Source organism: Sesamum indicum, linkage group LG1, assembly GCF_000512975.1.
Source record: "Sesamum indicum cultivar Zhongzhi No. 13 linkage group LG1, S_indicum_v1.0, whole genome shotgun sequence".
Taxonomy (NCBI): domain Eukaryota; kingdom Viridiplantae; phylum Streptophyta; class Magnoliopsida; order Lamiales; family Pedaliaceae; genus Sesamum; species Sesamum indicum.
Window position 1 is genome coordinate 7,551,710 of NC_026145.1, and position 72,089 is coordinate 7,623,798.

Below are 72,089 nucleotides of genomic sequence, written 5' to 3' on the forward strand. Positions count from 1 at the left end.
TCATCATCAAGCCTAAAATTTGCTCTTTTGACATGGAATGTATAAAATCTAGGCTTACTGCCGAGTACCTGTGCTTATTTCTGTCTTTCTCTGCAGAAGGACGTCTTGCCGTTGCATAAACCTATTTCTGTCTTTCTCTGCAGAAGGACGTCTTGCCGTTGCATAAACCTCTCCTCATCCGCAGTCTGAGAAGCTACAATTTTGTAAGAAAGTGTATCATGAATTTATGATGTAAATTGTTGTAGTGAGGAATCTGTCTTTATATCCCAATGATGTGTTGAAGGGCCTGTAGATCAGCATTTTGAATGTTGTATCTGAGCAAGATTAAAATCAAGAAACTTCAGTATAAGGGCTGTCTTTCAAATTATTATGTAATAAAGTAGGAGGAAAGCATAACTTTTGTGCACAACTTCAATCATAGTTCATTAGTTCCTGATTGGAAGGAGTTATGAATGATAGTTGAAAAAAATAAATATCATTTTTCTTGTTAAATTTATTAATATATATTCATGGTTGGAAATCAAGAGCTTGAGGGCTTTCGACTAAATTTATTTAAAAGATTCCGAAATGTGATCATGAAAATCTTTTAATTTTCGAAAAAGTTAGTAAATCCTGACCATTTTTGTTTTTGAATTTTATAAATTCTTGTACAATCTACTTGGGATTTTTTTTTTAAATACTAAATATTTTATAAAATATTTTTTGAAAAATTATAAATTCATTCAAACATATTTAGGTATCGTATTGCCATTTTGATTGAGACTTAGCATCATAACATTTTCAGAAAAGAATTACTTGAAAATAAATTAACTATAATATATAATATGTATATATAAATGCATACGCCTCTTGATACAGTAAAACCTCTATAAATTAATACTCTATAAATTAATACACTCTATAAAATAATAACATTTTCTGATCCCGATTTGGGCATTTGTAAAAAATCATCAAATTCGATAAGATAATAAGATAATAATTTTTCAAAAAATTCCTTTATAAATATTAGGTCCCATTAAAACTCTAAATTAATAATTCATAAATATTATAATTATAAATATTATGGTAATTTGCTCAATTATGAAGTCTGTAATGCTTTACGCATTGGATCATTCATAGATGATTTTGCGATGCCTTTTAGATGAGAAGATATGGTTGGGTGTAACATGAATATATTTAATTGGTTACAATAGTTATTTAAGTGCAACGAATTAATGTAAACATGTATGTTTAATAATTTCAATAAATTGATACACGCGTCTATGAATATAATAGTTAATTGTATAAAATGAATTGATATTATACATGAATATATTTAATTAGTTACAAAAAAATTGATTAATGCATGAATATAATTAATGAAACATATATGAATTCATTTATTTTCAGTACATATGTACTAAATTTGCTGAATTTAAAAAGTCTTTCTTTTAATTAATAAAATATTAATTTATCAATAAATTAATATCTCTCTAAATTAATAAAATTTCATGGTCCCAAGGTTATTAATTTAGAGGTTTTACTGTATTCATTTTTAATACCACCATGTATTTCATTTGTAGATGGATTTTTGGAGAGAATAAGAAAGTGATTTGGAGAAATACATATATTATTTTCATTATATTTTATTAGGAGTGATAGGCTAATAAACTTATAATTTCTCTAAAGTTATAACACGTTATCAACACGACGTTACTGTTGGAAAATTTATGGCCCATGACCAAAAAAAATAGGGAGGCCCGATACCCCCACTTGGATGGCTACGGTTTGGCCGGAGCCCACGACCCACAAACCGACCCACGACCCGACCCGACTCGGATTGGTTACTTATTTTCTACCTAACCCTCATATTCTCTCATATCTCACATCTCTCTATTCCTTCTCTGTGACTCACTTTCCTCTTGCAACGATGGTCTCCTTCCAAAACCAAGCTGATGGTTTATGGAAGGTGATCCCTATCTTCCATCTCCATCTCTTCTCTCGGCCCTATAAATAGGAGACTCCTTCTCCTATCTTATAACAGTGAACTATTCCAATAAGCTCAGTGCAAATCTTTGTGAAATAGAGAGATTGAAGGTCTCAGTGACCGTGTGCTAAGAAGATCTGTGTGATCGAGGGTTATAGCCTTTATGGCAAGGGCTTTGTGCCAAAATCGTGTGCAACCGTGGATTTTATCTTAAGGCTGCCGATCTTAGTGATCGTGAGTAAAGCCTAAGAAATGGATTTGGCTCTCTGAGCCTTCGTTTGATCGATTATTTCCGCTGCTTTATGTTAATTGAATTTCTTATTAATATCTTTTATATTTTTGTGTATTATTTATGCAATAATGTTATGGGCTCTCCACCCAACAGTGGTATCAGAGCCACAGTTGCTATGATCTTGAAGACTCACGGTAACATCTAACCATCTTTGTTTTTCTCGATTAGTAATTCTCTGTGAATTTTGGACTGTTTTTCATGCAATATTTACTGCTGAATTTTTCTGTCATTTTGCTGAAAATAATCGCTATGTACACTTGTGTTGTGAGTGATATTATTGCTTAGTGCATTAAGTAATGTTCATTTGTGGATATTGTTAGTCTTTGTGATTTATGCCTAAGTGGCTAATTTTTTTTTAAATTGAGCCTGTGTGGATATTTTTTAAATTGAGCCTTAGTGGATGTATGAATGAACCTTAGTGGTTTTATGAACAAGCCTAAGTGGCTCGATAAACCTATGTGGTTGTATGTCTTTGTGACATTATTTTGGTGGTAATTTTTAGCCTATGTGGCTGTGTGATTGTGATTTAGTGGCCGTATGTGAATGCCTAAGTGGCTCGTTGAGTTCTTTGTGTGCCTTGATGACGTAAATTTGCCTGAGTGGCTGTTTGATTTAGCCTCGGTGGCTAGGAGTTTATAGCGTCGCTATTTGCTTGGTGCTTGCTTTGTGCAAAAGTTAATTATGTTGTGTGCTATGCTTTGTGCAAAAGTTAATTATGTTGTGTGCTATGCTTTGTGTTTGAAATACCATAAGTTAAATTTTATTACTAACATCTTTATTTTGCAGGAAAAATCGGCTAAGATGTTTGCCAGATCCGTTTAATTTTTCCCTTTGGGCCTTGGCTCTTTTTGGGTCCTGGTCCAAGGGGAAATATGTTGGAAAATTTATGGCCCATGACCAAAAAAAATAGGGAGGCCCAATACACCCACTTGGATGGCTACGGTTTGGCCGTAGCTCACGATCCACAAACGGACCCACGACCCGACCCGACTCGAATTGGTTACTTATTTTCTACCTAACCCTCATATTCTCTCATATCTCACATCTCTCTATTCCCTCTTTGTGATTCACTTTCCTCTTGCAACGATGGTCTCCTTCCAAAACCAAGCTGATGGTTTATGGAAAGTGATCCCTATCTTCCATCTCCATCTCTTCTCTCGGCCCTATAAATAGGAGACTCCTTCTCCTATCTTATAACAGTGAACTGTTCTGATAAGCTCAGTGCAAATCTTTGTGAAATAGAGAGATTGAAGGTCTCAGTGACCGTGTACTAAGAAGATCTGTGTGATCGAGGGTTATAGCCTTTGTGGCAAGGGTTTTGTGCCAAAATCATATGCAACCGTGGCTTTTATCTTAAGGCTGCCGATCTTAGTGATCGTGAGTAAAGCCTAAGAAATGGATCTGGCTCTTTGAGCCTTCGTTTGATCGATTATTTCCGCTGCTTTATGTTGATGTAATTTCTTATTAATATCTTATATATTTTTGTGTATTATTTCTGCAATAATGTTATGGGCTCTCCACCCAACAGTTACGTTACGATCGATCAAGGTAGAATGTTATTTTTTCTAGTATAATTTTTATTATTTTTTTGCTTATATATATATATATAAATTCTCGATTTCATCCCCTAAAGTGAATGTGATATTGTCTCCAGAAGCAAGCATACAATTCTTGATTTAATCCCCTAAAGTGGATGTGTTCTATAAAAAACTTCATTACTTCCTGAAGTAAGTAATGAGTTAAAATCATCTTCAGTAGTAGATGAAATATTTTGTACCAATTATGTGCAATATCATCCCTGAAGCGATGATAAGTATAATGTTTAATTTTCTCACCACCGGAAGTGTTTTGAGATAATGGCTTGATCAAGAAGCCCGATGCTTCTTCATTTATTTATTTGCTTCGTAATATTTTTTCGATAACATAGTATAGCTATTGTTATTAAAATATGACTAACTTGAAGTTAATTTTATTAACTTACTTTAGCCACATAGTTTTGTTTCATATGCCCATGTATGTATTTTGCATGTTTTGCTAATATATTTATATGCAACAAAATTTATTTTTTAAGAAAATAATTTTAGCATGAATACCATTTAATTGCTATTTGTAACATTATAAGATTTAAGCCAAGCTTAAATATATTGAATTCCATGTATATATGCATGTCATAATAATTCATACTAATTACATGGTTACTTATATGTAAGTTAATGTTAGTAATGTTTCATGTCATTTTTACTTTATATCATGTGTAATACATATTATTTTACTTTATGTATATGTTGAATATTATGCTAAAGTGCATATTAAACTTGTTATAGCTTAATGGCCAATCGCACAAAATTAAATTTCGTTGCTCTTGATGTTTCTGGAAAAAACTATCTATCATGGGTTCTTGATGCCGAACTACATTTGGCAAGTAGCAAATTGGGAGAAACAATAAAAGAAAATACTATTGCTTCTGAGCAAGACTGTGCTAAAGCAATTATTTTGCTTTGTCACCATCTTTATGAGAGCCTGAAGTCTCAATATTTAACAGTAAAAAGTCCTTTCCAACTCTGGAAAAGTTTAAAAGATCGATTTGACCATCAAAAGACTGTAATCTTACCACGTGCAAGATATGAGTGGATACAATTGCGACTGCAAGATTTCAAAACGATTGCTGAATATAATTCTGAAATGTTTCGAATTGTATCAAAATTGAGGTTATGTGAAGAAGATGTGACGGATGAACAAATGTTGAAAACAATATTTTCTACTTTCCATGCATCCAACCTTATACTCCAGCAGCAGTATAGGGAACGTGGGTTCAAAACCTATTCAGAGTTGATTTCATGCCTGCTTGTTGCAGAAGAAAATAATCAGCTTTTGTTGAATAACCATCACACCCGACCCACAGGTTCCAAACCACTTTCTGAAATTTCAGCGGCATTGCCTGAAGCAAATGCTACTTCTTCACAAAAGGGGCGTGGTCGTTACCATGACTCACCATGGGGCCATTCTTATAGTCGTGGTCGTGGTCGCGGTAATGATCGTCGTAATACATGGATTAATCCCAATACTTAGAAGAACAATGGGAACAAGGCAAAGAATCAACAAGAGAAAACAACAAATGGAGATCTTTGCCATAGATGTGGGATGTCTGGACATTGGTCCCGTACCTGTCGTACGGCACAATATTTGGTCAAATTATACCAGGCTTTTGTGAAAGCAAAGGGTAAAGATGTCGAGACTAATCTTGTTGAGGTTGGAATCTCAGTCAATACCCACATGGATACTTCAGATTTTTTTGAGTCTATTGAAAATGATGATAAAAATCTCCCTGAGCTACCCTTACAGTTTGGTGACATTACAGAGGATTTCAACATGCTTGTTGATTAGATTTATCCCAAATATTATTAGTATATTTCTATTATTCAGTTATTTTTACTTTCATTGTTAGGGTATTTCTTTTAATCTTGTAATATTTTTATATTTTATGAATGAAGTTTTCTTTTACTTATTATATGTCTATCTCATTTATATAGAATGGATCAAGCCATTACAAATCTCAATGACAAGGAGCATTGTCTTGTTGACAGTACCACTATGCATACAATTTTGAGAAACAAGAATTTTTTCTCAAGTTTGTTAATGATAAGAACAAATGTGAGTACTATTTCAGGAGTTAGTAATCTTATTGAAGGCTCCGGAAGAGCTACAATCTTGTTACCTGAAGGAACAAGATTACATATCAATGATGTCTTATATTCTAGTAAATCACAAAAGAACTTATTGAGTTTCAAGGACATTCGACAAAATGGTTTTCATATTGAAACCATGAATGAAAATGGTATCGAATATCTGTACCTTACAACATATAAAACTGGCCAAAAGCAAGTTTTAGAAAGAATGAGAACATATACCTCTGGTTTATATGGCACATTGATAAGCTCCATTGAAACACATAGTATCACTAACCTGAAGTTAGTTGATCAAAGTATTTTTACTTTGTGGCATGATAGACTTGGCCACCCAGGTAAAACAATGATGTATGAAATCATTGAAAATTCACATGGACACCCACTAAAGGACCTGAAGTTATTTGTTAAAAGTGATTTTATATATTCGGCTTGTTCTCTTGAAAAATTAATTACAAAGCCATCTATCACAAAGTGAATGTAGAATCTCCTATGTTTCTTGAACGAATTCAACAAGACATATGCGGGCCAATAACACCGTCATGTGGGCCATTTAAATACTTTATGGTGTTGATTGATGCATCAACACGTTGGTCACATGTAAGCTTGTTGTCAACACGAAATATTGCTTTTGCAAGACTGTTAGCCCAAATTATTAAATTGAGGGCTCATTTTCCTGATAAAAAGGATAAGGTTAGATAATGCGCGAGAATTTACTTCTAAATCCTTCAATGATTATTGTCAATCAATTGGGATAGTTGTAGAGCATCCAGTTGCTCATGTACATACTCAAAACGGCCTGGCAGATTCGTTAATTAAATGGTTATAATTAATAGCTAGACCCTTATTGATGAGGTCAAAATTGCCTTCATCGGCATGGGGGCATGCAATTTTGCATGCAGTAGCTCTAATTCATCTTAGACCTACCGCTTATCATAAATTTTCTCCATTACAATTGGTCTCCGGAAGAGTACCAAATATATCTCATTTAAAGGTGTTTGGTTGTGCAGTGTATGTCCTGATACCCCCTCCTCAACGAACTAAAATGGGGCCACAACGGAGACTGGAAATTTATGTTGGTTTTGAGTCTCCCTCAATCATTAGGTACCTTGAACCAATGATCGGTGATCAATTCACTGCTAGGTACTTGGATTGTCAATTTAATGAGACAGTTTTCCTGACATTAGGGGGAGTAGATAACGAGATTAAAAGGAAAGATATTGCATGGAATGCAACATCTATGTCTTTTATGGATCCACGGACAAATGATAGTGAACTTGAAGTTCAACGGATCATACATTTGCAAAGTGTTGCAAATAGGCTACCAGAAGCGTTGGTAGATACCAAAAGGGTCACAAAATCACATATTTCGGCTGAAAATATTCCAGCTCGTATAGAAGTCCCTGAAGCGATTCTTAATAAATCAAACGAATCTGAGTCACAAATACGCCGGAAGCGTGGTAGACCACGTGGCTCTAAAGATGCAAATTCTCGAAAGAGAAAGGAACATATCGTCTCATTTAATCACGATGCTAATGTGACCACTAGTGCCCAAAGAATAAAATCCCTGAAGCGGTTTCATTTGATGACTCTAAAAGTAATGAGCAAGATCTTGAGGACAGTTACGAGATGTCTATTAATTATGCCCATAATAGTTTAGGTTGGTATCGAAAAGAAATTGAAATGAATGATATTTTTGCCTAGTCTGTAGCCATCCAAATCATGGATGAAGATGAAAATGATCCTCAAACTATGGAAAACTGTAGACATCGAAATGATTGAAAAAGTTGAAAAAATGCATACAAGATGAGCTAGACTCGCTAAATAAGCGAGAAGTATTTGGACCAATACCAACACCAAAAGATGTCAAACCTATTGGCTATAAGTGGGTGTTTGTACGCAAGAGAAATGAACGAAATAAAGTTGTGAGGTACAAAGCTAGACTCGTGGCCTAAGGCTTTACTCAAAAGCCCGGAACTGATTATACTGAAACATATTCACCTCTAGTGGATTCAACCATACTTAGATTTTTGATCAGTTTATCAGTAATTGAACAGCTGCAAATGCAGCTTATGGATGTGGTAACTGCATATCTGTATGGGTCATTGGATACAGATATATATATGAGAATCCTAGAAGGATTAAAAATGCCTGAAGCATTACAGTCAAAGTCTCGTCATATGTACTCCATCAAATTGAAAAGGTCCTTGTACGGATTTAAACAATCAGGACGTATGTGGTGCAATCGTCTTAGTGTGTACTTAATAAAGAAAGGATTTTGCCATAATCAAATAAGTCCATGTTTATTCATAAAGAGGACAGAGTCGCGATTTATAATCATAGTTGTGTATGTTGATGATTTGAATATTATTGGATCTCTTGAAGAGATTCGACAAGCAGTTGATTACTTAAAAAGTGAGTTTGAGATGAAAGATTTAGGCACTATAAAGTATTGTCTCGGCCTGCAGTTCTAAGGGTGGAATTTTCTTTCATCAATTGAACTATATAGAAAAAGTCCTTAAGCGTTTTCATATGGACAAAGCTCATCCATTGAGTACACCTATGATAGTTCGATCAGTTGATGTTAATAAAGATCTGTTTCATCCTCCAGCACATAAAAATGAGATTTTGGGTCCAGAATTATTATATCTCAGTGCAATTGGTGCATTGATGTATCTTGCTAATAATACCCGACCAGATATAGCATTTTCAGTTAATCTACTAGCAAGATATAGTTCAGCACCAATAAAGAGACATTGGAATGGTGTTAAACACATTCTACGTTATCTACGTGGAACAAGTGACATGGGACTATATTTTGAAAGGCATGATGATGCCAAAACAACCAAATTAGTTGGTTATTCAGATGCGGGGTATTTATCTAATCCACATAAAGCTATATCTCAATCTGGATATGTATTCATGTATGGTGGAACTGCTATTTCATGGCGTTCAACCAAATAGACTTTGGTAGCCACCTCATCAAATCATGCAGAATTAATTGCATTATACGAGGTTGAGCGTGAATGTGTATGGCTTAGATCACTAATATATCATGTGCATGAATCATATGGATTGGAATCAATCGAGAAGTGTCCCACAGTAATATATGAAGATAATGCGGCATGCATTGCCCAAGTTAAGGATGGTTATATTAAAGGCGACAGAACCAAGCACATATCACCAAAATTTTTCTCCACTCACGACTTCAAGTGGAAGGCAAAGTTGATGTTAAACAAATTTCATCAATTCAAAACTTAGCAGATTTGTTTACGAAGGCATTACCAACAAAGGTGTTCAAACAACTCATACGTAATATTGGCATGCGATACCTCGAAGATATCTGCTTCAATTGAGGGGGAGACTATACAACTGTACTCTTTTCCTTAGTCTTGATTTTTATCCCATTGGGTTTTTCCAAACAAGGTTTCTAACGAGACAGGATGCATATGATAAAGAGGTATGCATTCAAGGGGGAGTATTATATATAATATGTATATTTGAATGTATACACCTCTTGATATTCATTTTTAATACCATCATGTATTTCATTTGTAGATGGATTTTTAGAGAGAATAAGAAAGTGATTTGGAGAAATACATATATTATTTTCATTATATTTTATTAGGAGTGATAAGCTAATAAATTTAAAATTTCTCTATGTTTATAACATTAACATGATAATTAAAAGCCTTAGACCAGAATATCTAAGTAGACAGATTCTTATTGAAATTTGGAAAGAAGGAAAGTTGAGTATAGAAATGGCAAAAAAGGCCAACCAAAGAAAGCAAAACAACCTCTGATATTATTCCTCTCCCAACATTAAGTGGTGGGGTTGGTAAACAACAATACAAATGTGAGTTTTTTTATGACATTTACAGTAAAAAGAATCAAGGAAACAACTATCTCAGGAACAAGAAACAGAGACAGAATGGGGAAATTCCATGCTAACCATGTGCATTTTTTATTCAAATAAGTTGTTAATTCTTGAATTAACGTATAATAAAAATATTATGTGTAATTTAATGTCTGATAGTTTATGTAGATATAAATTCATATAAACGGCATCATCAAATCCGACACTCAGATAATCATATGGGGTTAGGATATTTTCTTAAAGTGAAAAAAATCTGAAAAAGTTTCTGAAAACAAGAATCAGAGACATATATGCAATCAAGATAAACATTAATGTCATCATTGAATGTGGTTATCGACTATTGGTATAATCCCACTCACACCATCACACAGAATTTAATATTCCATCCAAAGACAGAAAAGCACTGCTCAGATAGAAAGCTTCCACGCATAAAGATCATATTTTTTTTTCCTTTTTCTTCTTCTTCTTCTTCTGCTTCCTTTTAGAGAGTGGAGGGTTGGAGATAAATGCTGACCCGTAAGATGTAGCTATCACTGAAACGGAGAGATATATGGGGATGAGGAAGGTTTTTGTTGTGTGAATTCTGCTGTTTCATTCATCTGCTCTGTCTTATGGTAAGTGTGCTTCTGTCGTTTCCTGTGCCATTAGCTCTGTTCTTTTCCTTTCTCATGCTTTTCTTGAAAGGTCTTGTTCTGCCCTTTTCTTCTTAGTGGGTGGGGTGGGGTGCTGAGTTTTAAGTTTGTTCCTTCTGGCTGTGATTTTTTTCTGTGCTAATCAGATGTTTGAGGGGTTGACAAATCTTTATAATTCTTGAATTCTGTATGTATGTTGTTTACATGGTTGGATATGTCCTCTTTCATATACATATGTGTGTGTGTTCTGTGGGTTGGGGAGGTGTTGTTTTCACCATTGTCTGATTTCATCTTTCATAAGAATGATTGGAACAAATACTGATAAAAATGGCTTTTGTTGGTGATGGTGTTTCTCTCCGTTACTCCTATTTCATTAGAAGCTGTCATGGCCTTAAGTCTTAACTAGCATTTTCTGGACAGTATCTCCAGCCTCATGATGCTGTTTTGATGAGAGGGGACACAGATGAGAAAGTTTAGTACTTTCATAGGATGTCAACGAGAAGAGCTTAACTTATGTCCTAAAGGGTTCCTGCCGGAATCATTGGTTGTTGATCTTTGGATTGAATCTGAATCCTCATTGCTGCCCGGAGCAGATGCATTGATTTAGAGTTGAGTTCTTCGGGTGGTTGAGTTGCTAAATTAGTCGTTTTGCGTTTTCTTGATTCCCTAGTTTGTGAAGTTAATAGATTTGGGAGTTGTCTTCTTCTTGATAATGAACCATGACGAGAAATTCCAGCAGCGGTGGGAGTTCAGGAGGAAGGGGGATGAGGGAGACTCTTCAACCGATGATTCAAAAACAAGTGGTGAGCGAGTTGACAAGAAGCATAATCTAGTTAACGACTTAGTTTTGCCCGAAAATGATGAAATAAGTGATGCTCCTGTACGTCTTCAGCACAGTAATCCTGATACTAATAACAGTGTCCACTTCCAATCTGCGGAAGCTGCCCCAAAGAAAGTCGAATCAAGCAAGAAAAAGAACACTCAGCCGAAGAAACCAAAGAAACTTCCAGTAGTCAAGAAGAATATAAAGAATAAGAAAAGTCTCAGCCTCAATGCCAAAGAGACGGCAATGTTGGATGATCTCAAGGCATTCTCTGCATCTTTAATACATGAACTTGAAGTTGCTCGAGAAGGCGTGTCACAACAGATGTGGCAAGAGATGAGAAAGTTAGTCGCGTCTAGGCCAACTCCAGCGCCGGTAAAGAAGAAAGGCAGATCTTCTCAGAAGAAGAAAGTGCAGCAGCCTCAGAACAGAATCCAGCCCGATGTGAAAACTCAGAAACGGTCCAGGCAATCATCAAAGACGAGCAAGAAAAGCAATCTGACATCTGATGTAAACAACTTTTCTAAAGCTGTTGAATCAAATGAACCCCACAAAGGTGATGAAACTAAACCGCTACCTACAAAGACTCAAATAGTTTTATCCACCGATTCTGATCCAGTAGCTTCTGCACCGTTCTTGACTCTACCTGCTGTCTTACCAAAACCACAACTTCAAAATCAAAGGAACGGTATCTCTTTGAACGATCATATCAATGCAAGCATGCCAAGGAATGTTTTAGGCTCAGAGACAGAAGTTGGAAAATTGATGGATGCAAGAAATAGTTATCATGGATTTCCTGCATTCCAGCCTGCAGAAAAACATGGAAATTTTCCTCAGATTAGCTGCAGAACTGTGGGGTTCCTTGCTCAAAACAGCTCTCAAACAGCAACTTCAGGTATTGGATTTCCGGTTCCACTTCATCAGGGGCTGGGAATTAGTTCGAATATATCAAGCCAAACTTACCCCGAAAACTCATTCAGGGATAAAACCAAAGTAGGTCTGGGGAGGAGTACCGGAGCTTTGATGTTCCCTGGTGGAATTCCAGCACTACCGCAATATGTTTTCACCAACAGCATTAGCAGTACCGTGCACCATAAAACCGATGGTGAATTTGCATCATCGAGAAATAAACAGCAAGTAGATACAGACAACTATTGACTGCAGCTGAATATATACCTTGTCGTCCATCGGTAATCCGTTCGGTTTTCTTGAATTCTTTCCTAGTCAAGATAGAAAAAATTTGTCTGAAATATGCTGCTGATAGGCAAATTTGGTGGTAAGAACAAGTATCCAAAAATCATCTTTATGAAACATTCAGCTTTACAATGAGCAATCAAAGTTCAAGTTGATTTACTTCTTGTTGAGATGTTTCCTCTTGTTCATCTGCATGGTTATGCTTCATGTGCATGGTTTGAGTCACACAAATGCTTTATCACTTGCATGGCTCACATGGACTGTATCTATATATTATAATCAACCACTGTGTTTGGTTTTGTTTTTTGAGTGTTCTGTTTTGTGTTTTAGAAATAGACACAGAAACGAAGTGTACGTTGGAGATAGATAGTATGTTTGAATTTGTGTTATGAGATAATTTAAAATATTTTACAATAACTGGTGTAGATTTTATGTTGGGATTTAGGAGACAAAAATTACTATTCATTGTCAAATAGTATCTCTTTTATATATTTGTATATATATATATGTATATATATAAATATTGTATGTTTAATATTGTATTTTTTGAAAAAAAAAATCATTGTTCATTGTCATATCATATTTTTTTATATTATATTTATATATATAAGTGTATATATATATTATACATAAAAAGTTCAAAAACAAAAAAAGTTAGACAGATAAGGTGTAAAAAATAGTAGACAAATATTGGATGTATTTTATTTTGACTCGAGAATTGCCCAAAAATGAAACCAAACATTATGGACATTGCATCCTGTATTATACTATGATATATACACGTTATACATAGGTGACGTGGATTTTATACACGTTAGATTATGTATAAAGTGCACTATAGATGCAAAATCAATCTGCAAGAAAAGATCTGAAGTGTTCTTGTGTCGTCGAGGTGATATGGTTTTGGCCAAAAATGGGAAAAAAGTAAAATAAATGACATCATCTTTGTAAAAATAAAATAAAATTACAATATAATCTTGAATACGAAATCTAATAAAAAAAAAGTAAAAAGACAAAATTAAAAAGAAGAAATAATTAAATACATTATTAATTTGAATAACGGGTTAAAATACACGTCTTTTTTTAAAATTAAAATATATCTAATTGGATTTTTTTTAACATAAAATTTTTTGAGTATTTCATATTGAACGAAGAGTATATTGCTTGACTTAAAATAAAAATTTAAAATATGTCTCGAAGTTTCAATTAAAAAAAAAATCGAATAAATAATGCCTATGACTCAGTTCATCTGCACAATTTTCATTCATATGAAATGACAAGTAACCCCTAGTGAAAGAATAAAGGGGCAGTGGAAGTGTATTGTCTCAGTTTACATTTGGAGGGAGTGAAATGTAATTACATCCCACAGGTTGGCGTCATCAGTTCTTAATGGGCCTCATAAATTAATCCTCAGTATAGAAGCCCAAATTTTTAACTTTAGAAGAGCGTAAGGCCCATATGAACAGAAGAATGGCCCATTGGCCCATGTATCGTAACGTACTGGTAGTTCGGTTCGGATCCAAATCCAACAGGAATTATCATAATCATAAAGGGGTAATTATTTAAAAAATGTAGGAAAAATAGAAAATTAGAAATGTAATGTGATTTGTAAAAATTTAAAAAAGTGAGTGGCACCGCGGTCGCTAACCACGGTGCCACAATTTAAAATTTAAAAAAAAAAAAGAATTTCCTATGTCATAACGGTGAAATAGATTTTAAAAAAATATATATTTTAATAAGCCACCGGGGTTCATCACCGCGGTGGCAATTAAAATAAAAACAGATTTTCTGTGTCACTGCGGTGATATAAAATTTTTTAAAAAAATATTTTTTAATAAGCATTATCGCGGTGGCTTATAATATTTAAAAAAAAAAAAATAAAGAATGAGCCATCGCGGTAAGTTATCGCGGTGGCTCATTGTTAACGTGCCTTTTCCAGTATATAGCGCGGTGACCATCAACTTTTCTGCTATTTTTACCGTTGCTTTTTCAGTCTCTGACACCGCGCTAAGATAGCACGGTGACAATCAATTTTTCTGCGTTATTGTCTGTGACACAGCGATTGTTTATCGCGATTTTTTAGCTATATATATCACACTCCATTCCGCACAGTCATTCACATTGAAAAATCGAATGCCAGCTTCAAAAAATTCAACATTCAGTTTCTTATCTCTTATACTCTCAAAAGCAGCCATCGAAAAATTCATACTCCACCATACCTCGCAATTCTTCTCAAATTTGTTCACTTTTTATTTGAAGATTTACAATTGAAAAGGCGTATAGTAAGTTATTTATTAAATTTTTGTGTTATTTGTTCCTTTTAAATATCTTCTTATATTAGAAAAAAATTTATATTGATGTGTATTTTATTTTATTTTGAAGATATGGTGGAGCAAAATACCGTTGATATTGTTATATATTTTGGAGGTCAACAAATCAATTCGAATGGTTCTGTAAGTTATGATCATCCTCCACTCGGATTCATGCAAATTTTTCGTAGTACTACATTTGCTGAGTTAGAGTTAATTTTGTATGAATAAATTGGTATGGATAGGAATAATGTTAAATTGCATATATTCTTTAAATACATAATATTTAATTTTAGCCAAAGGAATGAGATGTTGTTGGCAATTAAGAAGGATCGTGATATGTAATTTTTTTAAATCCGGTGAATGGATATGTGTCGATTGATATTTTTGTCGAAGCGGAGAAAGTTCTGCAAAATATTGTACCAGATGACTCAGCTGTTGGTGATTGAGGAACGTATATGTCTATAATAACCTAAGATTTGCCGAGCTTACCAATAGTAACTCAAGAAATGGGGCGGTTTGGTATTAATGAAGATTATGCAGGTCCATCATCGTATGCAGGCCCATCATCATACGCAGGTCCATCGTCGTATGCATGCCCATCATCATATGCAAGTCTAGCTGCATATGCATGTCCATTGGATTATGCGGATTCATCTGAATACAATGATGAAGATGCCGAGTTTGAAGCTGATAGTTTGTTGAACACTGAGCAAGCTGACTCAGAACCAGATGAGGTCGAAGTAGAAGATCAGATTGACCAGAATAATGACGATGATGGTGATGTAAGTATACCTATTATGATGGATGTTCTTGGTGAGAATGCACAAGAGCATTTTGATTTGAATATGCTTGCCGTGCTTGACAGAATGACCCTATATCCGGTCATTCCATTTTTCAGCATAACACATCTAGAAGTCCCTGCTGACTCGATTGATATCCCTACTGGTAGGTGGGGTAATTTTTATGACTCAAACACTGGAGAGCTCGCCAACGGAATTGTGTTTAAAAGTAAGGACCATTTAAAGGCAAGTGTGCAAGATTATTCGGTCCAATTTGCAAGACGAGAATATCGAGTGGTGGAGAGCAACAAAAAATTATGGAAAGTCGCTTGCTTATATGATGCACAGACTGGGTGCTGTTGGATGCTAAGGGCCATTTTCAAATCAAATATGGGATTATTTAAAGTTACCAGGTATGTCGGACCACATACATGTCTGATGAATAAAATTTCTATTGACCATGGTAACTTAGGAAAGAGTATGATCGCAACATATCTGCTGGGTATGGTTCGTCAAGACCCATCTTGTGATATAAAACATGTCCAACAGATTGTGAAAGATAAATTTGATTTTGAAGTCCCATATCATAAGGCCTGACATGCTTTGAAAGCCGCTAGAGAACAAGTGTACGGCACTTGGGAGAGTTCTGTTTAGAAGTTGCCCAAATATATGGCGGCATTGAAAAAATGAAATCCTGGGGCCGTTGTGGAGTGGTTGCATTTGGAAACAGACAGCCCGGGCAGGTACATGTTGAATTATGTTTTCTGGGCTTTCAGACCATATATTGAGGGATATCATTATTGCCGTGATGTTATAAGCATGGATGGAACATCCAGTTGAAGGATATGTGCTGGGACCACATACATGTCTATTCAAATTTTACACCAAATTCAAGAACATCCAGTTGAAGGATATGTGCTGGAGAGCAGGGGCAGAAGACAATCCTCGAAAATTTGATAGAATCATAGAAGAGATTAAATCATTGAACGAGGAAGCATACGACTGGCTTGGGAGACTTGACAACGCTCAATGGATGTTGGCGCATGATGGTGGTTGGAGAACGGGTATCCTAACTACAAACATGTCTGAGTGCATCAATGGAGTATTAAAAGGTGCTAGACGCTTACCAATTATGGCTATTATGCAAATAACGTTATCTCGTTCAGTGCAGTATTTCTTGCAGCGCTCTACACGGTGTAATCGTATGATCAATGCAAATCAACAATGGGTTGACTTTGCATTCAAGTTGTTCGAAGCCCGACAAGCTGAGGCAGTACGTCACATTGTTCAGAAATTTGATTATAACCAACAATCGTACGTGCTCGCGCTAGAGTATCTCTTAATGACTGTTAATCATCTCCAAAATTTTCACAGTCTATCACTAGCTGCTCCATTCTATTATACTGGTAAACAAAAGCAAATTAGCACCAGAATCAACTGGCTAAAATAAATGAACATAAAAAAATACAAGGTGCTTACCACATATTCCCAATCGCGGGTGTCAGTTGGTCGATAGCCCGGCGTGTTCGTAGACAATGTGTTATGTGAAATCTGGACCCGAGTAATTTGACGATACCAGTTCATATAGTCAGGAACGGTATCACGACCACCTTCAATAACTGGTCCTTCCACCAGTAGTGATTGCACATCGTTCCATTTCGCAATGTAGTCCGCGTGAAACGTTGCCCAATCTATGTCATGACGTCCCCGCCTGTCTATTGTGTGTAAACGACGTTCTCTGATTAATGGGTTTGGGAAAATGTCTTGCACATAGCCAAATTGGCGGAGAACCCTCTCCGGGTGATGCATCTCCACCAGCGAATAATTGATCAATGGGCAGCGTATATTCCACGGTGTGCGCATTGCATAAAACGGCAATGCCCGAAGCTCGAGTGCATTATTATCATACGAATTCTAAATAAACTAGAATACCATATAACGCCAATCAATATACTTGGAACAAATGCATCAGAAATACACTAAACGTAAAAAATAAATCGCAATAATATACCTCATTTAATTGCATACGATCCAACACGTTCCTTATTATACGTAGAGCATTGTGCGCCGTACGAGTACGGGATATATGATACGACCACCTAAAATCAAAATTAAGAAAAGTTAGTGAAATCAAAATTCTTTATAACTATATAAATAAATAAAAATGTTCATACCGTGCAGCATATGGAGGGCTAGGCAGAATGTTGTCAGGGTCCATTATGATCGGCACTAGAGTTGAAGCTTAACTCGAGGGAATGGGTGCAAGTGTTATGATGCGAGACCATGCCCATATCTGTAATAATTGAATGACACTGCCAATATTAGTTTTCCCTCGTTGTGATGTTGTACATAGCTCCCGGTACAGATAAGCCAACACTGTTGAACCCCAATTTGAGGTATATTCCTCGTGTATATTTTCCATATGCCGCATATATAACAATGACACGGTGTTTCCCGTAGCATCAGGGCACAACACCCCATCAAGAATGCACATGGCACATATACGTGCCTCCTGTAATACAACCTCAAACGGGCTATCATCATCACATGTATTTTCTAATAAATATTCATATAACACTATCAGTTTTATTCTTGACCATCTAAAAACATCTTCATTTGGTATAAAACCCAACCATTGATGACAATAATTTTGCCATTGTTGGGTATTATACCTTGTATCTACCCGGGTGATAAGATTACCTTCCTGCAGTGTCACAGTTGCTTCGCCCACCGAAAAATGAAAAGTATGTGTCTCGGAGCGCCATCTCTCTACTAATGCAATAATTAAGTGGGTGTCAATTTCAATATGCCCACACTGTAAAACACCAAGAAACCCCATATTTTGGAGTATTTGCAAAACACGAATATGAGGTGGTGCTAGTTGAAGGACACGAAAAAAAGCTATATCACCGCGTCGTACGGATAAAGTTGTATCCGGATTTTCGGACACATCTTCTTCGGACCGATGATTTAATTGCACGTACAAAACACTGGTATCAATAGGGCCAAAATTAGACATACTCATTTCAAATATTTTTAAAAATTGACTGAGAGGAAGATGAAGAACAACAATGCAGGCAGCTCAAATGTGTAATTTGCTTTGTGAATACTCACATTGCAGCTCACACTTAAATAGTGTGAGCTGCAATGTGTGGCCAAAAACCATTATTGCTGAGCCACCGCACTGCCTGAGTGCGGTGGCTCAGCACCTGGTTGCTGCAGCCTGCATTTTTGCAGGCTGCAATTTGACCACCTTTTTTTTTTTTCGGTTTTAGTGAAGAACCTCTATTTGAGATAGCGGTTCTTCAACTGTTTGTTTTTTTCTTTTATTATTTCATCATGCCACCGCGGTCAGTATATTAAATATATATATTTTTAAAAACTCCTAATTTTTTTTTTAATAGAAATTGTGGCTCCGCGGTGCCACTTATTTTTTTAAAACCTTTCAAACTACATCAAATCTTTAAATTTTTTTTTTTGCTTTTTTTTAAATAATTTCCCCCATAAAGGGGTAGCAAATGGATAGGCCGGGTTTAAATGGGTGGCGTTCAATATAGGTTGAATTTAAAATGAGTTTAAATTAACGGGTTGAAAATGAGTTGAATTGTAATAGATCAAGTTGGATCAATCATACCCATTTTTTTTTGTATTTAATATTTATAAAATTTAAAATTCAGATAATAATAATAAAATGATTATATTTTTAATATAACTTATAATATAATATAATACGATTAATTGTGTATTATTCATTGGTTATGAAAAGTAATCAAAAGTTTATTTTTTAAATATAAAATTAAAAACTTGTAAAGTATTAAAAAATGCCGCATTTTTCAGAACAAATCATGACATGAATAGTTGTTCAATCAATTTCTCCATGATTTCTTTTTAAAATTAAATTGTGAATTTTCAATCGGAGTAATAATAGTAAATGTTAGTACAATTCTAAATTATTATTAGATATTAATATTTGATATGTTCATTGAAATTTATAATATAGTTGTATACTATCAATTTATTAAAAAAAAAAAAGAAATTTAAAATCCATCACCAACCTATATAGAACGCATCATCAACACAATTAAAATCTATTACAACACATATATGACTCATAATGAACTCATGATTATAATTTATATTAATATCTTTTGTCAATTCAATTTTATTACTAAAATTACTTTTAATAAACTAATAAAAAATTAAATACGAAGAACGTATTTAGGACCCATTAGAACCTATATAAGACCCCTAATCTATTTAGAATTTTCTCTTTACAATTTTTGAGTTTTTTCCCTAAAATAACTAAATTGCAAAAATGATACAAAAATTATTACAACTAGTTTAAACTATTCTTTTAACTTTGCTTTTTCCTTTCCCCTATGTTTTTATATTATAGGATAGTAGTTGTAAACGCTAATTTTATCGTATTTAAAAATTAAAATATAAAAAATTTATTATAAATAAAAATACGTATTTGATAGGTAAAAGTGGTTATAATTTCTATCTAGTCTTTTGATTCTTTTTTTCAAGAACGTATTCGACAAATTTAAAGGTAAATTTTTTTTGTAAATCTCTTTTTGACTTGATTTGAATTTCTGTAATATCGATTCAAGAGCTTACATCAGTAATTCTAAATTAAATGCTATGGTCTTGAATTTGGATTTGAGGATTTGGAAATGAATTTGCCACTTAACTCTTCCTAAAAATATATTTAAATATTTATAACATTAACTCGAGGGTTTAGTGTTGTAATCTAGAATTAAATACTATAGATTGTGCGTACCTTCAACGAACGACTCAACTCCGCCTTGAGTGCTTTGAGGAACTCCGTAGAGAGAATTGTTTGGCCTTCTTCTCTTGCTTCAGTCTTCGTTCTTGATGTCAGTGTGTTTTGAATGAGCTCTACAGACCCTTTTATATAGGTGCCAAAGATATAGAGTTGTGATGCACTTGAACACCTTTTGCATTATCTCTTTATAATTTAATTTAAAGAGATAAATACATTAAATATTTGGCAACGGATGATTGGTAAATTTAACATTATCTATTTAATATTCGTATTTTTTTTAAAGAGATAAATATCAAATTATTTATCTTGGTTTGACTGGAGATTATAGGCATTTGCTCCACGTGGTGCCGTCTAATTGCCTTGGATCTTTGACTGCAAGACATAATTTAGTTGGGCGAAATACTTCAATTTTAATACTTGTTAGCCATTGATTTGATGATTGGGTACATATATATATATATATATATATTAAAATATCAATTTAATTGATTATTTACACTTGAAATTAATTTAATAAATTTCAAAATATAAATAAAAAAAGTACTATAATTGATAATTAATATATTATTTTATATTTGTCATCATTCAATTGGGCATAAAATTTTACTTGTCTACAAATACCCCCTCGAGACTTGTTTATTGACATCGATTGCAATAAAGTGAAGGGGTGAATTTTGTCTAAAAATTGATTCTTATTCATAGATGGCTTTTTTTTTTTTTTTTACAAATGACTAAATTATAAAATATATCTCAAGCTGTCTACGTTCTTCGTTGGAGGATCAAGTCATAATGTACTTCACTTGAATTTATTGATAATTTATTCTCATATCAAGGAATCTTCATGTAAATTTATCGATTATACTCGTATCAAGGTGCTCTTGAAGCAAATTTGTAGACAGATTATCCTCTTATCAAGGAGTTCTTTAAGCAAATTTGTAATAGTTTATACTCGTATTAAGGAGTTCTCAATTTGAATGTGTTGATAGTTTATACTCATATCAATGGTTCTTCATTAAATTTGTAGATAGATTACGCTCGTACCAAGGAGTTGCTCAGTTTGAATTTATAGATAATTTATACTCGTATCAATAAATTATTGACTTGAACTTATTTGAATTTTTTGATAGTTTATACTCATATCGAGGAGTTTTCAAGAAAATCTGTAAATAGTTTATACTCGTATCAATGAGTCTTTCGATTTGTATTTATAGATAGTTTATACTCATATCAAAGAGTTCTTGAAATTATTTTGAAGACATTAGACAGTTTACGCTCATACTCAGGAGCATTGCATTTCTTTTTCTGGAGACATTAGATAGTTTATGCTCATATCTAAGAGCAAGTCAAAACTTTCAATGTGATTTGGAATCGTCATTTTCTTCATCAAAAATATTTGTTGTCAACGACTTGCCCTCGATTTAAATGGATGGCTTGGGTGAAAACATTAAACACCGACTTCATTTGCCTCTACATGATTGTTTTGTTGAGAAGAAGCTTCTTGACTCAACATATGATATTTGAAATTTGGTGTCGTCTGATTGTCTGGATCTTTGACTGTAAGGCGTAATTTAATTGGCCAAAACACTTCAGTTTTGATTTTTATTAGCCATTGATTTGATGATTGTATATATATATATATATATATATTGAAATATTAATTAAATTAACTATTTACACTTGAAATAAATTTAGTAAATTTTAAAATATAAATAAAAAATATAATTAATAATTCATATATTATTTTACACGTACCATTCAATTTGGTATGAATTTTTACTTGTCCACACTAATATTAAAAAAAAAAACTGATGCTTTTTAATAGTATAAAAAATCCTTGAAACCCAAAATTTGGGATCCAATTAAACTAAATCGAGTACCCAATATTTGAAGTTCTCGTCAAAATGATCAGGTCATGATTGGATAGCTAAAATAGCTATTCAAATTTTTAAATACTCGATTTTGTAATTCTAGACGACACAATCAATTTTGTAGTTTGCTTGCTATTCGAACCCTAAATTAGCTAGTTCTCTGAAAAAAGTGTTGAGGCATAACATTTGACTGGACATCCAGGGCTAAACACCGCCGCCCCCCTAAACCCCCCCCCCCCCCCCCCTCAAGTTATTATTGTCAACATGGAAAATTGAGTTAAACTCGGGTTCTCTGAAGATCCCCATGCATAATTTCATCTTATGGCTTGCGATTTTGGGAAAACTATCAACAGTTGATAAACCATGGCTATTATACCTAGGCGCCTGTATATTATGTGATGAGGGCGCAATGGAGACACATACTCAGCTATTCTTTCGATGCCGTTATGCCAGAAGCTACCTGACAGCGATTCGGCGGATTGTTCGGTTTGAATGGCCTAATAGAGAGTGGTCACGGGACGTTGAGTGGGCTGCAAGGAAATAGAGAGGAAAACATATAATTAACTTGGCCTATCGTGCACTCCTGACTGCTTGCATTTACCACATTTGGAGGGAACGAAATTTGAGACGCTTTGAGCATACGGAGCGACTATAGAATATAATAGCCACAATTATTGTGGAAGATATTAGACAGAGGATTATCAGTGTTAATTTATCTCGTTTTGTTAGTTCATGTGCGTTATATAGATTATAGCGTATCCCTTGACCTGTCGAGGGAGAAACCACCAGTTGAGCACTGTTGTACTGTACGATCTTATTTTATTAATTAAACTTATATTTACCCAAAAAAAAAATTTGAGCTAAACTATTTTAGTGAATAAATTAGAATTCTATTATAAATTTCAATCATCATACAATCAATTCTATTAAATATATATAATAAGCAATAATTATTATTACAATAAATCAATAATTACTATTAAAATAGATTGATATTTACGTATTGAGGGAATTCAAATTTATGATATATATATATATATATATATAACCCCTTCGACATCATGATCGCGACATCCATATTTATTTTATATCACAAATAATGCCCACTTAGGTAAACTTCCTTCAAAGATGCTAATATTCTCCCAATCTCAAGATTTAAAAAATTTGAATTAAATTAAAATTATGTGATGTAACTAAACAGTCAAAAGCATCTCCCAACAAATACAACCTCTCCGGACAAGAAATTGAATTTCAGTCTCATAATAGAATTAAATTCATTATAATAAAATTTATTTTCATAGTATAATTAATTAATTATGACCGACAAAGTTATTTTGACCCATAAATATAAAAAGTTCGAAGTTTCATAAATAATTTTGAGATCATAAATTTAAATCTCATCAAATATATAAATTATTATGATTTATTTCTCATTGTTAGTAATATTATCATATTGGTTGAATAAAAATATTATTTAATATATCGAAATAAATTATTATAATTTATTTACTATTATTACTAAAAAAACAAATGAGGGGTTGGTGGTGTTAGGCGGCTGTGCAGACCTACAAATAGTAAAATATACACTTGTGAGTTGTGCCACATTTCAATTATGCCACGTAAATTGTGCATAGGAATTTGAGGTCTTTAATTAGGGTTTCGTGGCTGATAAACTTTGTACAAAGTCATCACGTATGATTAGAGCATGACTTAATTTTCAATCTTGTGTTGGGAAATTGTGAGAATCTTATTGAAATTAATCCCGTAGGATAAAATTGTAAAATTTTGAATTTCAAGTCCCACCGACCGATATACTTAATTGATTATTTATAATAGGTAGTTTTAAATTTTATAATATCGATTTTAGTTTTCGATATTCAAACCATAGTAACGATTTATTCGACATTTAATTCAAAATAAAAGAATATAAAATATGTCTATACGAATTATGAATTATTTTATAAAAAAAAAAATACAACACAAAGACAAATGACACGAGGGATATGAGATGAAATGCGAGACTCAAACATATAATTAAATTTCATACAACATTTTTTATTGTAAATTCGTGCTACTTTTTGTATATATTCCGACCAACATATACCAGATATATATATATATATATATATATATAAATCACATTATCTATCTATTTATATATATATATATATATATATATAAATGACACATGTGTACATAAAACATATAATATAAAATGCGATATTGACTTATAGTAAAAATATCCAAATTTATTTTGTTTAACTATTGTAAGAATAATCAATAATAGAAGTAATTAAAATTCATAGAGAAAAATGCAAGCAACCTCTTGTGAATCGTAAATGAGCAAATTACTCCCTTATGAAAAAATAAATAGCGATTTATCCCCTGTATTTTTTAAAATACAATAATTTACCTCCCTCTGATTTTTAAAATGAAGCAATTTACCTCTTTATATACGGAGGTAAATTGCTTTATTTTAAAAAAAAATATAAGGAATAAATTATTATATTTTTTTTATAAAAGAGTAATGTGCTTATTTTCAATATCACAAAAATAAATTGCTATTCACCCTTGAAATACATGATGAACGTCTGTAGATCGTGGTTGGCACAAAGGCGTATGCATGGTGGGCCTTAATGATGCATGTGATTATCCCTTGGATTTGAGCTGTCCATCATGATTGACGACTCTTCTCTCTTTTTCCTAACATAATAAATAAATAAATTTCATGATTAGAACTGATCAGAATCAGGTCCTCAATTTGATTCTTCCTAAAAACAACCCTACAAACACACACGTAGGAGTGTCAATGGCACTGAGTTTTGAGGGGTATGGGTCTGAGTTTGGATAGAGTAATTGATATTCTTACATACACAGATGTCAGTCGATCGGAAAATTCTTAGATAAAAATACATCGATGTTCAAATCAATTAATAATCATAAGATCTAATGAAAATAAGAACAAATGCTCATAAATGCTATTCCCAAATGAATAGTAGGATGGGGGTATTTATCGTCTTCCCTATACTGTACGGGTTTATACATGGAGTTCTAGAATGTTCTCGAGTGTCCTTCAATTAACGAGTATGCTTCTGGGTCAATCGAGTCGGGTGGGTTATGTATATCCGACCCCGTAGAAAAACACATGGATGGTCTATTTCGGTAATAAACCTTTGCTTGGAGGGTATACCTATTATTTACCATTTTTCCTACACCGATTACTATAATATATAGGGATAATTACATCTACACCTTCTAATTTATAGTTCGTTTACACAAATCATTCTTATTTTTTTTTTTTTTGCATAATCACAAAAACCACTTCTAACATAAAAAAAAAAAAGTAGTTTATGTAATAATATTAATATTTTTGGGGTGTGTATATATAAATTTTTAATAAATATAAGTAGTTTCTATAAATAACATTGACATTTATGATGGATTTATATATAATTATCTAAAAAATATAAATAATTTATATAAACACAGATCATAAATTAGGAATATAAATATAATTATCTCTAATATATATATATATATATATATAAATCTTAGACAGAAGAATCACCACTACGAGATTTTGGCCCACAAATTTGAAACTACTCCACTCACAATTATATAAAACACTTTGATTGAAAATTGCTTTTTAGTTTAAATATATTTATGTCGCAATCATTTCGAGTTAATTAAGACTAAAATTAAAGTTAATGGAACTTTTAATCATGTCATTTGCACTAACATGCAATAAATAAAAGTGTTTATTTATTTTTTTGTCTTAGTAAATTTCAAGATGTTCTGGTCCAAATCTACATGATCGTAATTATCAATCTATTGCACCCATGACTTATGATCTTTCAAAATTAAAAAAATTATTTTGGAAGTAGCTATAACTTTAGTTTATAGCGATATCGTAGAGTTAGATCACAGAGTAATTTATTTATTTAATTTCAAATAGGTCAATTGGCAAAGCTGCGTATTCTCCCGAAATCCCTAGCAAGGATCAAATAAGCATCAACGATCAATATTTTGGGTACAGCTCGACCAGGTAAAAACGTGCAGATTCTTGTCCTATGTGGTAATTCTTTGATTTTTGAGGGACAAAATCATTAAATGAGAGGTTTTACACTGTTTAATCCATATCGTATAGGTTTATTTCATGGAATCCGCAACTACTTAATTAAAAGTGACTCGTCTGATGGCCGTTTACTTTGAGATATGAGTTATTTAAGTGAAGCGATATAAAAGGTCTTATAGTAATTATATTATATTTACTTAGACTGTTTGGTCTGAATAACTAGATAGGTTGAGTTATTCAACTCAAACGGTAATTAGTATTGGACTTTTGAATTAAAAATAAGCCTCCGTAATATTTTATAAATACCTTGTATGGATGCATTGGACTGCATATACAATCTAATAACAAAAAAAATAAACAAGCGTTAAATCAATAGACATTAGCCTAAGTTCTTATGATATGTGAAATGAGCAAATAACTCATGTGAAAAAAAAAATTAGTAAATTATCTTCTGTGTTTTAAAAAATGAAGTATACCCTCTATCGACGGTTTAGATAGCAGGGTAATTTGCTTCATTTTTTAAACTATAAGGGGTAATTTGCTATTTTATTTTTAACAAGAAATTTTTTACCCATTTATCGTATTACAGGGATAAATTGTAATTTTTTCCTAAATTAATTTCAATAAGCAGATGGGTTTGTACAAAATAGTGATAGGAGCACATTTCTGCAGCTTAATTTATATAATTGTGCAATAAGATTTAGTTCACAATTTTTTTTTTTATAAAAACTTAAAAAAAAAATAATTAGTCACATGTCTTTTGAAATAGTAATTTTTGGTCTTATATTTTAAATATTTGTTGTATTTTTTGGTTCAGTCATTAAAATTTGGACGGGTTAACCACGTGCAAAGTATATGGCCCTTAATTGCCTGACTGCTTGATGGGTAAAACTCATTTTATGTGCAAAATGCCTAAACTACCCTTAATTAAGGGCAATCCAGTCATTTACACCACACCTGACCCGCGCATTGGGGAAAAAGCGGTTCGGGCGACCCGAAATCCGAATCCGGATATTGCGAGAAGACCCTGACATAAGAGCCATCTAATCGAGAGTGCCAGTTTAAATACATGCATTGCACAAGATACCTTTCTCTCCAAAACCTAATCGATCAATTTCCTCCTTCAACCAGCCGATCATTCGAAGTATGAGTTCATTATTCTATTCAAATTTTAACGAAGGGAAAAAAAATACAACAAATATTTAAAATATAGAACCAATAACGATTATTTAAAAAAAATATATAAAATATTCTGCAAAACGTCCTAAAGCATGGAACCGCAAAAGCAATGAACTCCTTTAATATAAATAATCCCATATAATAATTCGAAGGTATTTGCTATTATATATATATATAATAATTCAAATTTTACTACATATTATATATATATATATATATTTTCCTGATTATTTTATATATGGTTCATTGAGCTGGATTAAAGTGGATGATTGGTATTATTATTTTGAAAAATTGTTGGCTCAAATGTTTTTGTGGTAATTGCTTAGCTGCCTAATCATAGTGTTATTAGGATTAGGTGAAATGAAATGGCCCAAAACAGATAATCAAATGCATGACCACATAAAATAAAGACACTCTGTAGAAGATAAGAACAACCCCCCAAAAAACAACTCAATTAGTGTCAACATCCCTCTTCTTTTCTAGAATAATCCTACTCCCCTCTCTCTCCCAACAACCTTAATCCTCTTCATTTTTCTTAATAAAATCAAGTTAGCAATGATGACAATCTTGTTGTCCTCTTTATGCCATTGTCTGAATTCTTGTATGAAACTACTAGTTGTAATAACATGTTATACTTGCGTGTATATAATGGGATTCACGTAATAATATATTATCAGTTCAAAGATGAAATTTATAATATATAAGAAATAATTAAGTAATTTGTAATGTTATATAACCTTTTGCATGGGGTGAGAAACAATTTTAATGATCCACTGAATCAACAAGTTTGTGGCAAATATTTATGATAATATATGAAATAGTTTGATAATATGAAAGGAAATTAGGAGAATTTTAATTTAAATTAAGTTTGATTGAATTTGAATTAATTATAAAATAAATACGATAAATTTGTAATGTACGGTAAAATTACCACATCTGCTTTGTGATTGATTTTTAACTGGCCGAATCTAATTTAATTAAGAATTGTTTCAATTAAATCACTTGAGGGTTACCATAATCCCTCTTTTCATATTGTACACAGTATTATGAGAATATCATGTAACCAATTGACAGAGCAGGATTAGGTAAAATAATTGCAACTTTTGGGATGAATAATGCAGAGCCCTTTTATTTTAAGCTGGAAAAAAGAAATGGCTTCTCAACTATAAAAATGACACCTAACACCCACTGTTTTGTCACAAACACCACCTTTGCTTGGTTCTTGAGTGCTGAATCAAGGTAAGAAAGAGGGCTAAAATAAAGAAAACCCTTTTCTTGTTGCAGAGTTGTCCATGGCAGAGAACAAGGAGGAGGATGTTAGGCTTGGAGCCAACAAGTTCACAGAGAGGCAGCCTTTGGGTACAGCTGCTCAAACAGATAAAGACTACAAGGAGCCACCACCAGCTCCTCTGTTTGAGCCTGGAGAGCTGCAGTCTTGGTCCTTTTACAGGGCTGGGATTGCTGAATTCATGGCCACTTTCTTGTTCTTGTACATCACTATCTTGACAGTGATGGGGGTTGGCAGATCAAGCAGCAAGTGTGCCTCTGTGGGTATTCAGGGGATTGCTTGGGCTTTTGGAGGCATGATTTTTGCTCTTGTCTACTGCACTGCTGGGATCTCAGGTACCTTTCTTCATCTCCCTTTTTCTTCTCTTTGCATGTCTGGTTTTGCCACTGCGTGTTGTTTTTATACTGGGAAAATCTGTGTGTTTATGGGGAAATTTTCAGGAAAATATTTGGGGTATGTGGTATTGTTTGTGGGGATTTGGTTCTTGGGTTGTTAATTCATCTGTTTGTGAGATATGTTCATAATTTTGTCTAAAGAAAGATGGGTTCTTTAACGTAGGTTTTTCAGAAATTTGCTTCAGCTTTAATGTTGTTCTTGACATAACCCATGAACATGTTAATCAATCTTCATAGTTGTGGTGAATTGTTGGTGTTTGTGTGTTTGCAGGAGGGCACATCAACCCAGCTGTGACCTTTGGTTTGTTCCTGGCAAGGAAGCTTTCCTTGACCAGAGCTGTGTTCTACATGGTGATGCAGTGCCTTGGAGCCATCTGTGGAGCTGGAGTGGTCAAAGGTTTCATGAAAGGACCATATGAGAGGCTTAATGGTGGAGCCAACTTTGTGAACCATGGCTACACCAAGGGTGATGGCCTTGGTGCTGAGATTGTTGGCACCTTTATTCTTGTCTACACCGTCTTCTCGGCTACTGATGCCAAGGGAAGCGCCAGAGACTCGCACGTCCCGGTACGTGTTTTCGTCTCTTCTCCTGGATTTCGGACTTAATTTTGCTCTTGATAAGTACATCTGATTAATTGTTCTTAGCTATATAACTCGGGATCAGTTTCGTTGTCGCCTCTTGGATTTATAGAGTGTCTTATGATATTGGCAATTACAAAAACATCGTAATCGATACTATGCTGATGAACACAAATTATGATGTTTGGACCCAACACTCACAGTATGTTTGTGTTTGTCGGCATAACATAAATTGTGAAACTAGCAATGTTCCTTGCAGAAAACTTCCAGTGTGTAAGATGAGGCAAAGATTTATTGAAAACAATGAAATTGCACTAGAAGAATTTGCTATCTGTCTGGTTATGAAGGCAATTGATAATCAGTTTATGTTTAAGATTAGTCTTTTACTTCATATAACATGAGTGTTCGTCCTCATTGCTCTGCTATTAAGTTGTTTGTCGATCACACATCTAAGAAACCGATTCTCATGGAAGCTCGTCTAGTTTCTTATTCGAAGGATGGATAGACACATTTCTTGATCACTTGTAATACAATTGGAATATCATGTCCTAGTATATTACACAAACCCTGTGAAAAGTTTTTGGTTGTTCACTTCTTGATATGGGAATAAAAGATGTTGAAACAGCAAGTTCTGAAAAAAAAAAAATCACATGATTTTTGCAGATATTGGCTCCTCTTCCCATTGGATTCGCCGTTTTTCTTGTTCATTTGGCCACCATCCCCATCACCGGAACCGGCATCAACCCTGCTCGGAGTCTTGGAGCTGCCATCATATACAACAGAGATCACGCATGGGACGACCATGTAAGTCTCTCCCAATTTATATAACTACACCTTCTAGCAAATCATTTCCAATACATATTTAACTGAAACCACTGTTTCTTCCAGTGGATCTTTTGGGTCGGACCCTTCATCGGAGCTGCTCTCGCTGCCGTTTACCACCAGATAATCATCAGAGCCATTCCTTTCAAGAGCAGGGAATGCTGATCCACAGCATCCTAATGCCTTATGTTTTTTCTTTGTGAAGTGTTGTTCTCCTCTCTGTTTGTGTTTGTGTTGGAACTGTCGTATCTGTGTGTAAATTATGAGGGATGTGTATTTATGGTGGTTGTGTCTTATGAATGAAATATTTTACCCTTTACTCTTCGCATTGAGCTCAATATCGGGAAATTATTACTCAGATCAGGTTTAGCCGAACCAAATGCACATGCTATGTGATTGGTCACTTTTTTTGAATTGTGATAAAATTCGATATGAGCACCATGATCTTCATTGTATAATCAATTGAGATATTTACCGAATGAGAGAAATTCCGCGAACAGAAAATACTAAGACTAATTATTTAGCCTGATTCGCTAGGTCCCTGGTTAATTGTAATACTAAGCACTATCACTGTAAGGATCCTCATAAACAACTCTCTTAAAACTGATAAGACTATCTTGCAGATCGGGACAGATGGGAGGAAACCTCTCTTGGACTACCTTAAGAAGGTATCCTTCCTGTCGAAGTGGCCCACTTAAAGAGCACGACAACCAGGTTCGCTTTATTACAAGGTATCCTATATAAGCGTTAGGGGTGGGCGTTAGGGGTGGGCGTTCAGGTCTCGACCTGACCCAATCGAGTTCGATTTTTTTTTTCGGATTTTTTCTTAAAAAATTTAACTCAATACCCAAATTAAAAGGATCGGGTCGAGTTTGAGTAGGAAAATATTACTCGAACTACCCGATCGGGTACCCAATTTTTTTTTAAAAAAAATTATGTCTTTTTTCTTTTTGTCTATCCGTTTAGGTTTAGCCCTAGGTTTTCTTTCTTCTCTTCCTTCTTTTCTATTCCTCCCTCTTCTCTCTTGTTCTTCTTCTCCAAAATCCCAAGTTCCCAACCTAACAACACCAAGTCAAAACACCCAACCCCAACAAAAATCCATCTTCTTTCTCTCAAACCCTAATTACAAAAAGATGATGGAATTATAATACCAAATCCAAAGGTTAGTATTATTTTTCTTTTCTTTTGTTGTTTAGTTAATTGTATATTAAAATTTCTTACTTATTGGATATTAAAAAAAATGAATGATGAAAATTAAAATTGTATATTCAAAGAAATTAAATAAAGAAAAAATGACAAATTTGATCCTGTAGGATTGGGTAGTTCTCACTTTTGGTCCCTTACTTTTCAGGGCCAACAGTTTTAGTCCCACAGGTTTTATAAAATTAACACATTTAGTCCCGATTCATCTCTAATTGCATGCTAATGCCCTGCTCGCGAAGAATGGTATCAGAGCCTAGGTTTATTGAAGAAAAATATAATTATATTACATTTTGATATTATTTATCCACTAATGAAGGAGACTCTTTAAGAGAAAATGAAACCGAACGAAAGTTCGAGTTACAATGAAACCAGGGAATATTTCCAGATTGTGGAAATACAGAGAAGGGAATTTCTCATAGAAATTCTTGGCAAATGTTACAACAGTCCCAAGAGGATTGATCCAAAACTTCTCATGCTAGAAGAAGAACATGAAGGGCTCAGAAATTTTGAAGTTCGACAAGTACTACTAGGAAATGCAGTGAGGCATTTACACTCCACTGAAGTCCATGGTAGAATTCCAAACAAGAGAAGCGGAACGGATAAATTTCTGCATAATTACAATTCTAAAAATTATGATTAAAGGAACTGACTGGAAAGAACTCGAGTCGATACATCAAAGATCTCTCAAGATCTAAGGAGATATAAAAGACAATTCAAGACTATGGACATAAGTTAATTCATATATCTATGAAAACAGAAACCTTAAGTTAGAAGGTGGATGAGATCCTTAAGTTCCTTCCCGAATCTACACAAGGATCTTACAGATCTGAAGTTAGAAATTGCAGATTTAAATAGAAACCAAAGGGAGAACCCTAAGACATCAAAATCCAGACAAAAGCAAATCAGGAAGCCCTTAGAACAATACCTCTTCTACACCAAAATGGGAAGACCATGGAGATTCCAAAGCCGAAGTACAGAGAAGATCTGATTATCGAATCTATCATATCTATAAAATAATGGAGGTAACAGGAGCGAATTTATCAAATCCACAAGAATTGGCGAAATTCTTTTTCCAACTCGGGATTGTGGATTTAATCAATATCCAAATCAATGAAATTACTCCAGCACTACCACCGCCAGAGAGAAGTACATGTTCTAATGATCCTCCACAGGATCATCTAACGAGAGAAAGTGCGGATTTCCCCACTGATGCTACTCCAACGTTCGTGGGAACTAAGCTAAAAGAGAATCCAAGAAGATATCCTAGAAGAGCGCCTGAAAATACACCTTGGGTAAGAACCATGCTCCAGCCCCTACATCCATACGACGCTATACTACTAGACATTATCAATTTTCAAAATACCGAGATTGATAGATGAATGGGTTGTAGCCATCAAGATAGCAGCAACCACCCTAGAGCTCGACAAGGAGAACTTCATAAAACTTGTTGAGTTGAACTAAATAAACAATTACACGGATTTATAAAGTCCAATTAGCTAAGCAAACCTTCTTGATAGTGAACAACTGGCCACATTATTCAAATATCAGACGTTTGTAATAAGAGCACAGAGAATAGCATGAATATTTATATAACAAGTGTAAAGAGGGCAAATTACATCTCACAACATATTACGAATCAAGCAATCACCATACCTTAACCAGAAAGTAAGGAATTTAGCCGGACATGTTAATTGAAGAACACAGTAAAAAGTAGAATTTCATTAACTCCGGTTATAAATTAAAAGTGAAAAAGAGAGTAAAATAAGCAAATGAAAATAAGATATTCTATTGAATTCCACCAATTAGCGAATCCCCTCTAAATGAAGAGACCCCCCTATTTATAATAAAAGTCTTCTACGAGTCTTGATGTGGGGGGGGGGGTGAATACATAATTAACTCTAAAAAGGTAAATAAATCACAAATAACATGTTTTAAGGAATCATTTCAAAATCTAAGCACTTCATTCATTTATCTCTTGCGGAAATCACTCATTTTTCTTCTTCACACGAGTTGACCACTCCACTAAGCGTGGGCACGCTTAGTCAATCTTGCAGAAATTGCCTTGTAATCTCTTTTTTCTTTTTTGATACCTTCAATTCCGATTTTAGCTTGATTTTTGTCATCTTTGTCTCATATCTTTCCTTTTGGCTGAATATGCAATAAAATCACATAATTAGGGATGTTTTGGCTTAAAAAGGAAGATTGAATCGCTATAAAATTGTGACAATTGCAGAGTTATCAAATACCCCAACACTTAGCTTTTTGCTTGTCCTCAAGCAAAATCAAGATGGATTATGCATTCAAAAACTCCCTCCAAATTTCGAACATACTCATGGCAATTTGTAATCATGTGCAAAGTAAATGACATACTTTATGAAGAAGATAATTCAACATGTATCAAACAAGTTTTCACGTGACGACTATTATCAAAACCAATCGTAACAAACTAGTGGACTATTTTCTCTCCACTTTCCATTCTCTCAAGTGTATATAAGGCTCAAGTGTATCTCTCGACACTTACTACGACAATGCTTCACCATAGGCTTGTCTATACACCACATTTCCACCACTTTGAAATATACGCATATATGGATCAAAAGATCTTTAATTTTGTTTGTAATGGGGCTTTGGTTTGGGGTAGGATAAAAGGATAATGAGGTTAGATTCCAAGAAACTAATTAGAGCACACAAAAAAAAAAAAAATGAGTGAACAATAATTTGAAGCTCTCAAAGTTTACTCATCTACTTTCAAGATTTTTCTTTTCGAAAATTTCTTGAACTATGCCTTTCTTCTTTCTTTTGGAGAGTTCATACATTTTTTCTTCTTTTTTTTTTCTTTTTTTTTGGTGGCAAGAAAATTGCTTTCTTTTTTTTTCTTTTTGCCACTTGGGTTTTCCTTTTTTCTTTTTCTCTTGTCTATTTTTTTTTTCTTGTGATAGGCATTGAACAAGAAAATTGATGTCGGCTTCCACAAAGTAAAGAGGACCACAACTTTGAAACCCCTACACTCATTTTGAGATACATCTTTTAAGCACATAAATCACAAAGGTCAATTCTCCATTTTGAGAACTTATTCTTTTGAACATAAACCCATTTCCCTTCATGCTCTAATAGTTTTTGGAGGGATCAAAATCAAGATTTTAAACAAACGACGGGATGGGTTCGTATATGATGGGTTATTCAACAAAATAGTTTAGAAAGGCTCAAAGGGGTTCTCTAACGTTAAAATGTGTTGGGTGGTTAAAGAAGGCCGAAAGTGGTTTCTAATGCCTTTATTATATCCAAATAAGTGCACATTTGTGTGGCCTCGATGTGGTTCAAGGCAAGTTCTAGGAAGACAAAGCCATAGAAGTGTTATTCTCTCAAGAAAGAATGAATTTTTTTTTTTACGGATATATCAAGTTGAAAATCTCACAAGGTATGTTTTAGTCCACTAATCCTATATCAAAAGATTTTAACTCAAGTCATTTTGGTAAAAACAAGCTTTCAACTTGTGAATTATCTTTAAACATAAAACATGTATTCTTTTTCCACATAACACCATCAAACCAAGAGTCGTCTAAAACTGAAAGGGTTTTATCATGCCAAAATTTTTCAAAACCAAGCAAAAAAATTTCACGTCAAAGAGGAAAAATTTCCGTAAGGCTAAAAAATTTCCACAAGACTCATTTTTCAAAAGTTTTGATCAAGCATTTCCACCAAGCACCAAGCACAAAAAATCTTTTCAAGTATATTCAACAACCAACAAGACCAACCAAATTCAACAAGCATGTTTGACAACTATACCCCCACACTTAAAATTCACATTGTCCTCAATGTTGACATTAACATGCATCTTAAGGAAAATTTAAAATGACAAAGTGTAAGGAAGCTTCCCTAATTCCTAGAATTTTCAAGAAATTTGTGAAGGTAATGACACCATATCCAATAAGGATACCTGGAGTAGGTGGTGTTGATATCATCATAAAAGATCACCTAGTTTTAAATAGAACACTTGGCTCTAGAACTAAGTTTAGTAGTAGGATGTCCTTTTCAGAAGATAGGATTACAGGCCACAAAGGAAAAGAGAAAGAGTTATTAAAAGTTTTATCTCCTCAAGAGACTAGGGTAGATAACGTAAAACTGAGATACTCTGAAGGATGGAAAGATATTTTTTCCCTTGTGATGACTTATATCATTTGCAGCAACCTACTGTTGGTAGATATAAAGGCATGTTAAAAATAGCAAGTCATGAAATTCTAGTTGCATGTGTTGCAGGACGAGAAAATGGGAGTATGACTTTGGGGTTAAGTTTCCTCAAAGATCATAGACCATGGGGAAGAAAAGGTAACGGCATGGAATTTAATCTTGAGGTGTGTTGTATGATCAATATAAGATAGAATATTTTGCAGCTTATATTGATTCAGCATCAGGAATTTGCACGGAAAAACCTAGAGTTTTCCCTAAGAAAGCAAGGAAAACTTTACTCGTTATTGCAGGAAGGGATTTTTCACAAAAAATCCCGATACTCAATAAGAGAATACGAGAAGCCAAGAGCATTGGACCACCCTGGTTTAGCGTAAAAACACCTCCTATTTACTTTCAAGATAAGGTGTTGATATCTTGCTAGGTAATAATTTCATTCAAATATTTGCAAGATATATGCAGAATAATCAAAGGAATCTGTGAATCTTTACTACTAACTGTGGTAGTGAGATACAGATCTTGTGAAGAGAAAAGGCATTTAACAGGATAATGCTTATAAATTTTCGCAGCAAACGTGGTGATTTTGATGCCAGATTAACTCATCCAAAATGCAAGATAAGAGAAAATTTGGTAAGGTTCTTTCTCTTAAGGAATCCGAGGAGGAAATTAGGAACCTTAAGGAAGCACTACTGGAAATGAAATCGCTAGAAAATAGCGAGGAAAGCAAGCTTTCTCTTGAAAACATCAAGTGACTCATCCAGAGGAACTTTAGTGAAAACCCTCTAGCCTGATGGGATAGGAACAAGATCGAGGCTACTCTGAAAGTCAATGAAGAATGCAAGTACGAGTGTGTTTGATACAAACCCATCTAGATGAACATGGAGGATAAGAAGTATATGCAAATGATTATCAAAGAGCATACCAGTCTTGGACTCATCGAACTTGGAGTCTCTATATACAGTAGCCTTGGATTTTTGGTAAAAAATCATGGTGAGATAAAAAGAGGTAAGCCCAGGTTAGTAATTAACTATCAAGGTATTGATAAAATATTAGAGTTTGATGGTTATTACATTCCTAGTAGAGAACACTTAATTGATTGCATTAAAGGTTTGAAAGTGTTTTCTAAATTTGATTTCAAATCTTGTTTTTATCAGATTAAGATAGAGAGTGAATCAAAAAAAATTATTGCATTCTCCATACTACAAGGACAATATATCTGGAATATGCTTCCAATGGGTTTAGCTAATGCACCCCAGATATTTCAAAAGAAAATGAATAGTCTTTTTAAAGATTATTTCAAGTTTATGTTTGTCTATACTGACGACATATTGACTGCGTCTACAAGTATGAAAGAATATATTAAACATCTTGAAATATTTCTGATGCATGCCATAAGGAAGGATTAGTACTTTCTAAGAAGAAAGCTACTATTGCTATCAATAAATTGAATTTTTAGGAATTCTAATTGACGAAGCAAGGATTGAGTTACAGGACCATATTGTGGAAAAGATTCGCAATTTTCCAGATATACTCAAGGACCAGAAGCATTTGTAGTTAATTTTGCAGGTGTCTTCATTAAGGATCTTGCAACAGGAAGGATTTCCGACCACTTTCGGAAGAAACAGAAAGTTCAAAGTGAAAATGGGTAGAAATCCACACAAAAAGGGTTCGTGAGCTGAAACAGATTTGCAGTAACCTACCAAAACTTGCTATACCACAAGACGAGGATGAATTAGTAGTCTACACAGATACCAATGATTATAGATGGGTAACAGTGCTCATGAAGAAGACAGCTATAGGGGAAGAATCCTGTAGATATATAGGAGGGTTGTTCTCAGAACAACAAGCCAAAGTTTGGCACATTAATGAGAAATAATTTTTTGCAGTTTGGAAGGCTTTTAAAAAATGACCTTTGATATGATCGCATTTTATGCTTATTTCATGTGATATTTGACCTATTTTGTGACAAAAATACTCCTAATTAAATATTATTTTGCAGCATTAGGACAAATGAAATGGAAAATGAAGAAAACAACCAAAATGAAAATTCGGACAAGACTCAAATTCGATTTTTGACAAGAATTTGGAGCTGCTTGGACTACCTTTTGATGAATGAGGAGTTTAACTAAAATTATAATTTTATTTCTATTAGTTTTTTAGTTCAATTAGAAATCTACCTTTAATCCTAGTAGAATTAGGCATCTAGTTAGTATATTTATGTGATGTGATTCACTTTAAGAGTCAACTTTTGAACTCTTGAGAATTTCAGACCTTGAATTCTCGTCTCTCTATTTCTCTATATTTTTATGATATTTTCTTACTTTTCTTTTCATGCGTTCTTCCATGAGTATGTCTAGCTAATTTTCTCATTTTGGTTGAAGACTTGGTGAATGTTAATTCCAACAAGTTGTGAGATCTAATTTATGTTTTCTACTTTTATTCATATTGGTATTTATGTTATTCTTTGTGCTTTTTATTACAAATAACTGATTTATGAATGATAGGTACTGTCATTCATTGTCAAGAATATTTGCCTAGCTAATTGAACTTGCAAATTCATAATTGTTTGTTAGTTCAATAACTAGTGGTAATATAGCATAATTGATTATGTAGAAGTTTTCTATTATGTTGTGGGGATTGCATAATCTAACTTAAATAAATTCTCGTAGGAATTTATTGGTTAGAATTGGGCCTTTCTAGTTCTTAATGCTATCGGTAAATTAAATTTTGAGGATGTTTCCAAGGTTGTTTACTGATTAGGAATTTAGTCAATGAACGTTCCTTGACTATCCACAAGGTAACGAAAGGTGAGGTCGTTAGGTCGTACCAATGGTCATAACCAATTTATCTATCATGAATAATTGTTATCTTTGCATCTATAATCGACCGTGGAATTAAGCATGATCCTATCTTTAACTGGAATACTTTTCTCTTGTATTTACCTCTTCTAATTTTATTAGCTCTTTAATTTAATTTAGTTTTTATTTTTTTTATTCTTCTTCAATAAAAAAAAAACACCTAATCATTTTATTTTTGAAGGAATTAATTCAAAACCAATCTCTGTGGGTTCGACCCTACTCACACTTTTACAAAAGTGTTCGTAGGAATTATTTTTGGTGGATTCGACACCCATCAACCTTTATTTTTACTTGCTAAAGAATTCACTTTAAAAGTTGATAATACTAATGTTAAGGCTTTCTTAAAAAATAAAATTGAATCAAAAATAGAAAAAGCTCTTATTATCAGATGGCAAGTTGAATGCTAATATTATTGTTATAATTTTGTCATTATAAAATCTCATGAAAATGTTCTTGCAGATTTTCTGACAAGAGATGGAGGCATCTGAAGCAAACTTCATCATGCTGAGGCTCAGACACCTCTGGAAAAACCTCGAGGAGCTTGACAACAAGTTTGGGCAGCTAGCAGTAATGCCCAAGTTGCCGGACAAATTCAAAGAGCATCTAGACACAGTCCAGGTTGCAATAAGGAGTTCCTTATTAGCATCCACCGCACTATTGAATGATTTACGAGAACCAATTTGAAAGGCATCACCTTCGGGGATGACTCACGAGCTGAAGGAGCATGACCCTAAACATGCCTTTAGAGTACAACGCTCTAGACTTATAGCATCAGATTCAAGTACCAATTGCACAAGACTATCACCAGAATCTGGTGAAACGGCAACAATTGAGTCACAGGAAGTGCAAACTCCAGTAGGTTCAAGTCAACCCAGCACTTTTAGGGTTAAAGAGGGAGAACTTAGCCTTAGGCCAATGATAGGCACTTATAAGGTTAATACTAACAAATTGATATCTTTGTTCTGCTTGGCTTGACTATCAGCGCATGTGGAAAAAACTAATTTTCTGCAAAGGAGTGAATCCAGACAAGACCATTATCAAAACATCCAGAAAATATAATAGGGTCTGGATGTTAGAAGGGTCCAAACCAGAAGATGTCCGAGAATGGTATGATTTTCAAGCTCTTGCTTCAGTTCATAATATGTCATTGAGTTTTTCGGAAATCTCAAAACTTTCGGGGTGGATTAGTGGGGAGGTCTTTGATTCGTGGCAAAATAACCCCCCACCTAAAGAGAGGCGATATTTTGGAGATAAAATTCGTATCAGTTGCTCTAGAAACTGCAAGAAAAGAGTCTCATCCATCATTTCATTTCATGAAGTTGCAGAGGCCAGACATGGTGGCTTTCAATATAATCAAAGCTGCCTCAGGAGAAGCTCCCCTGGTATCAGCCATTAGTGAAAACAGTATCTCTACCAGAAGTTGGAGTTTATGGGTCTGTCTCACAGAGATGGACAAAATCAAGTATCCATTCAAAATTTTCTCCAACAAAGTGAATGGATCGTTCCTACTAAATTTCATGACGAGAAAAATCACTGAGTTCACAGAGAGCTTATTTGAAAAGAAGAGGATGTTAATTTGAAAAAATAAGCTATCGGTGACCGAAGCAACAAGAATGAAGACATGCAACATGTTGCATGTTGGGCAATGGCATAACCATTTATGCTCTTGCTGTGGAAAACAAGAGAAGCCCCTATTCGGGATCAAAATTCAGGTCACGTAAAATAAACTCGAACCAGACTAGGACAAGGGAAAAAGAAAAAAAATTTACAAAAAAAAAATGAAAGTAAAAGATCAAGAATAAGACTGTCGGCAGAAAACGACAAAGGCCAACAGTCAGCAAAGCCAGCTGGAAATTACATGGCAGGCAAGCCATTATGACCAACAGTTGGAAAGGACACGGAATGACGAACGCAGTGACGTCATTCGAAAGAGACAAGAAGATGAAGAATGCAATGACGTCATCAAAAATAAGTTTAAAGTCCGAATTTAAAGTCTACAAACGCCTATAAATAAAGATGTAATGAAGCAGATGGAGATTGTCAGAAAACTTTTCCAACTCTTCAAAGATAATATTTCGTATTCTGAGTCTTTTGTATTTTCAACTTTCTTAGTTTATAGGGGTTTCCCCAATGATGGGTGTCGAGATCACAAAAAATAATTCCTACAACACTTGTGAAAGTGGGAGTAGGGTCAATTACACAGAGACTGACTTTAAGTTGATTTCTTTGAGGGAAAAGAAAATAATGGGGGGAGATTTGATGATAAAAAGAAATAATTAAAAACTAAATAATCTAGAAAACAATTGAAAATACCTGACGAAGATACGAGAGAGAGATTTTCCGGTTAAGGCTAGGATCATGCTTGAGTCTTGCGAGTTGATCATTGATGCAAAAATAAAACTATGTAAACAAATAAATCAGTTATGGTTGTTGGTACGACCTAACAACCTCACCTTTCCTTACCTTTTCGTCAGCCAAGGTATGACCGTTGGCTAGATCCCTAATTAACAGACAACCCTGGGAACGTCCACAAGATTTAATCTATTAATAGCATTAAGAATTAAAAAGGACCTGATTCTAATCAACAAACTCCTACGAGGATAATTCGTTTAAACTAGATCATGCATTCCCCATAACACAACTATTACTATGACATAATTAATCATGCTCATTGCTACTAAGCATTGAACTAAATAAATAATTACACGGATTTATAAATTCTAATTAGCTAAGCAAACCTTCTTGATAATGAACAACTGGCCACATTATTCAAATATCAGACGTTTGTAATAAGAGCACAGAGAATAGCATGAATATTAATATAACAAGTGTAAAGAGAGCAAATTAGATCTCACAACATATTACGAATCAAGCAATCACCATACCTTAACCAAAAAGTAAGGAATTTAGCCGGACATGTTAATGGAAGAACACACTAAAAAGTAGAATTCCATTAACTCCGATTATAAATTAAAAGTGAAAAAGAGAGTAAAATAAGCAAATAAAAATAAGATATTCTATTGAATTCCACCAATTAGCGAACCCCCTCCAAATGAAGAGACCCCCCTATTTATAATAAAAGTCTTCTATGAATCTAGACGTAGGGGGGAATGAATTCATAATTAACTCTAAAAAGGTAAATAAATCACAAATAACATGTTTTAAGGAATCATTTCCAAATCTAAGCACTTCATTCCTTTTTCTCTTGCTGAAATCACTCATTTTCCTTCTTCACCCGAGTTGACCACTCCACTAAGCGTGGGCACGCTTAGTCAATCTTGCAGAAATTGCCTTGTAATCTCCTTTTTTTCTTTTTGATGCCTTCAATTTCCATTTTAGCTTGATTTTTATCATCTTTGTCTTATATCTTCCCTTTTGGCTGAATATGCAATAAAATCACATAATTAGGGATGTTTTGGCTTAAAAAGGAAATTGAATCACTATAAAATTGTGACAATTGCAGAGTTATCACCCAACAAGTCAAGCCTTCTCTATTGGAGGCTAAACAGCTGTCTCCTCCAATATCTATGTAATATTCCATATATCTCTTCAATAAAAGTTAGGCTTTTGTTCAACTTGTTTGTCCAAAATTCTATTAAGTACCTATATTGAAGTCCCTTTTACGACCAAAGTTAGGAAACAAAATACGGTTGTGCTGTTTGTTGCTGAAGGAGCCAAGTGCCTGCGAACCATCTGCTGCGGTAGTGTGGTTGTAGGAAGTCCGTAAAATTGAGGACTTGAAATACCCGAAAATAAAGCGGTTAAAGCAAGGTATGAATTTACGGAGTCTTACTTTATTTCGATAGCATGTTGGGCCTAATTCTGAGCATAAGGGGTATATTATCAAATAATAGCAAAAGGATTTGATTAGAGGACCAATACTATTAAAAATCTGGAAACTTGGGGACTATAAGTGTCGGCCAAGAGAAGCATGGGACTAGAAGTGATAACGACCTTATCTAATGGGACCAAAAATGCAATTTTGCCTAAAAAATAAAAAAGTAACAAAACAGAGGGTGTTAAAAAATAGCCTCTGTTTTTGTAGAAGCCGAAACAACTTCTATAATATATTTGAAGCTGTTTCAGCTTCTATTTTACAATAGAAGCTGAAACAGTTATTTGAAGCTGAAACAGTTATTTGAAGCTAAAACAGCTTCTATTTTGTACAGCTTTAAGTTAATTTTTCAACTGCTTTTTTTTTTTTTATATTATATTAATTTGTAATATTAAATCAAAATCAATGATGCTTATTGTTTTTTTAAAAAAAAGAAAATTTTGGGTACCCGATAGTCTGGTACCTGACAAAAATCGGGTCAGGATCGGGTAGCTATTTTTAGCTACTCGATAGTTCAGTATCCGACCCGAACTACCCGAATTTCCAAAACCTGACCCAATGCCCACCCCAATAACCTTAGTTTCTCTCAACCTTATTTTCGATGCTTGTCAACAGAGGAAAGTGGGAACATATAAGAGAAAATACATGAAGGAGTTTATGGATCTCATATAGGTGGCATGGCTTTGGCAAACTAAACTCTGTGAGCAGGATATTTTTTTGCCAACTCTAAAGAAAGATGCTATAAATTGGGACAAGAAGTGTGAGCAATGCTAGAAACATGCCCCACTAATCCACGTTCCAGCTCGACCTTTCAAGGCTATATCACCACTTTGCCCATTACCTCAGTGGGGGATAGATATAGTTGGACCTTTCTCCACTGCACTAGGACAACTAAAATTCCTTCTCGTGGCAGTAGACTACTTCAACAAGTGGATAGAAGCAGAGCCTCTAGCACGAATCACTTAAATGAAGTGATAAAATTCTTTTGGAAAAGTATCATTTGCAGGTATGGCTTATATCGCATTATTATTTCTGACAATGGTCGTCAATTTTAGGGTTGGAAGATTCAAGATTGGCGTGCCGAACGGGGTATCCAACAATGCTTTACATCCGTTGCATATCCTCAAGCTAACGGATAGGTTGAGGTCACTAACCTTATCCTGATTCAAGGGATCAAGATAAAGCTGGAGCAAGCAAGTGGATATTGGGGCGCATTGCTTGGCGTACTGTGGTCATACAAAATTAGTCCCTACTCCACCATGGGAGAAACTCCTTTCAATCTAGCATTCGAATCAGAGGTAGTCATCCCGCCTAAAGTTGAGCTGGAAACCTTTAGGATGCAGCATTATGAGCAGGAGAACAATGACAACTTGATTCAAACTAATTTGAACCTGGTAGATGAAGTACGGGAAGATGCTCGTACCCGCGTAGAAAGATACAAACATAGGGTAGTTAATGCTTACAACCGACGAGTTAGAAGGAAAGAATTCCAAGTGGGAGACTTAGTACTCCGATGAGTCGGCGCCTCAGGGCCAATAGGAAAATTAAAACCCAACTGGGAAGAACCCTACAAATCACCCGCATCATCAAGTTTGGTGCATACAAACTTGAAGATATTGACGGTAGAAAATTTTCTCGACCATGAAATGCTAAAAATCTCAGGAAGTTTTACTCCTAAAATCCTTTTACTTATAGTAGAGATATTACAAATATATGCTAATAAGTGTATAATTATGGGAGAAAAATTATATACCAATCCTGTGTATAGGAATAGGTAAACAATTTTTATCATTCTTAAAACAAAAAATTAAATAAAGTATTAATAAATTGTTAATTCACATCAATCAACAAACGACAAATCATAGGAAATAATAAGATAATAAGAAAATCAAAAGTGGGATATTTACCTACCTAAATATTTACATATTTTACTAATCAATCAAGCACAAGAATGAAATATAAAACGTGACATTTTAACATAAAGAATGAGGTTAGTAAGAAAATTGTAATTTTGGTCAAATTATAGCGTGGTTTGAAATATTAGTTTCATACTTTTTGAAATAACCAATATTAGATCACACTTTAGGAAAACGTTGCGAAATTAATTTCAAAGTAAATTTGCAACTTTTGGGACTAAATTTGCAACGTTTGCGATGAACTTTGGGACTAATTTTGCAACAAAGTGTGGGACTAACTTTACAACCTTTTCCTAAAGTGTGAGACTATGCAACTAAGGTACTAACTTTACAATATTTTCCTAACGTGTGGGACTATTATTTGCAATTTCAAAAAAACTAAGGCTAATATTAAAAACAACTATACATTTTTACGAAAATGATAATTTTCTCGAAGTTAGTATTTGAATTTCTCTGGAATTTGTATTTGTATAACAAAATTATGAAGTCTAATGTTATAATTATTTTTCTTAAAAATAATAATTATCTTGTAATTATTTACGCAACCGTCGAACCTATTGATAATTTGAATTTTTATACATACTTATATTTTCCAAAGCTTGCATAAGTTAAGGATAAAATCATATTTTATATAATTAATTATCAATTTATAATTCAGTCAGAATAAGTGAGTGCTGCCAAAGACCGTTTGCTACATTATAATAGTTCATGACCCATTTCAATATCATGACATTGATTGGTATCAAATATAACCTTTTTCTCTTGGTTGCTTTCTTTATTCCTTTTTTTTTTTTTCAGAAATATAATGTATTGATTTATATATATTTTTTCTTATTTCTAATATAATTTAAAACGTAAGAGATTATTTATTATATGCACACAGGAACGGCGTGACACGTCAGCTAATATTATAAAAAAGGACCCTTTACACTCACAAAAGTGACGTTATCACACTAAGTTTTGAATATAACAATTAAATCTCTAATTGGATATTTTAAGAATTAATTGCAATTACCTTTTTTCTCCTAAAAAATGATTCAACGTCATTTTAACACAAATACATTAGTTATTTTACTGTGTGATAATACCTTAACTTGGTTTCTTTTGTTTCATTCATTCATTCATTTTCTTTTTTAAATATGATTTGTTGTTTTCTATATAATATATTTTAAAATATGAAAAATTATTTATTATAGTATACAGGAGCGGCGTGCCGCACGGGCTAGTATTACTATAAAAAATGAGGTATTATAGATATAGAACAACTGCACAATTTCTTATGATTCCAAAAATACCTTTTAAGATAACTAACTTATTTAACTACCCAAATTCATATTAGCTCTACCCAATTAATATATTTTAAAGTATGAAAGATTATCTATTATATGCACGCAAGTACAACCTGACATGCAGGCTAAATTTTTTATAGAAAAGAAAGTAAGAAAGAAAAGAAGATCAATTTAAGGGTATTATTAGCACAATAAAAAAATTGATATAGTGGTGTCACAAACTGCGTTGTGTGAAGTAAAACTGCATTTATATATATATATCAGCCGTTGTGGCACGTCGTTCTTACGTGCATATAATAAATAATTTTTTATCTTTAAAATATATTATAAATAAGAGTAAAATATATAAACCAGTACATTACGTAATAAAAAAAAGAAAGAAGAAAATAATAATTTATCAATTAATGCAAATTTCGAAATGCTGAATAAGATGGTTATTTTATCATGAAGGGCATTCTTGACTTCACAAAATATTGGTGCGGCGATGTTATTAATCGTCATTTGTGAGTGTGGAAGGATTTTTTTTATTTTTTATATTAGTATATATATATATATAAGTATATTTGGAATATTGATGCATCTAAATTTCCTTTTTCATTTATTAAAAATAAAATATTATGCACACACGTCTCCTAATGATTGTTCTACGCACCCCTAGAGATTAATTGTCTGATCCTCATAAATGAAGGATATCCTAAATCATTGGAGCCGCAAATTCTTTATAATAAAAAATTAAATTGATTTTCCAAAATATTTTATTTCTTAATCTATTTTTTTCTCAAGAAAATGATCATAACTTCCTTTCAAAGTCTTCATCTAGCCCTAATTGATGATGAATGGTTTGACAGTTGTGGTCAAGTGATTTTTCCTTTTCGAAGAATAATAAAATTGGGAACATAAAGTGAAATCAATTTAAAAATTGTGTACTTCCACCTACTTTTTTGTATTTTGGGAAGCGCCCTCGCGATCAAGCATCGACAAAGCATAGAGTTGCGTACAGTTTCGAGCTGATAATCGCGAGAGGAAGGATGTGGATTTTCGGAAGAAAAGGGGAATCGGGATTTTCAGCATGCTCCACAGCCGAGGAAGTTTCCCGAGGAATTGATGGCTCCGGCCTTACTGCTATTGTCACAGGTTGTTTTCCTGACTTGGGTTCTTATCAAGATGTGCTTGATTTCGTTCATCTTTGATGGGTTTGCGTTGATATAGTCTAAAGCTGCTTTCTTGGTGTACCATGTGTTTTTGGTTTAATTTTGTGCTGTATTTAGGGAATAATAATACTTAAAAGTTTTTTTATTATTGGTTGTTAGATTCTTGCTTGCTGCTACTGTGACTGTGAGTAGTCTGTTAAGATTTCTGAAGATAATTAATACTGGGCAACTTCATTTTTTTATGGATCTGCTTTAGTCATTCGGGTGAAAACTAAGGATGTGTATGGCACATCGGGTTCCGCTTTCTTGAGATAAGAATGATTTATGTGGATGTAACTGAAAAGTTCCGCTTGGTTACTTTATCTTTTCTTTGCTTAATGTTTTGTTTCATCTGATGTGTGTTTCAGGAGCATCAAGTGGCATCGGAACAGAGACCACACGAGTCCTTGCGATGTGTGGTGTTCATGTAATTATGGCGGTGCGGAATGTCGACAGTGGTAGAAAAGTTAAAGAAACAATAGTCAAAGAGATCCCTGATACTAAAATTGATGTTATGGAACTCGATCTTGGCTCTTTTGCATCTATACGGAAATTTGCATCGGAATATAACTCCTTGGGTCTTCCCTTAAACATCCTCATGTAAGTTGCCTGTGACTTTAAGATATCATACTGCAACTCAAACTCAAATCTTCTGGAATGCCCCTTGCTTCTTTATGTTTCTTAGGCATCCGTGAAGTTGAATCAGGGGTTTTTTCTTGTAAGCGAAACCTACTATGTCTTTAGAACTGACATCTTTTCTTAACTGGAAGTAATAACGCAGGGGTTATGGCTCCTCCTTTCATGCTGTCACAAGAAAACATAGAGTTGCAGTTTGCGACTAACCATCTTGGTATGCTTTCATGTGGTTGCCAAATTTCAAATGTTTGTTGTTCTTAACTATATGCTTTTAATACAGATATGAGGTCGTTAGTTCTTTTAGATTCTTTGAGATTGGTGTTGCAACGATTCTCCTCTTTATGTTCTATCAAAACTAAAGACTCTATTTGACATAAGCAGAAACACCACTTTTCTGTGACTGAATAACCGTGGATCTACTATTCTTTGTGATCGTATAATCAAGGGATTATAATCTTCTATTCAAGGTTTTCTATTTGATGTTCAATTTTTTTTGTTGGATCATCTGATCATTTTTGAACTCCCATTACTTCAAAAGCTTTGCCAAGCGTCCTAGTTGTATTCAGTAGTGTGACGGATTCGATTTTTTTCTCTTGCAAAGCATTGAAATTTAAATCTAACTTCTTTCCGTATTTTGCTGGAAGAAAAACTTGGCATCTGGTTTTGTTTGTTTCCAATTTTTCCTGATTAAATTTGGTACTGCAGTTGATGTAGATGTTCGCAGTTCTAGAATGTCTCCTGAATCCAGGTTGATCCACCTTCCATCTGTTTGTCAGTTTTTCATAAGCTTTACAGATTCGGATTCCTAAATTTTTTAGTGGAACCAAGGAGAAAAGTATCTATAATTTTTAGCGGCAATAATGTTAGAATTGAGGCGAGCAAGCTCTCATCTACCTATAGGTTTCAGATTCAATTTCTGACTGCCCTTCTGTTTGGCTAAAATGTGTTGGATGCCCCAACTAATATTTTGTTATTTGTTCACCATGTGCTTTCTATGATGTGCTTCCTCTCCTCAAATACAAAGAACATGATTGTCAAGTTGTCTTTGTTTTATCTGTTGCAGGTCATTTTCTTTTGACAAATCTTCTGTTAGATAACATGAAAAAGACGGCGCGTGAGAGCCAGAAAGAAGGCAGAATTGTCAATCTTTCATCGGAGGGACACCGGTATACGTATCTTGAAGGCATCCGTTTTGATAAAATCAACGATAGTTCAAGGTAATGATGAAGTTTTCAACATATCCATCTATAAGATTATGTTGGTTAGTCAACTGTTAGTCTACTACATCCCTTCCTTATTGATATGTCTCGTTTGAAATTTAAGTAGCATGAAGTTGTATATGAATTTTGGAAAGGTGCAAATTTTTGGGTGTTCTACATCAATATCCGTATCTATATCCATATTTATTTATTTGAAAAGTTTAAATGTTCTTGCAATTTTTGTGAGACCCAATATATCAATGTTTATTTGTAATTCTTGGTGGCAATTAAAGACATTCATATTATAATGAATTGACTTTTGAAAATTAATCATCTCTATAGATATGCATGAACTTATATAAAAAAAATGTAATGAATATGAATGATTATTTCTAATCAGATATAATAGTCTAATCCCATCAATTCTTTTAAGTAGTGTATTATTTGGTGAAATTAGAAAAATGAATAACAAAAAAGTAATTTTAATGTTAGATTATTTTAAAAAATTGAAGGTTACAAGAGAAAATATAAATTTGAATCATGCTAAATAAGTGAAATAATGGTGGACTTGTAAATATTTTAATGTATTTTTTAAGTTAATTAAATATGATAATTGAAAAATCTAAATTCTTCAATTAATAGTCAAATATTGTTTCACAATTGATTAATTTAAATTAATTGCTTTATAATTCTTTTCCAAACATATTTTCAAGGTAATAAATAAATGAGATATATTATTACCTAAATTTATTTTTAGCGCAATAGTGATAATTTAAAAGTCGAACAAAATTCATATTGTGTAAGATGATATTAAGTAGTAAAATTTATGCTATTTAAAGTGAATTAATATTGTTATGACCTTAATCTGATGAGAGTATCAATCTATGCAAAAGGACTTCAATCACATTTTTAAATATTTTAATAGTCCTCCTATAATTTTGAGCAAACTATTATATATCTTATATTAAATATTATCTAATGATGTAAAAAGTTATTTGTAATTTTATTTTCAAATACCTAGAACTAATAATTTTTTGTTCTTATACTATAGAAACATCTTTTTCTTCCCTCCTACAGAGTAGAAGTATAATAATTAATAAGGTCATTAATGTATTTGGAAAATTATTTAGAATTTATAATCTTGGAGAGAAATTTTAAAACTACAATAAACTTATGAAATCTTATCACATCTTATCATACTGAAAAAGTTTACTAAAAGTTTATTGATAAAATGATGTTTACTTTGTGAAAGAAATAAGTATCTTGAGGGCATTTTAGTCCATGCACACTATGCTATCCAAAGTAATTACTACAAGGGTCTCCCCTTAAAAAATGATATAGATAATATATATTTTCAAATGTGTATTTGGGCCTGTATATTTTCAAATTTTTTGCCCTATATTTTATTTTGATTTCTGAGTAATTGTCCTATTTAATGGTTAACTTGATCGAGCATGTTTGCCTTTTTCACTAAGGAACTTGATTGCATGCTTAACATTATATCGGCATTTGCTAAATTTTTAAAAATCTATTTAATCCTCATCTTTGTGTATAATAGATATGTGTAGTATAATAAAAAATAGGGTAAATTACAATGACCTCCCCTAAGGTTTGACATAATTACGAATACCCCATTGTTGTTTGAAAAATTACAAATACCCTCTTGTTGAATTACTTTGTTTTATACATTTAATTTTTATGTTTTAGGAGATGAGACATTGTTAATGGATGCTCTAGGGTGCTCTTGATAATAATTCAGATTGTAATTTGTTTGATAATTGATAAAAATATGAACTCACAGGAATGCAATTAATAGTGCTTGAAATTACAATTAACCAAGTGTTACATGGAAGCAAAAAATACCCAAAGCAAAGTTAAACTCTTACGGTAGGTACAAGTGGCTTTAGGTGGTGGACAAGGTGGATGCTCGATTTCTCGTGCAAATGCATGATGAATGCTTAGGTTTCTCTTAAGCATATGTTATTATTTCATTATTATAGAATTTATAAATGTTGCCTTGCTAATGGAAAGAGTAACATTTGTGCATTTTTTATACATATAGATACTTGAAGTGTTCATCTTTTCAGTATACAATTTTTAGTGGAAGGATCTTGCAAAATTATGAGAACCCTCTGCCAATATACAATGTTCACATTTTCATGAATAAAGATGTTGATCTCAAGATTAACTGCCCCTAAGTCCCTGTGTGAAGACCCCATGATTTGATTTCAGTTCATTGAACTAGCATGGATATCTTATTCTTTTTTCTGGAATTTATTCAATGTCTCACTTCCTATGTCATTGCTCTACAGTTATTATAGTATATTCGCTTATGGGCAGTCAAAGCTAGCTAATGTATTGCACGCTAATGAACTTGCAAGGCGCTTGAAGGTAACCCGGAGATCTGTTTTTCTTTTATCTCATATTGTCTGCTTATATTCCTTAGTTTGCACATTATTTCCGTTTTACTATAACCTTCAGGCCTTTATTATCAGCAGAAACCCCAATTTGTACTTCCATCTTTTAGTTCAACAATATTTTATGTTTCAAAGGCTCTATAATTAAATCAGAATTTGTGTAAATCAACAGCTGTATGTCCTCCAATGAAGTTCACAACTTCACATTTTCTAACTCTGCTGATGTTTCTTTCTATGAATCTTGATATTGTGTGCTTTTGCAGCATGCTCCTTTCATAATGTGTGAGATTTTAGTTATGTAGTGTGCTTGTGGAACAGCATAACAATTTGGTCTTTTTGCTACATCAGGAGGAAGGAGTTGCAATAACCGCTAACTCACTGCATCCTGGTGCAATTGCCACCAACCTTCTGCGTCATCATGGTTTCATTGAAGGTGAAGTTGTGACCCATTTTTATAATCTCAAAATGCTATAAAGACTATTGAAAATTGTGCGGGAGTGCGACTGTTTCACCCCGTAAAGAGCCTGCAATGGCCATCTACACTGGATAACCGGTGTATTTTCATCTTTTCTAAGAACCTACCTTCCCTCATCATGCTTGCGTCTTTTAGGACAATTGCAGTATGTGAATAATGGAACATAACTTTGCATCTTTTGCTCATGTATGCAAGTTCTTTGTCTTGTTATATAGCTAGTTGATCAGGAAACAGAGCTAGGTTTAATACTTCAAATGTGTTATCCTTGTAATGGATCATCCTTTGTTCAGGGAATAATTACATGCGCACTCCTAAGGTTCGGTCATAATACAAAAGACCCTCGACTTTGGAAGATTGTCTGACACCCCTTGATGACATATTTTACATTAAAAATTCTCTGTGAAGTTGAAGGAAATCTGTAATGTAAAACACAACAATAGGGGGCAATTTAAGGTTTTCAAAATGAGGAACTTTGTGTAATGCGCCTAAAGTTTATATTAGTGGAGCCACTACCAGAAGCAGTATAGTATGGATGGACAATAATTCTAGCCACGAATTAAAAGATATGAGATGGAAAGGGACACACATGAAGTCCTTATAGAAGAGAAGAAGGTTACACGTGTTTATGTTTTCTGATGCCTCTTAATCTTGTCTTTACAGGTGCAGTTAACTGGGTTGGTAAATATTTCATCAAAAATATCCCTCAGGTTTGTCAAACGTTTCGGTATCTCCCAATCCTATCTATACATTAGATATAAATCATAAAGCAAAAAAAATCAGAACTTTATAAGATCTTTATATTCTCTTGAATCGAATTCAACACGTTTGATTTTCTAGGGAGCGGCAACAACATGCTATGTAGCATTGCATCCACAGGTTAAGGGCGTAAGTGGTGAGTATTTTGCTGACAGCAATATCGGTAAAGCAAGTGCACTGGCCAAAGATGCAGAATTAGCAAAGAAGCTGTGGGATTTCAGCTTGAAGCTGACAGAATCCAAGTAATTCATCTCACCAACTTGATATATATTTGGAATATTGTTACTGCATTCTGTTGTTGTGCTATCTGGTCGCTTCGTCTTGTATAAGTTGATTGATATCCTCTTATTACTTGGGTTCATGTTGTAGAATATATGTGAGCTTGAAACATTATCAAGACTTGAATTCATGTGCTGTGTTTCTTATTTATGAGGATTTATATATGATTTTTTTTGGTCATATCTATACTTTTTTTTTTTTTTATTTAAAATACCCTCAAGCACCATAAAATGATCATCTCATTAAATTTTCTATCAATAATTAAACACTGATAATTGGTGGTCGTCATGGATCCCATAAAAACAAATGAAATTTTTTCCATAGGTAGTAGGGTCTACAAGTTTGATTAGATTAAATTAACAAACAAATTGGTTAAATTGCTAGAGAGGCCTCGTGTTTTAACTCAGGTTCCTTCCACATCCAAACATGAAGCTTATGTGGAAATTACAAATAATTATTGTGTATTTAAAACAGAATATATATTACAATTTTTTTATAAATGAAGAATAAAGTAAATTAATAAATGAGATAGAAAAAAAATGGAGTTGGAGTATAATTATATTAAAATCCGAGTTTTGATCCTAATTCATTACTCATTTAATAATAATATTAGGATGGAATAATACATAATTGATGTTCCCATTCAAGCAAAAATATGTCTCACTTGGCTTTGGATATACAATTATTATTATTATTGTTGTTGTTGTTATATGTGGGAAATATTTGATATGATGTGGGAGAATATTTGATATGATGTGGGAGAAATCTGATTGGGCTAATGTCTATGTAACTTAATATTTTGGGTAAAGATGTCTATGTAACTTAGCAACTTCAAAAAAGTGACACAAAAGCTCTTGCTAACATTGACAAGTTTACTGAAAGAATTAAAATAATCTTTATGTGATAGTCACATATATATGTGCAAATTGGGTAAATATCTAAAATTCTAATCATCCAAATCTTCAATTTTTGGTTTATCTTGAATCTTGACGGTTGGCCTAGTTCATTTCTTTTCTTCACAAAAAAATTGAGTGATTTCAATTGCAATCGACACTATATATAGATCAGGATACATTCGTAATATAATAGAATACTTACAGGGCATCTAAACATTACCGACCAATATGAACATCATATCAATAGAATGAACCAACACTCATCGAGTTCATTATCTTTACTTTTCGAGTTCACAATACTTTTTTTTAAAAAAGAAAATATATATATTTGAACGTGTGTTTAATTATATTTAGACTACTCGATTAGGAAATAGTATTTAAACCCATCAAGTTCTTCTAGAGGTCTTATAATTAGGGATGGCAATGAGACGGGTCTGCCAAAACCTTGGGACCTGCCTAGCCAACAAAATTTCGATCCTGTTGACCCGATTAATATTTACAAATTGTATATTTTTTTATTATTTTGAAAATAGTAGGTTTGTTATTTATATATAAGTATAAATAAATATTTTTTACATGCACAAACATATTTTAAGTATACATAAAATATACTAAAAAAATTTAAAAAAAAATAATCAAGACAGGTCCGAGTCCAAATCACGAAGACACAGACCTAGCCTTGAACTTATTTAAAGCTTCAAAATTTGCCCCAATCAGGACGAGTTCGAACTACAATCCCTACTTATAATCACTTTATCATATTAGAAAGTACTAAAGATTCCAACACGAATACATCAATTCGGTAAAAGTATTTGAAAATAAATATTTAATTGTAAAGATGAAAATGTACTAATTAAGTGATAGAGTGGGGTTTATATCTTATAGTTGGAAAAAGTGAATTTTCATAATTGTTTTGAAATATTAATGAGCCGAAGTAGCAGTTAGTGATCCTTTGTTTCACAGTTGTCCCTTTGAAAGCACAGTTGACTCATTAATTAGGGTTGTCAATTGTGCATTGAGTTGTAGGATATATGCATTATTATCATATATCATAATAGAGTTTGGACCCTAATGTTTTGTATGTTTAAATTAAGTTTAGTCCGATCCAACTAATACATTAATATTTATAACTATAGAGTTAAAATGTCGGAAAATTGCCCGCATATGATCATTCATAGATGCGTAACGAATTTTCATGAGGTTGATCATGGTAAATATTTTTCCCGTACGATGCAAGTTTTGAAAAATAATTTGATGTAAAACGGCTGAGAAAATCATATTTCCTCGATTAAGAGAAAATAAATCATAAAATGCGTAAAATGAGACTATGCTAAAGTGATAGGGCGGAACTCTGAAATTACAGATTCGAGTCTAATAACTGTGAGTACATGTCTATTTCTATAGTAATTTTTAATTAATTTGTTTCCTTCAAATATATATTTAACCTAATTTAGTATTATTAATGTATTTAATCATTTATGCATTGTAAATAAAAGAATGCAGGAAAATAATTATTTTAATCCAACCACGAGGGAAAAACCCTTAAGGATAATTTATACAATAATAGGTTTTTTTATTTGATTACCGATCCCCTTCGAATGTGTTCTTGAATTTATAATTATTAATTTATACGTAATCAAATTTTGATATTTTAATATATCTCACGTGTGATGTAATAAATAATATATATACATCACAGAAAACAATGCAAGATGAGATTGGGGATAGAGAAATAATTTCATCCAATATCAAGAAAATGCAAAAAACACAAAACCCCTCATGATAATGTGCAGTAATCCAATCATTTCATAGAATTTCGACAATTTTATTCTCATTTCAAAGGAAGAGAGACATAAAATTTAAAAGAAAAAGAAACAAATTGTTGATTCATTGTGAGAGCCCCTTAATTATCATTAATTAAGACACTAATTAACTAATCACCAACGTTAATTTTGGAGTTGGTAAGTAATTAGTGTCTTAATTAATAAGGTATACATCTATCTCAATGAATCATTAAAATTAATTAAGACAGCTGAATATCCATCATGTATAATAATAATAATATCTATTAATTATTATGCATCATATTCACAAATCAAACCTCTCAATTTTAATTAATTACCTAATTAATTAATCACTTCCACATGTGCATGAGAAATCCCATTGGTGATCAGCCCCTCACGTGCCTTTCCCGTGCCGCCAATTTTGTCCAAAATTGGTCCCAACTCCCTTGCCTGCACATTCACCTTAAGACCATCCTTCATGAACAATGTCAATGACATTTTTTGCTCCACCTTGTGCCCCGCCGCCACCACCAGCCGGTGCCGGAGCAGCACCGCCGCCGCTATCGACTTCATCTGCAAATAAGCCAAATCCTTCCCCAAGCATATCCTTGGCCCTGCGTTAAACGCCACGAATTGGTACTGATCTCTAGCCTCAAATTTCTTGCCATCTTCTGACAACCACCTCTCCGGCTTGAATTCTAGACAGTCGTCGCCCCATATGAACTCCATCCGGCCCGTCGAGTAGATGGAGTAGGTGATATTTGAGCCGGCTGGCACGAATGTACCATCCGGCAAGACATCATCTGCAATGACATGTTTGGAGTCTTCGGGCACGGATGGGTACAACCTAAGAGTCTCAGACAGGGCTGCCTTAAGGTATATCAATCGGTCAACTTCTTCAAACACTAGGGGCTCGTCGAGCCATTTTGAGGTATCACAACCACGAGATTGTATTAAAATCGAGCAGAGTTCTATTAGAAGTTTCTCTTCCACCTTAGGGTTTAGGGTCACTAGCCAAAAGAACCAGCTGAGCGCCACAGACGACGTGTCCCGACCGGCTAGGATAAAGTTTAGGGCAACATGTTGGAGGAATTCATCGGTGTATGATTCCTTTTTCTTCATGAACCTGGATAATAAGTCATCATGTAGGGACCCACCGTCATGCTGACTCACCAGCTCGAGCTTACGTGTATTGATTATGTTAGTCATGTAATCGTCCACGTGTTTTAGGCTGTGGCTCAAGTTGAGCTCCATCCCAAGCCGGAGCCATTTCTTGAATTTCCAAATGAACTCAGGCAAAATAAAGCGTTGCAATGAGGCTTCAGTGGCTCGATCGAAAGCCAAGGCGAAGCCGTTCTCAGGTAAGCCAGGGGATAGAGTCTGGGGATCTTTCCCGAAAGCCAAGCCGCATATGTTGTCAAAAGTGAGACGTAACAAGAGATCTTGGAGATCGACCGGCTTGCCTTCGAGCTGAGCCGTTTTCAAAATTGGACAAAATCGATCCCTGATAGCTCGGCTCACCCAGCGAGCCATGGCTTGCCTGAGTGTGCGGGTGGTGAATTCTAGTGCGGCAGTCTTGCGCTGGAAGAGCCACGTGTCACCATCAGAATTGAAAATGCCCTGCCCAAGCAAATCATGGAACACAGCTTGCCAGGTGGGGCCTTTGGGGTAATTATCGAACCTAACCTTCAAAATGTGCTCTAAATTCTTGGGGTCGCACGTGACCGTCACGAGGCCCTGTTTTCGGGCCAGAAATGGAACTGCGAAAATGCAAGTCTGGTAAGTGCCGCCGCAGGCCCGGAGATTCTCGGCTATCCACTCATGCATACGGCTGTTGTTCTCAATCAGGCCCGGGAGACTGCCCAAAACGGGCCACAATCGAGGGCCCTTGGGCCCTTTCAAAGACCTCGTAATCGATCTGAACCACACAAAATAAGCTGCTACGAAGGCCAAAATCATCACAACCGTAGATACGTCCATCAGGCCCACTTTCCCTTTCTTCCCCCGATAGACTCCTGTAGAAAAAATGAAAAAAACCACCACCGTTGAGACAACGTAAAACTAACCAAATGAAATGCAAGAGAGAGAGAGAGAGAGAGAAATGTATAGCAGGAAAAAAAACCTCTTGTAAGTGTAAGAAACGGAGGGAGAGTTCAGTTCTGAGTATGAAACATCCCAAAAGAATCACAATCCTAGATATATAATGTAAGAAATAGAGCGTAGTACAAGATCCAGTGAGAGAGAAATGGGAAGAGAGAGAGAGATGTGCAGTGACAGAGGTGAAGAAATTAAAGTGATTTATAGAGAAATAAAAAAGAGTGGCAATAAATATGGGGTCGGGCAGCTGTTCAAACTGTTCTCTACATACATATATATATATATATATCTCATCATCCTCTCTCTCTCTCTCTCTCTCTCCAAGAATGGAGAGAGAGAGAGAAGTTGTAAAAGTAGCAACAACATTAAATGGCAGCAGAGGTCGTTGGAGAAGTAGAAGTCACATATAATTAATCAGCCAAGAAAAACAGATAATCTCCATCTCCACCTCCTCTAAATTCCACCCCGTACTCCTCCTCCTATATACACACATATATATACATATGAGAGAGAAAAAACGCAACCACACAGTTGAAGAATCATAATCCACATTAAGCAGCTGCTGCTTCATTTATTTATTTATATCCCATTCTACTCTCTCTCTCTCTCTCTATATATATATATATATTAGGGTTTAATTGATTATAAATAAATAAACTACCCTCCTACCGTAAAATAATAGCAATTTATTTCCTATATTGTTTAAAATGAACCAATTTACATTCCAATCTAATTAGGAGGTAAATTGATTCATTTTGAAAAACACGAAAGATAAATTGTTATATTTTTAAAAACACAAAGACGTAAATTGCTATTTTTTTTATAAGGAGATAATTTGCGTATATATAGTGTCACAAGGGTTTGTTGTATTTTTTTTTGTATATATATGTCTACACATACATTAATATAGTTCATCAAAACCCTTTTCTATTTATATGAGAAATATACATACATATATATATATATATATAAGTAGTCACCTAATTTGGCAGGAAGAGAGGTCCTTCTTAAATTCCAGCATTCAATGGTGGGGAAAAAGTAAATGGGATTAGTTGAGAAAGGCATGCACATGCACATGCACATGCACATGCATCTCCATCTTACTCTCATTTTACATGCATCCATCATGCATCCCATTGCATGTACTTCCAGCCTACTTCAGCCCATTAGATGCATCTGTAAAATTTAATTTGTTATTATATTTATTTCATTAAATAAATAAAAAAACGACACAAATTGACACTAAAAAAAAATCAACGTGGTAACAAGTAAAATTTTCGTTACTAATTTATATTATTTAATACAAGAAAATTTTACTTATTAATAAATTTAACAACGAATTATTTAAATTTATATTAGGTAATTAATATGGATTGTCAATAATAATTTTACTTGTTAATTAACTGATACTATTTTTTTTTTTTTATAGCTATTTGAGCCATTTTTTTGTAATGTGAATAACTGATCAGTTAAGCTGGTAAATTAATGGATTAATTTTAAATGTGTATAAATAGAAATTATTAATGATAGAAAATTCACTTTAGAGTAATAGTCATCTCGAGTATATTTGAGTGTATTTTGATCCATATGCGTCTTGTCGATCAAAAATTAAGTGTAGTATACTGTTCATTTTGCAAATTGAATTTTTTATTATTATAATTTTTTTTTACATCTTTTATATATTTTATTTAAAATATACACCTTACAAGTACAAAAACTATATTATATTTTTTTTTAAGAATGATTTTATGCTGCAGGAACGTGTATATGTTAAATATAAAAGAAGATGAACAAGATTTGAAATAGAAAATTCAATCAGCCAATTATGGTCTATTTAATTCAAAAAATAAGGAAAATTTTTAGCTCGGATCATGTTTGACCAAACTAAATCAATCACAGAGCAAGTGTGATACACTTGCTGTGTGATTAGTCATTTTTTCTTAACTATACATTAGTCACACAACAAGTGTATTACACTTGCCATATAATTGATTCAGGTTTGATCGAAACAGGTCCGGAATAGAATTTCCAAAAAAATAAGTAAATTTCTTATGTTTTGGACAATCCTTCGCTAAGACAACAACTAGGAAACATTTCCTAATTTTTATAAAATCAACATACTAGCTAGCTAGATGTCAACCATGATTTATAGAATTTTCAAATTCAAGAATTGACAAACTTAATTATGGAAAATTCAATTAATTATTATTTAATTATTTGATAAAATCTGATTGTCCCTTTAGAATCACAAAATTTATGAGCTATACTACTAACTTACAGTAAACCTAAGATATCGTAATTAATTCATACAGAAATCGAATAAGTTTTATATATATATATGGAAATAGAAAGAAAGAAGGATTGTTGATAAGTTAACTAATAACGAGATTCTTAACTTGGCCATTTAAACGTCTTATATTTTAAAATTTTAATTGAAAACCCCACATATCTTAAAAATTAGGCAAAAGGACCCTTTATATTTTTAGTTTGGATACATGGGATTTTCTAAGTTATTGTAGATTTTTTCTTTTAAAGAAACTCACACACTCAACGCAATTCATGCACATATCCAAGTCGGAACACAAGATCTCCTATAAAAAATGTTGAGCCCAAATCACTAGAGTAGGAGGATATAAAGACCATATAAAGATTTGCCAAGTTTGCATACTTTCTCAGGTAAAGAGGAAAAACCAGGAGGCAACCTCATATATTCTTCATCAAGATCGCCATGGAGGAAAGTGTTGCGAACATCCATCTGATTGCAAATGGCTGCAACCACCTTAAAAGTAGGAATCGAGACCACTTTAGCCACAGGAGCAAAAGTTTCATGATAGTCTGTCCCTTCAACTTGATTGTTTCCAAGAACAATAAGATGTGCTTGAAAACGCTCAGTTGTCCCATCAGAATTGTAATTAATTTTATACACCAACTTGCATCCAATGGCTTTTTTGTCGAATCTGCCTCTGCAATCCCATTGCATTCAAGGGCATCAATATCAGCTTTCATAGCCTCCCTCCAACGAGAATCTCGAACTGCCTCAAAAAAACTTGTGAGTTCATATCTTGCTGCCAAGAAATGAGTATGTACAAAAGAAAGCCGATTGCAAGTGATATAATTAACTGATGGATAAGGTGTATCTTAAGATGATGAGCAAGCACGAGGCACATAAGAGGGGTCTAGGCAATTAACAGTATGACAAACATAGTCTCGAAGACGTGTAGAGGGTTGGCGCACCCGTTCACTTGGTCGAACTGAAGGCACGATATGGAGATTCAACGACTCCCGATTCTCACCAAACTCTAAACAAGAACTAATATCAGAAGAGCCACTAGTACTTTCAGTTGATGTTAAATTGCATCAACTCTCCCTTACTGTCAAATCATGTATCTCAGGGTGACTCTCCCTAACCAAATCCAATCCAGCGTTATTATCATAAACAGTTGGATGATGAGATGTAGGAGTAGGTGACATAAAAATATCATAAGACTGAGAATAAGAGAATGTATCTTCATAGAACACAATATCTCGGGACATTAAGTATTCTCTCGTTTCAATGTCATACACTCGCCATCCTTTCTTCCCGTAGGGTTACCCAACAAAACAAACATTTTCTACTATGAGTGCCGAATTTATTTCGATCATAAGGTACTTTTTAAACAAAGCACAAACATCCAAATACACGTAAATGCATGTAAGAAAGAGGTTACAAAAAATCATATTGTAAGGTGTTTTGCCTTGATGTAGTTGAGTAGGATTACAATTGATCAAATAAGCAGCAATCAAGACACACTATCCCTAAAAAGCAAGAGATAGATTAGCTTGGAACCGAAGGGCTCTCGCAACATTGAGAATATGCCGATGCTTTCTTTCAACCCGTGCATTTTGTTGAGGAGTTCAACACATGAAGTTTCAAATAAAATTTCATTTTCATGAAAGAAATGTTTCAAGGCAACAAATTCAGCACCATATCACTTCATACACTCTTTACCTTTTTATTAAATTGTGTTTGAGTCAATGCACAAAAATTCTTAACAATTTGCTTCACCTCATATTTCTCAGCCGTCAAATAAACCCACACGATGAGAGAAACATCAGCTATTGTTAGAAAATAATTCGATCCACAAGATGATTGTTGACTGTAGGGACCCCAAATGTCACAATGTATTTGATCAAACAAATCGATAGCATTATTATTACTTAATGAAAATGTCACAATGTATTTGCTTCACCTTTTTATTAAATTGTGTTTGTTTCGCCTTAAAGCAAACATCACAAGGTACTTCTTGAGAATTATTATTATCGCGAACAATAGGAATAGAAGACACTAATTGCTTGGGTGCATGACCAAGACAATAATCCCACAATTCATATGAATCCACCTTATTAACATGACAAACCTTCTGTGCCGATGCCACTGAATGAAGCCAATAGACCCCTCTGTGCTTATCACCAACACCAATCACCATCCTCAAAGTGCGGTCCTGTATTACACAGTTCTTCGCTCAATCTAACAATACAATTTAATTTTTCAATTAACTTCCCCAAACAAATTAAGTTGCAAGTAAGTTGAGGAACATATAGAACATGTGGTATTTTCACATGGCCATTTAAATAACTTATCATTCTTAAAAGCTTGTGTATGATTGCCGTTTGGTATACCAATTACGCATGGAGAAATATCCTTCAAATCAACCAATAAACTTTTGTTTCTAGTCATATGAGGGGATGCGCCTTTTTACAAAATTTAAGAAGAAAGTGAGGGATAATTGTTAGGAATGACTAATAAGAGACCAAGTCACTTGCCTTGTTTTTAGCTTATTAACAAACAAATCCAACTTATAAGCCTTGTTTTTAGCTTATTAACAAACAAATCCAACTTATAATGTTATTATATCCATTGAATTATAAGGATTGGATAGAGTCCAATTTATTTCACCAACTTAGGCATGGCTCTATAAATAGGCATAAGTTCATTTTCATTTTTCACACCAAAAAATATTGAGAGCCTCTTCTTCTGTTCTAGCTCATTTTCTCTCCTTTCATTTCTGAGTGTTATTTTGTTCGTTGTTCTAAGCTTTCTTCCACGAGTGCGCGTGTAAAAAAGTAATAGCTGTGTTAAGCACCACGGTAGTACCTAAATTTCGCTTTCAAAACAGTGGTTTTCCACGGCACAGTCTTTCATTTTCCAACAGTTGAAAGCGAAATATTGTTATAATGGTTGTTCCAATTGCTAAAACACTGCCTGACCTCTCCAAACTAGAGCCACTTGACGGGACAAACTATAAACGATGGTCACAAAAGTTGCTCATATTTTTTGAACAATTGGACGTGGACTATGTGCTGTTCCAGAATCCACCGGAAACTCTAGCAGAAATCTCCACTCTTCCCATTATTGCAGCGGCAATTCTCGCAGAAGGGACGACTACAAAATCTGAGCATGAGACAAAACTGAAATACAACAGAGATAATAAAACGGTGAGAGGTTATCTACTTAATCATATGAATAATTCTCTGTTCGCTTTATTTGTCAACTATAAGAGTGCCAAATAAATCTGGACTACAATGGAGGCAAGATACAAAGGTGATGACGTTGGAAGCAAAAAGTACGTCTCAGCAAATGGCTTCAATTTCAAATGGTCGATGAGAAGCCTATAATGGACCAAATCCATGAGTACGAGAACCTAGTGACTGAAGTGCTAAGCGAGGGCACGGAGATGTGTGAAATTTAGAAGCCAACGTACTACTGGAAAAATTCCCTCCTACTTGGAGTGAATATCGCAACCACTTGAAGCACAAGAAAAGGGATCTGACACTTCAAGAACTAATCAGCCATATGAGAACGGAAGAAGCGAATCGTTTAAAAGATAAGGAAACTTCTCTCTCTTCTCTTTCATTTAAAGCTAACCTTGTTGAATCTGCTGATCTAAAAACATGTTTCACCAGAATAAAGGAATAGTTTTTCAAAAGAACAATCAATACAAGACGTTCAAAGGATCTGACAGCAAGATCCAAAAGCACAAAATATCGTGCTACTGCTGTGGAAAACTAAGACACAAAGCATACCAGTGCTACCAAAGAGAGGATCAACAAAAGACAAATCAAAAACCGACCACTAAATTACTCCACAAGTCAACTTAGCTGAAAATGATGAGATCATTGCTGCGGTAGTTGTAGAAGCCAATTTGGTAGAGAACAAAGAAGACTGGATACTAAACATTGGCGCATCCAGGCATTTCTGCTCCAACAAAGCACTATTCCATGAACTTAGCATGAAACGGATGGCGAGTGTGTCTTCATGGGAAATTCTACAACCGTCGGAGTCTTGGGTAAAGGAAAGATCTTCCTTAAACTTACTTCTGGCAAAACACTTGCTTTGAATGATGTACTATATGTGTCTTCCTTACGTAGAAATCTAGTTTCTGGTAGTTTATTGAATAAAGTTGGCTTGAAAATTGTGTTAGAATCTGATAAGGTTATAATCACTAGGAAAAATGACTTTGTAGGAAAGGGATACTTATCTGGCGGTTTATTTGTTCAAAACACTGTTTCGCCTGCCATTAATAAAATTTCTTTCAGTTCTGCTTATTTGATGGAATCTGTTGATATTTGGCATGGTAGATTAGGACATGCTATTCCTCTATTAAAAGGTTGAAAACTATGAATCTTATAAATATTTCTGACACAAATGGATGCTCTAAATGTGGAGTCTGTGTAGAGGCAAAATACGTAAAGAAATTTTTTAAACCCATCACATCTAAAAGTACTGAATTACTAGAATTAATCCACTCAGATCTAGCTGATTTCAAAAACACATTAAGCAAGGGTGGTAAAAAATATTATATCTTATTCGTTGATGATTTTTCTAGATACACTAGGATTTATCTATTAAAATCAAAAGATGAGGCTGCTGAAATATTTTTGAAATTTAAGGCTGAAGTTGAAAATCAATTAGATAAGAAGATTAAAAGACTTAGATCTCATAGAGGTGGAAAATACAATACTAAATTCTTAAAAGAATTTTGTGAGATTAATGGAATAATCCATGAAATATCTGCTCCATATACACCTCAACAAAATGGCATAGCAGAACGAAAAAATATAACTCTAAAAGAAATGATGAATGCTATGCTTTTAAGCTCAGGTATGCTTGATAATATGTGGGGGGAAGCAGTTTTATCTGCATGCTATATCCTTAATAGAGTCCCACATAAAAAATTGGATAAAACCCCTTCTGAATTATGGAAAGGGTTTGCTCCTAACTTTAAGCTTCTTAAGGTGTGGGGTTGTCTATCTAAAGTAGCATATCCAGATTTTAAGAAAACAAACATAGGACCTAAAATCTTTGACTGTGTGTCTATTGGATATGCCCAAAATAGTACTACATATAGATTTATGTGTTTAAATGATAACTCTCTTTGTGAATCAAGAGATGCTGAATTTTTTGAACTAGTTTTTCCATTAGTTAAAACATCTAGAACGGACATAACCTTGTCAAGCAATAAACCTTTGTTAACTTCCCCTAATTGTATTGTGAATGAACCCAGAAGAAGTAAAAAATAAAAAATTGGACATAGTTTTGACCAGACTTTCTAACTGCTTTCTTAACGGAAGACCAAGGAAAGATAAATGAAGACTTTATTTCAATGTTTTTAGTTGAAGATGATCCTAAGACATATATGAAAGCAATAACCTCCATAGACTCTAGTTTCTGGAAGGAAGCCATTAAAAATGAACTAGATTTTATAATGTTAAATCATACTTGGGATTTAGTAGATTTGCCTATAGGAAGTAAGCCTATAAAATGCAAATGGGTCTTCAAAAAAAAATTGAAACCAGATGGATCAATAGACAAATTTAAGGCACGATTAGTGGTTGTGGGTTATACACAAAAGAAAGACATAGACTATTTTGACACATATTCACCTATGGCAAATATTGCAACTATTAGAACTCTAGTTGCACTATCGGCTATTCTTGGCTGAATAATTCATCAAATGGATGTAAAAACAGTCTTCCTAAATGGAGACTTAGAAGAAGATATATATATGGAACAACTAGAGGGGTTTATTATACCTAGCCAAGAAAATAAAGTTTGTAAACTTAGAAAATTATTATATAGGTTAAAACAAGCACCCAAACAATGGTATGAAAAGTTTGATCATACTTTAAAAACTAATGGATACAAAACAAATGTATCAAATACATGTGTATACTCAAAATTGTTTGGGACAGAATGTGTTATTATATGCCTATATGTCAATAATATGTTGATTTTTGGCAGCAATATAGAAATAATTGATGAAACCAAAAGATTCTTATCAGCATAATTTGACATGAAAGATCTAGGAGAAGCTGATGTAATCCTAGGCATTAAAATTAGAAAACAGAAAATGGGTTCTCTCTTTGTCAGTCCCACTTCATAAAGAAAATCTTGGACAAGTTCGATAGTCAAGATGAAATACCAGTTAAAACACCTTATGACCCGAGTATATGTCTCAAAAAGAATAAAGGTGATAGTGTGTCACAAGCTGAGTATGCAAAAATCATAGGGAGTGTCATGTTTCTCATGAACTACACCAGACTTGATATAGCTTATGCTGTGAGTAGACTAAGTCAGTACACCCATAATCCCAATAATGAACATTGGAATGCGCTACGTTGCTTTTTAAGATATCTAAAGGGGACTATAAATTTGAGTTTGCACTTTAATAAATGTCCCCCAGTATTAGAAGGATTTTGTGATGCAAATTGGGTTACCGATAATGATGAAGTAAGCTCAACTAGTGGAATCATTTTTACTTTGGGTGGAGGAACTATTTTCTGGAAATCTGCAAAACAAACTTGTATAGCTCGCTCTACTATTAAATTTGAATTTATAGCAGGTCAAGAAGCAGAATGGCTGAGAAACTTATTGGGAGATGTGCCCTTGTGGGGGTCAACTGTGCCAGTGTCTCTGCACTATGACTCCCAAGCTGCTATTGAAATTGCCAAGAACTATGCTTACAATGGCAAAAGGAGACATATTCGTATCAGACATAAAGCAGTAAAAGAACTCCTAAAGAATGGAATAATCTCCTTGGATTATGTGAGGTCCAAAAGAAACTTGGCAGATCCTCTCACGAAAGAACTAACTAGGAGAATTATTTTTGAGTCTTCGAGAGCAAAGGGGTTAAAATCCCTTGATTGATGAAATATGATATTGACCATATAAATCCATAGCCCTGTGTTTGGGTGGTCCTAATAAGGACTTGATAGATAACTCTGACTCTGTTTAGAAAAATAGCCTCATAACTCAGTTGTTGAATGGTCTATAGACTTAATGAAGCTATCTGGATGAGTGTGGAGGTAGGTCGCCTTCTATGACAGAAAAATAAAAGTTCTTTCTAGAGCACTCATTAGAACCCAAAGTGTAAGCGCATGGCCATTAATAGCGCTCGGAACTTTATCGCGGAACAACGAATGCAAAGGAATTAATACGTGATTGTGGGGGTCTCAATTTGAGCTATCGAAAGTTCAAGAGTCATATCACTCTCGTTAGCCAAATTGATTGCCTCACTTCACTACGCATTAATTCAACCGAAAGATATTAATGCTTAAGTATATCTATTCCTTCACTCAGAAATCATATTCTTCTTCTATATTAGTCATTTTTAGCTTATTAACAAACAAATCCAACTTATAATGTTATTATATCCGTTGAATTATAAGGATTGGATAGAGTCCGATTTATTTCACCAACTTAGGCATGATTCTATAAATAGGTATGAGTTCATTTTCATTTTTCACACCAAAAAATATTGAGAGCATCTTCTTCTCTTCTAGCTCCTTTTCTCTCCTTTCATTTCTGAGTGTTATTTTGTTCGTTGTTCTAAGCTTTCTTTCACGAGTGCGCGTGTAAGAAAGTAATAGCTGTGTTAACCTTGGGGAGCGATTGGTTTATACTATCTGCACCATGGTAGTACCGAAATTTCACTTTTAAGGCAGTGATTTTTTACGGCACAGTCTTTCATTTTCCAGCAATACTTACCAGAAAGTTGTTCAGTAGACTGAACAGTATTCTATTTAAACATGCTTAAAAAGGTTGCCCACTAATCAATTATTAAAATTAGTGCAAGAGTTGCACGATCATGATTGGTTAATGCCCCTAATGTGTCAGATTGAGGCATGGAATGATTGGCGGCATTGACTACATTTGCTGAGCCCGAAACTCCCTTACCATATCCGAATGTCGCTCCTCTTGAATCACCAAAGCATAGACATGTCCCAAGGGCGGAAGCGGATCTTGCGTAAGTATATTAGATCGAACAGTGTCATATATGTCATCATAAAGTCCCATTAGAAGTTGGTGGATTTGTTCATCTTCACATTCTTTGCCTAGACTTCGCATACCCAACCACAATGACAACAGTCGCATTCACATTTTCGAAGAGGAATATAAGTTGAGAGTTTATCCCAAAGTGTCTTCAGTTGCCCATAGTATGCGACAATACTATGACCACCTTATTGGCAATGAGCTATATCAGATCAGAGCTGATGAATGCGAGGGCCATTTCCAACAGAGACACGTTGCAGTAACTCGTCCCATAATTCCTTTATCGTCTCATCATAGATGATGTCGAACGAAGAGATGGATCAATTGATTGGAAAATCTACGCAACAAGCATGTAGTTTACACTCCACCAATCCTTGATTTCTTTATCGTCATCAGCTAGTTTGCTGATGGTGCCATCCAAAAATCCGAGCTTTCTCTTTGCGTGGAACGCATTACGCATACTTTTCTCTCATTCTTGATAATTATCATCTTTCAAAATCACCGGGGATATACTCATACCCAGATGATCGGATGGGTGCAAATAAAATAGTGACAAATTCACAATATTCATTTTCTTATCTTCGATATCGGTGGTAGAATCACGAGAAACAACCATACTCTTATCCTCTAATAGGCATTGTGACTTTTGTAAGGCGGAAACCCCCTAGTGGTATCTTCTTTCTCAGAAACCCTAACCAACTATTGCAGAGATTTGGAGTTCGAAACTCCTTAATAATATTATAGACCGAGATATAAACAATATATATATAACAAATATACAGAATAATAAAAAGAATATGCGATAGAAATAAGGCTCAAATTTTTGCCAGATCCAAACCACAGTTGCTCGAAAACACTTAGTCACAGAAACTCAGCCACCAAGAACGGCCACACCCACGGTTACACCACTCACCACACCAGAGGATCACAGAGATCCCACTTTCTAACCGGTCACAAAGACCCACTACAGTATAGGCTCACTTATAACTTTTAGGAAGAAGAAGATGAGTGCGTGTATTCTCTGTATTTTGGAGCCGAGTGGAAGAATCCCTTTTATAGGAAACAGTAAGCTGTAGAAAAATGAAAGTCTACGATGGCTTTCCATAAGCAATTGAGTTGGCTATGGAAGGCCACCACCATTTCTGGTGGTCAAGTAAGGAAAGGGAATCCATGGCGAGAATAGAAGAAGGGAGAAGGAGAAGCAGGTTGTCGGCGCAAGAGAAGAGGGAGAAAGGGGAATAAGAGACATTAGGGTTAGGTTAGAATAAATAGGTAGAGGGATAGGTCGGGTTACCAGGTAGTGGGTCGGGTAGATTAGTGGGCAACCAAGTGGGTTGGGCCTTCGTTTGGATGGGCCTACCAACGGTGATCATTGGGCCATTTTTATAACAACTTTATTTTGCTTAACACATCAAGAAGAATCGGCTCTGATGCCATGACAAAGTTATGTATGAAAGTGAAAAATCCTCATCTTTCTCTCTTGCATTTCTTGTTCGATGGATACACTATTTATACACTAAAGAATGGCTAAAATGAAAGTCTATTTCTAAGCTATTAGCCAAAATTATCCTAACTAATATGTGCATGCAATAATCTATGCTAACCATAAATTAATGTGTGCAGTCAATTATGCTATGAGAACTAACAAATTACAACTAATGATATTCCACTAGAAATCAATATAAATGTAACAGCGAATTAATTACTATAAAATGAAAATCAAATAAACAGTTGTACTGATTTTGTTTAAATTATGGAATAATTAAACTAGGTTATTTAGATTTTTTTAAATGAAAATCAACAATAATTATGATTTAATAATCTAAAATGAAGGATAGAAATTAGAAAGAAGACGTCAAATATGGTTCCAAGAACGACTCAGCAACCTGTCTCATTCGATTGAATTGGGTACGTAAAATCATTGTCATGTTTTATAATGACATTCATAGACTTGGAGTTGGTCATGCCATTGACCCTAAAATTTTCCAAGACGTATATCTAAAACAATATTCTAACAACAAGAAAAATAAATAAACATATATTATGTCAGTATCAAAAATATTATTTTTTATTCTTATTTTTATAAGTCGGTCTTACGCGTTTTAATTTCTCATATACCATAGTTATGAATTAAGATAAATTAAGTCTTGTTCGTATGTGTTATTATGAAAGCATGAAGTCCCCCCCCCCCCCACTTCTTTTTAAATTCATCCAAAATATTGATTTTATTTATTACTACCTAAATAATAATATTGTGTTGCATGTGAAGATCGCCAGTTGGGTTTTGGGTGGCCTATAATTTACAATGTCATAATTCCCTATTAAAAATAAATAAATAATGAGATTAATTGAAATTTTCACTAATTACATGTGTTAAGTCACAAATTTTATTTTATTGTTAAAAAACTAAGTTTTATAACTTTACTAGTAATAATATTTAAATAAAGATTGTCGCTATGTATAATCCGCAACGAAAACAAAAAAAAAGTTGTTATTATAAATAATTAATGACAAATGTACTATGACAATCACTGTATCTGTTGTTATTAAATTGCCAGGATAAATATATCACTAATTATTTTTACTGATGATTTAATACACATGTCATTAATAATTATATTGTGATAAAATAAAAATTACCATCCCTTAAGATATATTTTTTGTTTAAAATTATCATTTATTATTTTATTACTAATATTATTTTTTATCTTGAAAATATATGTGGGATTTGAAATTTTTTAGTGGAACATGATTATATCATATTAAATTATGAATGTTAGTATATAATAATTACATAATTAATTATTTTGCTTAAATTGTACATAACAAAAATTTAATGGGAATGCACATAGAGTAGGTAGGTATGTACGTACGTACATGAGTATACAAATAATAAAAATACTTTTGGTTTAAGACTTGTAATGCACGTACATATGTACTCCGTATGTGCATTATTGTACTCAACAAATAATACAATAGTTAATTTATTTTGATAAATGAGGAGTATAATTTTTTATTTCAAACCTAATTAATAATAGGGAAAAGTATTATTTTAGTCCGCTACGTATGCTTAATTTTAATTTTAGTCCGATAACTATGTCCATTTTTGTTTAAGTCCAGTAACTTATGAAATTGCTTACTTTTAGTCTTCTGACAGATTTTCAGACAATTTTACCCCTATGCAACTTTTGAAAGGCAGTTTTAGTCCATATGCACTCATAGGGGTAAAATTGTCCGAAAATCTGCCAGAGGACTAAAAGTAAATAATTTCGTAAGTTACTGGACCTAAACAAAAATGGAAATAGTTATCGGACTAAAATTAAAATGAGGCATACTTAGCGGACTAAAATTATACTTTTCCCTTAATAATATCATGTTACAATTTTTTGTAAGTATAGTATAATGACATTTGAATATTGTGCAATAAATTAAAATCTTGTAGATATGGAATTAATGTGAATGTTACATAGTTACCTCTACATTTTTAACCATATATATCACCATCAATAAATTTAAATATTGTAGATATATTAAGCCAATCTTTTTATTGAAAAAAAAAACTTAAATAAATTCCTACGATACTTATATTAGAAAAAAATATGACTTTTTGTCATAATTAATTTTTATGATAAAAAAATTATCAAATATACAAATTAACCACAATTAATGCAATTGTCATTAGCTGTTATTTTTGCAAATGAGGCCAAAACATCAGTTACAAATAAAAATCGTGAAAAATGTTGATAATTATACATACAATTTTTTTAAGTAGTAGTTATTTATGGTGTAAGAAAAAATTATTTTGTTTTGTTTGTTATACATACAAATTTCTAATTTTCTCGATTTGATATTTAATTAATTAACTAGAACTCAACATTTGTCACTGCAAAAAAAGAAAAAAAAAGATTATTCCCTATGTTATAAATCACTACAAAATAAAATTATAATAAATCAATACTATCTATAATTGTCAAATAAAATCGATGCGAAAACTTAAGTTTTAAGTCTGATTAATCAATATTCGCCATGATTTTACTTAAGGCCAAATTATTTGTCATAATTTTTAGTTGTAGTAAAGCCTTCCTTCCAGAAACAACGATTAAGTCCTTGCACAATTATGATTAATTAATTAGCATCTACAATGATTTTTTACCTTTAATTATGATAATTAAAAAAAATCATATTTCTTTTAGTGCGTACGTATAGTAT

The 72,089-nt window shown here is 33.6% G+C and overlaps 6 protein-coding genes across 6 annotated transcripts in view; 5 read left to right on the plus strand and 1 right to left on the minus strand.

Annotated features, from left to right (window-relative positions):
- Nucleotides 1-341, plus strand: part of LOC105158896 (UDP-N-acetylmuramoyl-L-alanyl-D-glutamate--2,6-diaminopimelate ligase) — a gene marked incomplete in the record, with an annotated part of 5,756 nt that extends 5,415 nt beyond the window's left edge. Inside the window, 1 exon segment of the mRNA XM_020695575.1 lies at nt 1-341. This exon segment is cut by the window's left edge and continues 269 nt beyond it.
- Nucleotides 4,587-5,327, plus strand: LOC105158908. Its single transcript, XM_011075824.1, has one exon. It carries the CDS (start codon nt 4,587-4,589, stop codon nt 5,325-5,327), a length of 741 nt encoding a protein of 246 aa, XP_011074126.1.
- On the plus strand, nt 10,054-12,672 carry LOC105157957. The gene is made up of 2 exons (XM_011074518.2): nt 10,054-10,432; nt 10,871-12,672. Exon 2 carries the CDS (start codon nt 11,163-11,165, stop codon nt 12,429-12,431), a length of 1,269 nt encoding a protein of 422 aa, XP_011072820.1. The 5' UTR covers nt 10,054-10,432; nt 10,871-11,162; the 3' UTR covers nt 12,432-12,672.
- LOC105157965 (probable aquaporin PIP-type pTOM75) lies at nt 28,640-30,872 on the plus strand. The gene is made up of 4 exons (XM_011074531.2): nt 28,640-29,092; nt 29,424-29,719; nt 30,395-30,535; nt 30,620-30,872. Exons 1-4 carry the CDS (start codon nt 28,762-28,764, stop codon nt 30,716-30,718), a joined length of 867 nt encoding a protein of 288 aa, XP_011072833.1. The 5' UTR covers nt 28,640-28,761; the 3' UTR covers nt 30,719-30,872.
- Nucleotides 46,659-52,971, plus strand: LOC105157972 (short-chain dehydrogenase TIC 32, chloroplastic-like). Its single transcript, XM_011074544.2, has 8 exons — nt 46,659-46,973; nt 47,398-47,629; nt 47,800-47,879; nt 48,729-48,882; nt 51,177-51,255; nt 51,630-51,714; nt 52,417-52,463; nt 52,594-52,971. Exons 1-8 carry the CDS (start codon nt 46,868-46,870, stop codon nt 52,756-52,758), a joined length of 948 nt encoding a protein of 315 aa, XP_011072846.1. The 5' UTR covers nt 46,659-46,867; the 3' UTR covers nt 52,759-52,971.
- On the minus strand, nt 55,468-57,999 carry LOC105157979 (cytochrome P450 86A22). Its single transcript, XM_011074558.2, has 2 exons — nt 57,594-57,999; nt 55,468-57,486 (listed from the first exon to the last, which is right to left on the minus strand). Exon 2 carries the CDS (start codon nt 57,449-57,451, stop codon nt 55,814-55,816), a length of 1,638 nt encoding a protein of 545 aa, XP_011072860.1. The 5' UTR covers nt 57,452-57,486; nt 57,594-57,999; the 3' UTR covers nt 55,468-55,813.

What these genes read in the sequence shown, in the direction of transcription:
- LOC105157965 (XM_011074531.2), top strand. Translation starts at nt 28,762, where the DNA reads ATGGCAGAGAACAAGGAGGAGGATGTTAGGCTTGGAGCCAACAAGTTC. An exon ending in CCAGAGACTCGCACGTCCCG is followed by an intron (nt 29,720 to 30,394) that starts GTACGTGTTTTC and finishes TGATTTTTGCAG; the next exon opens with ATATTGGCTCCTCTTCCCAT. An exon ending in ATCACGCATGGGACGACCAT is followed by an intron (nt 30,536 to 30,619) that starts GTAAGTCTCTCC and finishes TGTTTCTTCCAG; the next exon opens with TGGATCTTTTGGGTCGGACC.
- LOC105157979 (XM_011074558.2), bottom strand. Translation starts at nt 57,451, where the DNA reads ATGGACGTATCTACGGTTGTGATGATTTTGGCCTTCGTAGCAGCTTAT.
- LOC105158908 (XM_011075824.1), top strand. Translation starts at nt 4,587, where the DNA reads ATGGCCAATCGCACAAAATTAAATTTCGTTGCTCTTGATGTTTCTGGA.
- LOC105157957 (XM_011074518.2), top strand. Translation starts at nt 11,163, where the DNA reads ATGAACCATGACGAGAAATTCCAGCAGCGGTGGGAGTTCAGGAGGAAG.
- LOC105157972 (XM_011074544.2), top strand. Translation starts at nt 46,868, where the DNA reads ATGTGGATTTTCGGAAGAAAAGGGGAATCGGGATTTTCAGCATGCTCC. An exon ending in TCATCATGGTTTCATTGAAG is followed by an intron (nt 51,715 to 52,416) that starts GTGAAGTTGTGA and finishes TTGTCTTTACAG; the next exon opens with GTGCAGTTAACTGGGTTGGT. An exon ending in TCATCAAAAATATCCCTCAG is followed by an intron (nt 52,464 to 52,593) that starts GTTTGTCAAACG and finishes TTGATTTTCTAG; the next exon opens with GGAGCGGCAACAACATGCTA.